Genomic DNA, 72,089 nt, shown 5'->3' on the forward strand with positions numbered 1-72,089 from the left:
CCCGTGTTCATCTAATGGTACCATGAGAACTGCGGATAGACCGACAAGACGGTTAATGATCCACACATACAAATAAACAGCCAAGTCTACGTCCTCAACACATGGGATACTGCGCGACTAAAGTTCATAAACAAGTTTAAGACTCTAAGTTTGTATGAACACATGAACATCCCAAAACATTAAAAGCAAAAAGGGATTAGGTACGAGATTACTCACTTGATAAACGATGCGGTGAAAGATAATGCAAGAACCAACTTTAAACAAGTACAAGTTAACCTATAAATAAGATTATTGTTTTAATGATTTGTTTTAAGTCTTGATATAAGTTAGCATAATTAATAAGTAAGTTATTATATATAATATATATTACCGGAAAAGCAGGACAGAACAGGGAGGAAGACGGAGGCAGAGAGGGAGGCGGCAGAGAGAGCAAGGAGAACAGGGAGAGATTAAGTGTTTGTGTGTGTAGTGTTAGGAAAAATAATACTATTATTTATAGAGAAACCCTAGGGAACACAATCCCTAGAAAAGGGGAAAAGATCTCAAAAAGCAGAAGATTCCAAAAGCAAAAGATATCAAAAGATATGGCAGCAGGGAAAAAGAGAAAAAGCTGACAGGTTAACAGTAAAAAGGCATGGGCGGGTCAGAAAAAGGTACTGGTCAAGCATGGCAAAAGCAGATCTCAAAAGATAATGTCAGTCACTTTTTCTGCCAACCAATGGGGTTGGTGCGCATGCTGCGCCGAAAGTAACTTTTCAGACATAAAGCAGATTAGGTCAACAGCTCAAAAGATAAGACATCACAAAAGCAAACGGCTAGATTAAACAGAAGAAATGACTCAAGACATAGCGCGAGAAGGCTTGAGCGCGAAGGCAGACACAGAAGGTCAAGAGAGCGCGAGCGCGAAGGCAGACAGAACCAACCTTAACGCGTCGCGGAAAGAACTACATTCTAAGCGCGCCGCGGGAAGAATCACATTTCTTAGCGCGCCGCGGGAGGAACTAAAATTCCTAGCGCGCCGCGGGAAGAACTATAATTCTTCGCGCGTCGAGGGATGAACTACGATCCTTAGCGCGCTGCGAGAAGAACTACAAATCCTTAGCGCGTTTCGCGCGCTGCGAGAAGAATTACAATTCTTAGCGCGTTGCGAGAAGAGTTCGTTTCGCGTATCGCTAGGAACAACTGGTCTTCACGCAGGCTTCCTTGTAAGGAGTCTGGCGCGTGGAGCTGCGCAGACAACCTTAGGCGGGAAGGAACAAAGGACAAGCAAAGAGTTAGAAGAAAAAGAGGGAAACAAGGCGTAAGGGCGGGACGGCGACAAGAGGGAAAAGAAGGCGGAAAGAGAGAAGGAAGAGGGACGGGACGGCGGAAAGAAAGAGAGAGAAAGAGGCGGGAAGGAAAATATATTATTATTATTAAAAGTAAAATATAAGTATAAATAAATATTAAATCATAAAAGAAAGAGATCGGGTCAGAGAAACGGGTACCTGGGTCGGGTCGGATCGGGGCAGATGTCACAGTCTCCCCTACTTTAAGAAATTTCGTCCCGAAATTTATCTCGAAGTAGGTTGCGCAGAGAACAGGTGCGGGTACTTGATCTTCATTTGATCTTCCCTTTCCCATGTAAACTCGCTCGCGCTTGGACTCCCAGCGAACTTTCACGATAGGGATGCGACTGCGCTTGGTTTGCTTAACCTCGCGATCCATAATCTCAACAGGCTTCTCAACGAAATGCATAGATTCATCAACTTGAACTTCATCAAGTGGAATGTGAAGGTTCTCGTCGGCTAAACACTTCTTGAGATTGGATACATGGAACGTTGGATGCACATTACTGAGCGCGGGCGGCAGGTCTAGTCTGTAGGCAACTTTTCCTACACGCGCGAGAATCTTGAATGGACCAACATAACGAGGAGCAAGCTTACCTTTCTTCCCAAAGCGGACAACACCCTTCCAGGGCGACACTTTGAGGAGAACAAGATCACCAACTTGAAATTCGAGAGGCTTCCGCCTACGATCTGCGTAACTCTTCTGTCGGCTTCTGGCAGGTCAGCAGATGATCACGGATCTTGGCGATTTTATCGGTTGTCTCTTGAACAAGTTCGGGTCCTGTGATTTGAGTTTCACCCACTTCGCTCCAACAGATCGGGGAGCGGCACTTACGACCGTAAAGTGCTTCAAATGGGGCCATACCGATACTGGAATGATAGCTGTTATTATAAGAGAACTCAATCAAAGGCAGGTGTGAATCCCAATTACCTCCAAAATCAAGAACACAAGATCGGAGCATATCCTCAAGAGTTTGAATAGTTCGCTCAGACTGACCGTCAGTCTGAGGATGATATGCCGTACTCATGTCCAAGCGAGTTCCTAGCGCAGATTGGAGAGATTTCCAAAAGCGAGATATAAAACGGCCATCGCGATCGGATATGATGCTCAAAGGAGTACCATGGCGGCAGACAATCTCTTTGACATAAAGCTGCGCGAGTTGCTCAACACGGTAGTTTTCACGAGATGGGCAGGAAGTGAGCAGACTTAGTCAAACGATCCACTATTACCCAAATGCTATCATGTTTGCTTGCTGTCAAAGGTAACTTGGTAATAAAGTCCATTGCTATACTTTCCCATTTCCACGTAGGAATTTCTGGTTGTTCGAGCAAACCAGATGGGCGTTGGTGTCAGCTTTTACTTTAGAACAAGTCAGGCATTTAGCTACAAACACAGCAATATCCTTCTTCATGCCGGGCCACCAATAAGTAATGCGCAAATCCTTGTACATCTTATCAGCGCCAGGATGAATAGAATACCGAGATTTGTGCGCTTCACACAGGATATCAGCGCGAAGATTCTCATCACAGGGAATCCAGATGCGATTGAGATAGCAGAGAATTCCACTCAGATTAGGGACAAAATGAGCTTCCGCGCCACACGCTAACTCGGCGCGAAGGTTACCATTACTGATGGATGCGCGCTGCGCGTCACGAATGCGCGATTCAAGGTTGCTTTGGATCGGCGCGAAGTGAAGCTGCGTGCGCGGCAAGATACAGTTAAGCTGGCAGGGTTTTCGGCTGAGCGCATCGGCTACCACATTAGCCTTACCAGGATGATACCGGATCTCACAATCGTAATCGCTGATGAGTTCGTTCCATCGGCGTTGCCTCATGTTAAGTTCCTTTTGATCAAGATATGCTGAAGGCTTTTATGGTCAGTGTAGAGGATACACTTAGTACCATAAAGGTAGTGTCTCCAGATGTTCAAGGCATAAACAACTGCACCAAGCTCGAGATCGTGAGTCGTATAATTCTTTTCATGACCTTAAGCTGCCTCGATGCGTAAGCGATAACCTTGCTCGTTGCATAAGAACACAACCGAGACCTTGGTTGGATGCATCGCAGTACACGACAAAATCATCATTACCCTCAGGTAGCGCAAGAACAGGAGCTTCACACAACAAACGCTTGAGCGTTAGAAAAGGCTTCTTCTTGCTTCGAGCCCCAAATATACGGTTTACCTTTGTGCGTTAAAGCTGTTAAAGGCAAAGCGATCTTCGAGAAGTTCGAAATGAAGCGCCGTAATAACCAGCTAAGCCCAGAAAGGAACGGATCTCGGAAGGAGTAGTCGGCGTAATCCAGTTCTTGATTGCTTCAATTTTGGATGGGTCGACATGAATACCCATCTTGTTTACAACATGACCAAGAAACTGTACTTCATCAGACCAGAATTCACACTTGGAAAGCTTAGCAAAGAGCTGCTCAGCTCTAAGCTTTTGCAATACCAATCGAAGATGTTGCTCATGTTCGGCCTTGGTCTTAGAATAAATCAGAACGTCATCGATAAACACAATCACGAATTTATCCAAGAAAGGCCTACACACCCGATTCATTAGATCCATGAAAACGGCGGGTGCGTTGGTTAAACCGAAGGACATGACCAAGAATTCAAAATGGCCATAACGAGTTCGAAAAGCAGTCTTCGGAACATCTTCATCGCGGATGCGCAACTGGTGATAGCCAGAGCGGAGATCAATCTTGGAAAAACAAGAGGCACCTTGGAGTTGATCAAAGAGGTCGTCAATACGCGGTAAGGGATACCGGTTTTTAATGGTGAGTTTGTTCAACTCGCGGTAATCTATACACATGCGAAACGATCCATCTTTCTTTTTAACGAACAACACCGGAGCACCCCAGGGCGAAGAGCTAGGGCGAATGAATCCTTTAGCAGTCAACTCTTGAAGTTGGCTTGCCAATTCTTGCATCTCAGCGGGGTGCCAGTCGATAAGGAGATTTAGCTACGGGGGAAGCACCAGGGACAAGATCAATACGAAACTCGACTTCACGAGCGGGAGGGATACCAGGAAGATCATCAGGAAAAACTTCAGGAAAATCGCGCACAACAGGGATATCGCGAAGCTTCTTTTCTTCAGCAGGTTTAACCACATGGGCTAAGAATGCAATACACTTCTTCCGCATGAGTCTTTGGGCTTCGGCGCAAGACATAAGTTTAAGACCGCGGGAGGGTTTCTCGCCGTAGATATGAAGATCACCATTTTCTCGAGGTATGCGAATCATCTTCTTGCGCAAATAACTTCGGCGCGATTATGCGTAAGCCAGTCCATACCAATAATAACATCAAGCTTCCAAGAGGCATGGGGATGAGGGTCGATCAGAAAATCGTTTTCGTTAAGGTTAAGCGTGCAATCTTTAATCACAGAGTTAATTAAAACAGTTTCGCCATTAGCCAATTCAACTGAAAAATCTTCTTTTAAATCGTTGCGCGGTCGCGCAAGCTTCTGCTCGAAGGCGCGAGAGATAAAACTTCGATCGGCGCCAGTATCAAAAAGTACAGAAGCATAAAATCCGTTAAGCAAAAATGTACCATTAACTACGTCATTATTCGCTTGCGCTTGGTGCGCGGTTATGTTAAAGCTCGTCCACGTGTCACTTGGTTTGAAATCTGGTTCATCGGATTCGCTTGCGTAATCTGAACTTGTAGCCTTGGGCACGCGTTCCGGAAGATGACTGGGATCACCGCAGTTAAAGCACGATCTGGGTCGTGGGTTTTGGTAGGTTGGTTGTGGGTTCTGCGGGTAGACTGGTGGTGTTGGCGCAATTGGGTTGGCGGGGAGGACTCTACAGTTTTCTGCAAGGTGACCAGCGCGGCCACATCGGTTACAAAGTCGACATGGGACTTGAGGTGGGTGGTGAAGTCTACAGGTTGGGCAGAAGGGGTGGTTTCCTGTGTAAGGTTTCTTAAGTGGCGGGGCAGGGAGTGCGGGATTGGTTAAGGCATAGTTGTGGGCTACAGGAGGTGTTGGGTAGGCTGACAGTGGGTTAGGAGCGTAAACTGGAGGTTGGTAGATGGGTTGCTGGACAATGGGCGGGTTGGTAAGCGCATAGGCCTTGCGCCTGCGCTTGAGGTTGTTACGGTTTGAGGGTTCTGATTTGGTTTCTGTTGGTTCAGGAACAGTCTTGGTGAGTTTGGTCTTTTCTGTTCCCCGCAGGAACAGGGTTCCTGCTCTGACATGGTTGTCGCTGAGCACAGCGGCCAACTCGATGGCGTCAGAGAGGGTTACTGGGTTTCTGGCCCATACAGAATCTTGAATTTCCATGGGGAGACCCCCAAGGAATTTCTCTATGGCACGGCGGGAAGGGGTAACAAGGTGAGGGACAAGCAGGCTTAGTTCATGGAAACGCGTCGCATACTCGCGCGCTTCGCCGCTGTATTGCTTAAGATTCCAAAATTCTTCCTCCAGGCGCTTAACTTCGTTGGGAGGGCAGAATTCTCGCGTCAGAATTTCCTTAAATTCTTCCCAGAGCATGCTAGAAGCAGCTTCTGCGCCACGCGCATGAGCTACTCCATTCCACCATGTAAGCGCTCTAGATTCCAGGACACTGGAAGCATATAGGGTTCGTCTGTCTGAGGGGCATTGGGTGTGGAGGAAAGTGTTTTCTATTTTCTCAAGCCACTGGAGCATCACGGTGGCTCCTGCAAGACCTGTGAACTTTGGAGGGTTACCCGCGTTAAAGGACTTAATGTTGTAACCAGAGGTGTTGGTATTGTTTTGGCTCAAAGCTTGGGCTATTGCGGCGGCCATTTCCTGGGAACGTTGCTGCGAACGTCTGCGCGCGGCTTCTTTCTTCTTGAGATGGCGAGCTGATAGTGGAGGCATTCTATAAAAGTTTTAATTTTAGTTAATATCTTGGTTTTAGCGCAAAGTATAACCTTATAAAGCTTGGTTTCGCGGAGTTAGATACTATCAAAAGTTAAAGTAAAATAAATGATCCTAAATGCAGACTTAATAAAGGTAACAAATTCAAATCAAGAATCGTCAATTCATGTATCACCATGACTTTCCGAATTCCCAATTTAAAATATACGAGCAAACGAGTATTGGAGATTGACGATTCATGTATCACCATGACTTTTCAATCCTCAATATAAAATATACAAGAAAATGAGTATTGGAGGTTGACAATTCATGTATCACCATGACTTTTCAAGTCTCCAACCTCAGAACATAATCGTAAATGGAAATTGAAAATCAACTATTCATGTATCACCATGACTTTTCGGATTTTCAAACCCAACAAACGAATATGTAAGAAAAATCAATAAAAATCGAAATTCAACAAAAATCGAAATATCGCGAAATAAAACATAAAATCATATACTGCGCAAGCGCGAGCATATTCATAAATAACGAGTAATTAACAATAAGCGCGCAAACATGAGATTTCTCTCATGCGCGAGAAGGGACTCTTAGGTATTCTAGGCCGTTACGTCTAATCACCTATCCTAAAGTCAACGAGCTCTGATACCAATCTGTAACACCCCGACCAAAGGCGGATTATACATCGGGGCGCCACATATTGTTTCATTACTCGTGACACTATTGGGTGTCAATATTTAATAAATACATTCATTCGCGCACGCGCAGAGTAAACACAGATAACGTAAATCATCATAAATCAATATATTATAAATCATAATATTCGAATAGCAAAAACTTGTCTTGATACATTTTAATCTAGGTCCAAAATAAAGAAAACTTCCTACGTGTCCACAAGCTCCAAAACAGCTACTGCAAACCTGAACATGTGTTAAAATAAACGTCAAACACTTGCGTGTTGGTGAGAAATCAAGTTTAATACAATACATAGATAACAATAAATCTGCGCGCAACATGTGTATGTCTGGTTTTCAACAAGGGTGTAATCTGATCGGAACCAACTCTAAGATTCATAGACTGCCAGTGCTCACAATTGAGCTCACAAACAAGACAAACTGTGCATGTGCAAACAAAAGAGAAAATCATAAACGATAGTTCTCCCGTGTTCATCTAATGGTACCATGAGAACTGCGGAATAGACCGACAAGACGGTTAATGATCCACACATACAAATAAACAGCCAAGTCTACGTCCTCAACACATGGGATACTGCGCGACTAAAGTTCATAAACAAGTTTAAGACTCTAAGTTTGTATGAACACATGAACATCCCAAAACATTAAAAGCAAAAAGGGATTAGGTACGAGATTACTCACTTGATAAACGATGCGGTGAAAGATAATGCAAGAACCAACTTTAAACAAGTACAAGTTAACCTATAAATAAGATTATTGTTTTAATGATTTGTTTTAAGTCTTGATATAAGTTAGCATAATTAATAAGTAAGTTATTATATATAATATATATTACCGGAAAAGCAGGACAGAACAGGGAGGAAGACGGAGGCAGAGAGGGAGGCGGCAGAGAGAGCAAGGAGAACAGGAGAGATTAAGTGTTTGTGTGTGTAGTGTTAGGAAAAATAATACTATTATTTATAGAGAAACCCTAGGGAACACAATCCCTAGAAAAGGGGAAAAGATCTCAAAAAGCAGAAGATTCCAAAAGCAAAAGATATCAAAAGATATGGCAGCAGGGAAAAAGAGAAAAAGCTGACAGGTTAACAGTAAAAAGGCATGGGCGGGTCAGAAAAAGGTACTGGTCAAGCATGGCAAAAGCAGATCTCAAAAGATAATGTCAGTCACTTTTTCTGCCAACCAATGGGGTTGGTGCGCATGCTGCGCCGAAAGTAACTTTTCAGACATAAAGCAGATTAGGTCAACAGCTCAAAAGATAAGACATCACAAAAGCAAACGGCTAGATTAAACAGAAGAAATGACTCAAGACATAGCGCGAGAAGGCTTGAGCGCGAAGGCAGACACAGAAGGTCAAGAGAGCGCGAGCGCGAAGGCAGACAGAACCAACCTTAACGCGTCGCGGAAAGAACTACATTTCTAAGCGCGCCGCGGGAAGAATCACATTTCTTAGCGCGCCGCGGGAGGAACTAAAATTCCTAGCGCGCCGCGGGAAGAACTATAATTCTTCGCGCGTCGAGGGATGAACTACGATCCTTAGCGCGCTGCGAGAAGAACTACAAATCCTTAGCGCGTCGCGGGAAGAACTACCGTTCTTCGCGCGCTGCGAGAAGAATTACAATTCTTAGCGCGTTGCGAGAAGAGTTCGTTTCGCGTATCGCAGGAACAACTGGTCTTCACGCAGGCTTCCTTGTAAGGAGTCTGGCGCGTGGAGCTGCGCAGACAACCTTAGGCGGGAAGGAACAAAGGACAAGCAAAGAGTTAGAAGAAAAATAGGGAAACAAGGTGTAAGGGCGGGACGGCGACAAGAGGGAAAAGAAGGCGGAAAGAGAGAAGGAAGAGGGACGGGACGGCGGAAAGAAAGAGAGAGAAAGAGGCGGGAAGGAAAATATATTATTATTATTAAAAGTAAAATATAAGTATAAATAAATATTAAATCATAAAAGAAAGAGATCGGGTCAGAGAAACGGGTACCTGGGTCGGGTCGGATCGGGGCAGATGTCACATCGATGGCAGCACAAACACCCCTCTGGGCATCCTATCTTTCCCCGTCACTCTTACGGACGGGAATCACTCACGCACAGAAGACGTGGATTTTGTCGTAATGAGGAAGCCACACCACACATACGACATTCTCTTCGGAAGAGACGGGATGGCAAGATTCAACGCCGTGGTATCCTCAGTCCACGGCATGATGGGATGGCCAACAGCTGAGGGTGTAGCGATGATCACCGGCATTCCCCAGAATTTGGTGAGCGATAACGGCACCAACTTTGCTGACAAGAAGCTACAACAGTGGCTGAAAGAACTTCAAATCACCCACACCTTTACATCAGTGGCACACCCGCAAGGTAATGGTGAGGTGGAAAGAGCAAATAAGAGCATCGTCGAAGGCATAAAGAAAAGACTCTTGGAACACAGATCCGGCTGGGTGGACGAGCTTCCGCACGTCCTTTGGGCAAACAGAACACTGAAGAAGGCCAGTACGGGAGAAACCCCGTTCAGCCTCACTTATGGCACTGAAGCCATGGTCCCGGTCGAAATTGGTTTACCCTCACCAAGGGTCTTGATTCAGCCAGAAGACAATGACGCGGAAAGACGGTTGGACCTTATGCTAACCGAGGAACGCAGAGACTTAGCCGCAGTGCGTGAAGAGAACTACAAGCGACAAATGCAAAAGTACTACAACACGCGGGTAAAACTCTGCAACTTCAATGTAGGAGACTACATACTGCGTAACAACGAGGCTTCGAACCCAGATTATCTATATGCTTAACTCTGAAGCACACATTTAGACACCTATAGGAGTAACTAATTTCACTAAATTTGCCCTAATTTCTAAGTCATCACACCAAAGATTAAGCAAACAGTTACACTTGAATATCAGTTTAAACTACCTACAACACATAATCTCGAAACCCTAATTTAACAATACAAAAAACAAAATTAAGAAAACAAAGCTTCTTAATTAATAAAATCGACTTCAATTGCTAGATAAAGAGAAGAAGAAGAAGAAGAAGAAGAAGAAGAAGAAGAAGAAGAAGAAGAAGAAGAGATTGACCTGAATAAATCCATCGTCGATTTCACGGACTCTCTCTCAAATCACACAAACTAATATATGATTCATCTTCAGCTATTCATTCCCCTCTTTGCTCAATCAAATTCTGTAATTAATTTCCTCTTCATCCAAATTAGGCTACGGTGGCCTCTTTCTTGTCGATTTGCCCAACGATCATCCAGCGAGTGAGAGAGTTAAGGTTTGAATTGAGTGGATGTTTGAAAGGTAGAAGCCAACAGTGAGAGGAATGAAGAAGAATTATTGGATATACTGAGTACGATGATGATGATGATGATGATGATGGTTTTGTGTAGAAGTCGTGGTTTACAGAATACAGAAAGAAAGAAGGAGAATGAGGGTTTGAATGGTCAAGTATAACCCGTTTAATATATCCATACCGTGAAACACCTAAAACGGGTCAAACGCATGAGAGTCCCCTGTTAAGAAATCAAGCAATTTTGTGGCTTTAAATGGGGTGAGGAGTGACGTGAGAGCGACACATAGGATTTTATGATAGGTAATTATATAGATAGTTAGATGTCCTACTAAAACAATCACAACCCATTATTACTCATTGAAATATAACATGACTCGTTATAACCAAGTGTAACAAATTAGCGACCAACCACCAAAATCGGCTGCACATGGCCTTTACATACCGATTTACAGTGCGGCCCAGTTTTGTAGTAGTGTACCATTGCACAACAGTGACGGAACCAATAATTTTTGTCAATGAGGTAAATAAGTTTTGTGATTTGGATATCTCTCAACTTGATTTACATATTTTTCTGGTCAGGTAGTGCCGTTTTACAATATTTCGAGATGGAAGATTTCCAAATAATCTGTTGTTTGATTGGGTCTATTGTCTGTATGAAATAGCATGTGTCAATGATGTAAACAATGTTTTAAAAACCGGTTTAAACCGGCCAGTTGAACTGGTTAAACCGGATTTCGCGTAGCACGCCGGTATTTTGAGTTCGGATTTCGCGTAGCACGCCGGTATTTCGCTAGAACATCGTACCGGCGGTTTTTGTCTAAAATACCGGTTTTTACAGGCAAACCTGTTTTAAGTCCGAGAAATTTTTGATATTTGCGGGCCGTATTTATTTAAAACTACTGTTAAACCAACAATTAATATTTAAACGTGCTAACTTTATGACTATTTTTTTTTAAATTTGAGTGCTTTTGCATTATTTTTTTTAATATGGATTAACTTTTGGATTATTTTTTTGTTATGGAATCATTTGTTTTGGGTTATTTTTGGATTGAAGTTATAATTATAGGAAATTATAATTATTCAATCGGTTAAACCACCCTGTATAACCTGGTTCAACCGGTTGTACCCTTTTTTAGTCCAATCCGATACAAGTAAAATACCGGTTTTTAAAACATTGGATGTAAAATGATAATGAGTATTATTATCTCGACAAAAATAATAAATTTACAGTTGTGTTTATTAATTGTAACTAATGTACTAATTAATTAATGAAATAAAACTTATTTTCCAGTTTCAATGAATTTCATTAGTAACAAAATTTATAAGCAAATGGGAATACATTATTTGATTTCTAATAATATAAAAAGGGGCTGCCTTATATTTTTTTCTCATTGCTTAGTATCTTCAACTTTCAAAGGGTTATGTGGTAGTGGGATGGGCAGGGGAATGGAGTAGACGTGTAAATGAAATGAACAAACAAATAAAATTTATTATTACTATTTTATTGTCATATTTGTTTATCATGTAGAAATGAAATATCATTAATAGTAATAATAATATATAATATTATTAATAATAATATGAACATATTTAATAAATAATTTTAAGACCCGCGCGTTGCAACAAAAACTTTAAACCCAGTAAAATTTATCTTAAAAATGTTGAATGACGCATGTCTATTTTGAAGTGTTAACTCACCAAATTTAAAATTACAATAATAATTCAAATATAATAATAGTTATATTACAATAGAGTAAGGTTATAATAAGAAGTAGATTTTTCCTAAGAAGTGTAAAAAGTGTGTTTTCACCATTAGATCTATAAAAACACACCGCAACTAAAATAAACACACCGCACAATAAACACACTTTCCATATCCATCGTCAGATCAACATATCTAACGCTGCAGATTACTTCTTACACTTCTTAGACACACCCTACTTCTTATTATAACCCCATCCTATTACAATATACAGTATAACCTCTATAAATTAATAAAGTTGAGACCAACATATTTTGTTAAATTAGCCGTATATTATTAATTTAATAAATTAATAAATTATTAATTTAGCTAATTCAATCGGCTCAAATGATGTAAATTCTGGAGAAGACATCCGTGAGCTTGAGAACTTTATTATGGGAATGCATTGTCGCCACAAAATGGATGTGAATGAGTTGTTGGATCATCCATGTGAAAATAATGAATGTTACGAGGTTCAAATCATTGAAGAAAGTATGGCGGATACCGTTCAAAATATGGTTGATGATGAAGTTGATGATGATTAAATACATTTGGAACTGGTCACTCGAAAAGAAGCATTGCAAGCGACAACTCTTCACAACTTTTTTGTTGTTATACGAGAATACAGTGCCTCAACTCATAAGTGCAATGGGAGATTCAAAGATAAACTCAATATAGATATGAAATTAAAAAAAAACAAGTAATTATAGATTCATTTTTACTAGCCAATCCTGGAAATTTGGAATATTAAGTAATTATTAACTTTTAGTTTTGCTGGGACCAACATATTTATATTGGGATTTCAAAAAAAAAAATTATTTTATTGATTGGGGTTAAATTTTGTACTGGTCACAAGTTGAGACCGGACAAATTATTAATTTTATCGAGATTATTAATTTATCGAGTATTAAATTATAGAGGATATACTATATAACAATATTGATAATGATGATAATAAAATAACAATTATTATTATTATTATTATTATTATTATTATTATTCTTATTATCATCGTTGTTGTTGTTGGTGGTGATGGTGGTGTTGTGACTCATTGCCATTCCTTAAAAAAAAGTAAAATAAAAACAAACCTCCCATACAAGTAATGAAAATCCCATTCTTTATGAAATGATCCATTCTATTATAGTAGAGGTCCACAAAAAACGTGAACCTGGAACCGGACCCGAAATAAAAACCTGGAACCGGTTTTTTTAATACATGGGTTTTTAATACCGAACCCGTACCCGACCCTACCCGTAGGGTATGGATAGGGTATGCATTTCGGTACTAAAACCCGAACCCGAACCGAACCCGATTTGTACTCGGTAATACCCGAAAACCCAAACTCGTTCCATACCCGGAACAAGGTTTTTCCAATACCCGAAACCGGGTATCTCAAATACCTGATGCATTCACGAAAAATACCTTAAAAATACCTGAAAAATACCCATAAAAAGTGCAATCTATTTTCAATCTATACTCGAAAAATACCCCCAAAAAAGCCCGAAAAAACCCACAAATAGGGCTTTTTCAATACCCGAAAATAGGGTATTCAAATGCCCGGTTTTAAAATACCGGTTCTATACCCGACCTGAACCCGATGCATAGGGTATGGTTTTTAGAGGCAATACCTGGACCAGAACCCGACCCTGTTTTTTACCAATACTCGATTTTCCAATACCCAATCGTACCCGAACCCGGTTCCATACCCGAACCCGAGTATTTGAAAAACCCGATTTGTGCACCTCTACATTATAGCGACTCATTATAACTAAACACATATTATTTCATTCCTTTTGAATAATTCACTATATACAATCTTCTATTAGTTCATACCAAACGATACATTGGCTTTCCAAACAAAAAAGTGTACTAAAAATTAGGTTATGTTATAAATCTATACATACTATTAAAGCAAACCTTAATTTGCACTTGTCAACATTCTAGGTCTTCTATATCATTGCCATCTCAATGCCAACTCACCAATTTTCTTTCAAACTCTTGTCAAATCATCACATACCTTATATTTAAACCTTAACAATTAACATTTTTTTTCCATAAACATATTTCCTCTCTTTCTCTACTAGCCGGATTATGTCAATAACCTCTCATATATTCATTTTACCTAGATCTAGATTTATATTAAATTTTTTCTGGTAAGGTTATATTTTATAATAAACTTTCGATTGTTGATATATGTTTTTCCGGCAACATTATATTTCTTTCCGGTTATTGTTTCCTCTAACGTTTAATCTTGATTTTCATTCTTATTTCATTTGATTAAAATCAGTTTAAGTTGTAAATCAAAAACGGCGATGAAGCTGATATGTGGATGTTATTATGTTTTTCCGGTTCTGTGTTATATCTTAACAATGGTTGTTTTATATTTAATTATTTGAAGTTTTATATTTTTCCTGTGTTTTTGTTTTACATGTTGTTCTTCTAGGTTTTAAATAAAAATCCGCTTCATCCATGGACAGTATGATTATTTCATTTTTCCGGTAAGGAAAATTTAAAATTTCTGGTTATAAATTATAATTATATACTTCCATAATATTCATTATTTTTAGATAAAAGGAAATATTCATGTACATCGGAGATACCTTTATGTATATTTTTTTTCCGGCGTGCATTTGTATACATAAATTACACATTTAATTGTCCCATTAATACAATTTATTGAGTTTGACTTTCCTATTTGTTTATATAACCGAACTAACACGAATATTGTAATTTATATAGTTTAATTATACCATTATTACATTTTATAAAATTTGATTTTCCTTATTTTATAAAGCAACCAATTAATTATCCCATTAATACAATTTATTGAGTTTGACTTTACTATTTGACAATTTATATTAAATTGTTTTTGACCATTCATTAAGGTAAATCGTTTTAAATATTAAATAGCATTTATATTTGCTAATATGGATCATACTTATAGTACTTTGTTACTACCATTATTAATTATTGTAATTCCTTTTATATTTGTATTTAAATCTTAACGAATTATAAATAATTTCAAATAATTTCCACCAAGTCAAATAATAAGTTGACTAAAATTTTCAATCTTTATATATACAAAAATAAGTAATATATATTTAAACTTTGACTGTATTATTAACAACCGTATTTCCATGTATTTTGCCTATATTGTTACATTAAAACATGCCTTATTACATTTAAATATAATATAATTTGATTTGTATTTATACTATAATTTACAAACTTTTTTATCATTTATATTTATATTATATTTACATAAATAAGTAAATAATTTATACTATATAATCGATACATTGTTAAGGTCAATGGAGGTCCAGAATTTGACTATGGTAACTGTATACATTTTTGGTATATGATTTAACCATTAATTTATAATTAATGACCCATAATAATGATTTGATTAACATTAAAATGTAATATATATTCTCTTTACAATAATAACTTATATACATTTATTTTGTTAAGGTCAATGAAGGTCCAGAATTGTTACATTTAAACATTGTAATCTAATTGTGTTTTTGGTATATGATTTAACCTTTAATTTATAAGTAATGATCCTTAAAAATGATTTGACTAACATTTAAATGGAATACATATTCTCTTTACAATAATAACTTATATACATTTAAATTTTGATTATAATGTTAAGGACGGTATTTTCATAAATTATAGTGTTAAGGTCATAGCTGACCCATTAAGATCGATTCGTTATCATGTATTATGTCTCATTATAACCCGTAAAGGCAAGTATGGCTGAATATGATTTATTAGGTCAATCTTGGTCAATCATCACTAAACATGGTCAAAAATTGCAAATTTTGGTCAAACATTGTAAATCTTGATCAAATACTAGTCATCAATGGTCAATCTTGGTCAATCATCACTAAACATGGTTAGAAATTGCAAATCTTGGTCAAACATTGTAAATCTTGATCAAATACTAGTCATCTATGGTCAATATTCATCAAACACAATCAAAATTGGCCAAGTGCGGTTTAATATTTCCTGTTAAAACCAAAGTTCGCCTATCAAAACTCATTATGACCAATTAAGACCCAGTATGTCTCATTAAAACAATCAAGACCTATTCATTAAAACCTAGTCAAATAAATTAGTGACCAAGAAATTTACGACCGCCAAAATCAGTTGCACAAGGCCTTCTTTACACACCAATTTATAATCTTTTTGGTAGTCCAGTTTTGAGTAGAGTACCATTGCACGGTAGTGGCGAATCAAAGATTTTTTTTTTCAATGGGGTAAATAACTAAATTTACAGAATTTTCAAGTCTGGTAGGCATGGAAGCAGCTCCTCACCCTTTTATCTTCCTGTTAGTAATAGGCGTAGTAACTGCTCCGCCCCCTTCCAATTTACCACTAACTCAAGTGGAGGATTAATAAAAATTGTTAACGGGTCAAAACTTGCAAGCTGGTGTTGGAGAAAGTCAGATAGCGGCCGACGGCGAAGGAAAAGGAGGTAAACAGACACAAGTAACCATATGTAGCAACCTTAATAAAAAGATATGTAAACACTCAAAATTTCTAAGATACACAAGAAAGAGCATTAATAAAAAGATATTTAGACATACATTTTGTAATGTATGTAGAAGTGGACACAATTTTCCTTCTCTCCTGGTAGCCCAATGCTTGATTTTAAAATCTTAGTTATAAGCCTATTCCTAATCCTAAATGGAATGTAACGACGTAGGGATCCATATGTAAACATAATATATATTTAGATACGCTCAAATGGTCCCTTTTCAAAATGAGAATGCATATAACCCTATTCCGGTCTGGTCCAGTATGAAATCAAGTTATAATTGTAGAATCGACAAACTGTTGGAATATAGGGCTGGTAGGAGCAAAATGAAAAGTTCACAAAGAAATTGCATATATAAGGCTTCGAATGCACAACCAAGGAGTTTCGAAGTCGCAAACTAACTACTGAACTAGAAAAGGCACTTTTGAATTCATTCTCAGCTCATTTTGATTGGTGTAACTTTTGAAAATTTATGGGTTTAATCCACTTCCAATAAAAAATGTTGCATGCACAACAATAAAAACTGTTGTGTAGTTTGACCCTGCAGTCCTCTATGTAGCTCCGCCCCTGATTGCACGGTTCCTTTGGCAAAGCAGGAACAGAGTGAAGCTTTCTTCCCACCATGACACTTTCCTACGGTTTTGTTGTTTTTACCATTTGAATCTCTCGGCCACCACTGCATAAAACACATGCGCCTGTGAGGCATGCTTGTGTTTTTTAGTACCCTCGGGTGATCATAATGGGTACCGTTGCCTCATTTTTCTATTTTAATCTACCAGTCAACCAAAATCTTCTCACCAGTAATCTCCACAAGAACACTCACCATTCTTAAAATGATGAAACCGATTTGCATCCCTAACAACTATCTCCCGGTTTTCAAGTCTCGATATTAGCTTAATCGCAGCATGACAGTTCACACACGCACGCAAATTCTTAGTTATCCTAAGCGTAGTTCCAGAAGGAGTACACATAAGCCCATAAACAATCGCCAGTCGTTCACTATGATTACAGATACTCTCTTCCTTATCTTCATAGCTTAAATCATGCAAAGCCGACTCAATATCTGCAACAAGTCCCGCCTCTTTTAGCCTTGCATCCAACCTCTTATGTTCCTTAAATATTTCATCAGACCTCGGATGTGACATATCTCCCATACGAAACACATGAAGCTTTCCATTAATTTCAATCATACTACACCCCATGTCTTTAACTAACCCTCGTTCCTTCATTAAAACCCTGACCCTAGCTACACCACTCCTGCGTAAAGATTTGACAGCTGTACATAATGCCCCGTGTTGTACGGGTCTAACGAGAATAGATTCTGTGCAGAATATTCTCCTAGTTCCACGTGGCGATGTATCCTACTTGCACTCAAAAGTGCTCCCCATATTGACACACCAGGTTTTATCGGCATGTGTTTTACAAAATCATAAGCACGGTCCAAACACCCTGCTCGACCGAGAAGGTCAACCACACACGCGTAATGTTGATGACGTGGCTCTATTTTATAGTCCTTCATACTGTTGAATATTCTCCAACCTTGTTCTACTAGTCCAGCATGATTGCAGGCTGTAAGAAGCCCGATAAAAGTGACATCATTCGGGCCCACACGAGCCTGCTTCATTAATTCAAAAAGGTTAATAGCTTCATTTGCTTTACCATGTAAACCGTATCCCACAATCATGGAACTCCAAACAACGATGTCTTTGGTTTTCGTTTGGTCAAACACTTTGCAGGCTAAGTCAACACTCCCACATTTTGCATACATGTCAATAAGTGCACTGGTGACGAAAACATCGTTTTTTAACTCGCTTTTGTCAATGTAATCACCCATTTTTCTTGCTTCTTCGAGTGATCCCAATTTGGCACACGCCAAGATCGTGGAACAGACTGTAACCGAACCCGGTCTCAACTTTTTCGACAACATTTTTTGAAAAAGTAGTATAGCTTCTTCACAGCAACCATTTTTAGCAAAACCAGAAATCATAGAGTTCCACATGATCACATTACACGTTTCCATTTCATCAAATAACAACTTTGCAGTCATTACACGCCCACATTTTGCGGACAACGTAATAAGAGCAATATGCAAGTCGGGTTCAGACTCGAGTCCCGTCTTGATCACGCATGAGTGAACAGATTCACCTTGTCCTAAATCATCTACGTCAGCATACGCGCTCACAACACTAACCAAAGTAATCCAATCGGGTCTCAAATTACCAAAACTCCTCATTTCTTTAAATATTCTCAAAGCCTCAACCGGCCGATTGTTCTGAGCATACGCTGAAATCATACTCGTCCACGACACAACCGTCCTATCGCCCAACCCGTTAAACACAGTTCTAGCACGATCAATTTCCCAACATTTAGCATAAACGTCAAACGCAGCCGCTCCTCCACACGCCTTAAGAACATGAGGCAATGTGAAGCAATCCGGCCCGACACCCGAGTTCTGCATTCGGGTGTACAATGCGATATCTTCATTAAACATGTTTTGTTTCGAGTACCCGCGAATAATGGCGTTCCATAAAAACACATATGGGTCAGGAAATTCATCGAACACCTTGCGTGCATGATTAATTTCCCCTAAATTTGAACCCACGTGGATGAATTTGGTGATAATGAACCCGTTTGATTGAAACCCGGATGTGATTATCTGGGAATGAATTTGATTTAGATGACTACTGCTGGTTGATTTGTCGAGAATTGACGTGCAGAAAGCTTCGGGATTGAAGGCGGGATGGTGGGTAGTGATATTATTAATATTATCTTTGGATTGTTGTTGATCGAAAGTTTGAATCTTTGTGGGTTTAGAGATTCGGGTAAAGATCTTCGATGGTTTGGAAATTGCAAGACTTCGAGACATAGTATAAGTGAAGAAGCATCACAAAGCGTTAAGTCAGACATGAATTTCGGAGGAAGCGCTGGCTTTAAGTACCACATTTCTTTTAACACCATATTGTTATTTAAAGTTTCTCCAGAATTAGGACTAGAAATTATTTATTTGTTTAATACACGATAATCTGTTTAGAGAAAAAGTATATTATACAATTTTATATTTTTTAATTGTGATTAAAATTAGAAGGGTATGGTTTATCATTTCTCGTTATTAATAAATATAAAACTGTAATGTTCAAACCAACAAAGTCAGATGTTAAACAAGTCGTTTTCATGTATGGAGCGTTCCACTCATAGCTGACGTGAAGCTAGGCGGGCAAGAGGCAACTGAACGAAGAGTGTTAGGGAGCTTGGAGATTAAAGACTGTAGACGAAGTCTGGATGGGTGGTCCCTCACTTAAGGACTATGTTTACATAAAAAAAAGTAATAAAAAATTTAGTATTACTAAAATGTTACTCACTCTCATTCAATCAACTTTATTCTCAAACTCAAGCTACACACTTTCATCTCAAATCATTTCACTCTCAAACTCAACATACACATGTTTTATCTCAAAAAGGGCGTACGAATTTAACAGCCAGAGGTGGTACAACTAGACGTCTTCGATTTGCACGACGCATAGGATCGAAAATGGAAAGTGGATGTATCCATTTTGCTAGATTTTGAGGGTGTTGCAGTTTATTTTGGAACAAAATGTACTTGCTTTGGAAACACACTTTGAGGCCAAATAACGGAGAATTGTATACCGTCAGATTTTATAAACAAAGTAATTATTTAGAACGACTAAGTCACACTTCTGATAAACATGCCTTAAAGTTTACATCAACCCACTCGCTACTAAAAAATAGGGCAATTGTGATCAAACTTTGCTACTGAATAAAACAATAGCAAATGTGGTGACCGATTTCAATTTCCCACCGAAATGCAAATTAAGCATTGTTACTTGTATGTGTGAGTTTCATAACAAGATTCACTGCCATTAAAACCAAAATATTAACAGTTTTTCTATGATCATGTAACATTTTTCACCTACATTGTATATATAGCAATGCTCAATTGCAATTAAGAAACTCACACATACAACTTCCACATTTCTTTAAATTATTTTCTTCTTTAGCCATAACTAGAAAGAAAGTGAATCTTGCTTTCATAATGAATGACTCAGCAAAGAAAGCCACGTTCAAGAAAAGGAAGAAGGGTTTGATGAAGGTGAATGAATTGAGCACATTGTGTGATGCATGTGCTATAATATATAGCCCATATGAAGCTCAGCCAGACAAGATGATACACAAACGAATTTGATTATTGAATATGATTTTTGTCTTATACGATTACAATGATCGGTGTGGGTATATAAACCCTACCAAGCGATGCAACGTCTCACTAATAACCTTCTTAACCTAATTACAAGACTAACCCCTAATGTATTTACAATGACACTTTTAACCTAAACATACTTTTAATAAATAACAGACCCTTATAACATAACTAATATCTTCATTCTTCTTCCATATTTGCTGGTTCATCGTCCTCCTCATGGATCAGATTTGCCTCCATTTTTTCCCCATTTTGGACATTCATTCATGTAACATCCAAGTTCATGACACTTGTGACACCATATGTGACGCTTGTCCTATTGTACTCGATCATCGCCTCGACTTCTACTGGACCCCACCTTTTCCTTGGCCACGTCCAAAGCCCTCCGGATATGAGTTTCCACAACCGCAATGCTCACATTTATGATGTTTGCCCATTTCCCTTTCATTCATTTTAGTGAATAGAAGTTTACCTGACACGTCTTCCTCCTTAGTTTGCTTCTTAGTGTGTTCCTCGAAAGCCTTCAATCTCCCAACTGCTTCTTGAGACGACATCGTGTTAAGATCTAGTGGGATTTTAATGTGAAAAAAGAATTTTGTAAGCTATTAAAAAAATTAGACGATGGTAAACAAACTTGTGATGTTTCCTTATTTTGTTCTTAGTTAGATTCAGTAATCGAATGACCCAAGTTATCTTCTTGTGCAAGACGTTGTGTTATTGTTGATTTATATTAACAGGTATCTAAATCTTAATTATTATTTCTAGTTTTCTTTTGGCTTTAATAAACTACTTCACAGTAGCATTGTAAAAGTCGCTAAACGGTTCCAGGCGACCGCCCCCTTATAGGGAGTACTCTACGAGTACTAAGACATGCTAAATATGACAAAAAATTAATTATTGGACAATATATGTGTCAAAGCAAGCATAATCATATCAAAATAAACAGAATTAATTCAAAAAGACATATGAACATTATATCTCGTCTTCATCCAAGGTTTGAAAATAGAATTATATAAACAAAACAAATGTTCAGTAAACAGTTTGAAACAATTCATTAAGTTTGAAAACTGATATAATTCATCAGGTTTGAAATTAAACTTGAAAGAGGAACAAAATCGAACCAAAAGTTCAAAATGTAAACAAATTTAGGAATGATAATAACGTATCTAGAAATTAGAAATTCAATTAAGTTACAGTAACTGAAATCAAAACCTAAACCGAATCACTATCAATTAGAGCTTAGAAGTTTAGAACCCAAACAGTGAACCAAAACAAACCAAACCATAAGTGAACCAATTTAGCAAGTTAGTCTATATATTTAATTAGAACGATGGCAAAATAACGAACACACAATGAAATAAACAAGGAGTATGAACGAAGGGCCACAGATCTCAACGATGATTGGAGTTCGATGGTTGGGGAGGGGGGCTAAACCTGAACGATGTTGATAGAATTAGGGTTTTGTGGTTTATTTTTAGTTTTTAAGTGTTCTTATTTAAAAAGAAAGCCAAAATCGTGTTGAACGAGTAGACCTAGTAGGCTGAGTAGCTCCGAGTAAACCGAATTTTGACCTAGTTGACCTTGACGAGTAATAGTGGTGGCGGAGTTGGGAAATGGCGGGAAAGTGGATGCCCTAAGACCTCGTAATTGTCATTCCAAGGCCTTGAAATCCGACTTTTAAAACACTGCTTCAAGTAATTTACATTTTTATACTGTAACTATTCTTTCTTTAAGACGGTGGTCTAGATACAGTTTTTCTAGCATAGAAAACCTATAAATGTGATAGAGAACCCTATAAAGTAGATTTAGCAATGTATGATGGTTTGTTAATTAATTTGGTGTTGGGTAGAGAAGAAAATAACGCTCCGGTTATTGAAATCTCAAGATTGTGTAGATGTTAGTTCGTTAAAATTGGTGTTTCAAAGTGGGCGTAGCATTAAAGACAAAAAACCAGAGTGTTTGAAGATTGTGTTGAAATAGAATTTGAAACTAACGTTATGCATTAATCATTAATGGGTATTTGATAGATGAGGCATTGGTGCAAGGCTCCACGCGAAGCTAACGTGGAGCTAGGAAGACAAGAGGCAACTGAGCGAAGCATGTTGAACATCTGAGTCCAGCTTAGTGGAGGCTCAGAGCGGCAGACGAAGCGTGGGCGTGGGTAGTCCCTCTCTAAGGACTATGTTTAATTTTTTTTAAATGTCAACTATTATTAAAACTTGTATGCAATCTCATTCAAACAATTTGACTCTCAAAATTAATCTACACACTTTCATCTCAAACCAACTCACTATAAAACTTAGCATACACATATTCAACCTCAAATAGGGCATGCGGGTTCAACAACGGGAAATGATAGATTCGTAGGGCATATGGATATAACTGGACGTCTCCAGTTTGTAGGGCGCACGGGATAAAATTATATTTTGGAACAACGAGGTCAAATAATCGGGCACTTTACGGTGATAAATTTAATAAAGAGAATATTTTTTAGAATGACTAAGTCACATTCCTTATAAACAAATAATAAAATTTAGATCAACCCTAAAACACACCGCATTTGCACCCTAAATTTGTTACAAGTGAAAACGGTAGCAAATTTAGCAACCTATTATTTACGGAAATGCAAATTAAGTATTATTATAGGATACGGTAGCTAACCGGTTGGAGTTTTTGTTGCCATTTGTTTTCGATTGCAAATTGGTGGAAAACATATGGTATATGAACTTCAACCATCATACTGGTGGCATAAATGCCATGTTTGTATGTGACCGTCGAATGTCGTATCGATTACAAATCGCAATATGTAGAATTTTAAGCCTGCACTTTTTAAACAAGAAGGTAGCTTGACATATTAGGGTTATGATCAAATTTCCTCCCTAAAAATGACCCTCATTTCCAGAAATCGTCGATCCACTTAGCTCAGAACATCCAATTTAAAATTTTCTCTAACTATACAAAATAATCCTCATTCCCTAGTGTTCTAGTTGTACAGTGTTTATCACTCACATATGTGATAGTGAGTTTAAATCTTCAAAAGCGCAATGATACATAAAAATGTTAGGATGAGCTTTTAATAAAGTTTTATGTCAATGAAAAATCAAGCAAAAATTGAAATAGAAAAACGACCATAGTTGGTAACATATATAAAAAGGTTCTTTTTTTTCTCTTCCATCAGCAACAATTTTAATGCTTTGTTTAAAAAAGATAATATATAATTTTGTTAAAAGCTTTTAAAAATGATCTCAAAATTAAATATAGTCATTTAATCACTATTGACTTACTTATCTTCGAATTATTTTCTATATTAATAGCTTTTAATGCTATGATCATGCCTTATCTGTCACCTCTAGTGTGTATATATAGCAATGCTCAATTACAACTAAGAAACTCACACAAACAACTCTTCACTTATTTGCTTCCTTCGCCATGACAAGGAAGAAAGTGAAGTTTGCTTTCATAATGAATGACTCAGCAAGGAGAGCCAGCTATAAGAAAAGGAAGAAGGGTTTGGTGAAGAAGATGAATGAGTTGAGCACATTATGTGGCATTGATGCATGCGCCATAATGTATAGCCCATATGAAGCTGAGGCAGAGGTGTGGCCCAACAATGTCGATGCGCAACGCGTGCTGACGCAGTTCAACAACATGCCAGAGATGCAGCAAAGCAAAAATATGGTGAATCTGGAGAGCTTCATCAAGAAAAGAATCGCCAAGGCTAGTGAGCAGCTCAAGAAGCAGCTCAAGGAGAATAGTGAGATGGAGATGACTCAGGTCATTCACCAATGCTTGATCAAAAATGGGACGATCGAAAACTTAACGCTGCCTGAGTTAGATGATCTGGGTGGGTTGGTTGATCAGACCATGAAAGACATTGAAAGCTGGATTGAGTCTCTTAAGAAAGGTAAAGCTGTAGTCGTCCCGCCGCTTCCACTACCGCCTCGACCCCAAGTGAATGTTGGTTGTAGTAGTTCAAATACTACTAATGAAATGATGGCTAGAGGACTCGGGATGCTGTCCTTGGAGAAAAGACCTATGGTTGATAGCATGAGTGGTATAGGCGGGATGCAAAGGACTCAATGGTTCACAGAATTGGATGAACAATCCGTCTGAACAAAATTCGAGTCTTGGTCCTGGGAATGAGATGCCTCCGTCTGTTGGCAACCCTAATATGACATGGCCAAATCAATTTTTCCCATAATGTTAAACAAGCTTGCTATTTTGGGCCTGTCATATCGGTCATCCACATGTTTTCTTTGCTTTAAATGTTGGTCTATATATATATTTCGTAACTTATTAATACTATGTTATTTAAAGATCAGCTTGATGCTTTTGAAATTCCATCTCTCATGACATGTACCTTTTATATTCATATCAATTATATAATTTCATGTGTTCCTAGTGTGTAGTAAACAGAACATAAAAGTATACATTTGGTTTTAAATTTGAAACTTGAAATATGCTATCATAATCCAAAAGATTCATACCAGAAATCAAATACAAATTCAAGTAAGCTGTGAAATATTTTTCAATAGAAACTTACATGGATTTAATTTGGTATCATAAATCACTAATCACATTTTCACAGATTGTATGAACAGTTCATCTGATCAAAATCTTGGTCTTGGTCCTTGGTATGAGATGCCTCCGTTTGTTGACAATCCTATTATGATTTGGCCAAATCACTTTTTTTCCATAAAAGCTAAACTATCTTCCTTTTTTGGGTATGTCATATTGATCACCCTCCGTTTTATTTATGCTTAATTTCCTTTAAATGTTGGTTTTATGTTTCAGTAACTTTTTATAAATATTATGTTATTTGAATATAATCTTGAATGTTTTAGCACTTCCATCTCCCATGATATAACTTTTCAATTTATCAATTATACAAGTTTTAAATTGATCCTAGTGTGTAGCAGTCAAGGCTGTAAAACTTCCGACAAATTAATCGTTAGTCCTTACTCCTATCACCAGACTAGTGACTAGCGATTACTCCAACACTAGTAGTAGTTAAAGCTTAAATAGTATCTGTTTTTTAAATTTCTAACTTGACATATACTACCAAAATGCAAAATATCCATACTAAGCTTCGAAGTCCCCTGTGTTTTCGAGATTCCATCCTTGATAGGATTAAGGCACTTGAGGAAACAAACGAGAACAGGGCAAAGTGAGAGCATTTGTTGATCAAGTTCGTCAAGGATCAACAAGCAATAAACGAGCAGGTAACTAGGCAGCGGGATGCTCTTGCATCTCAAGTGCCTCATTTGGAGGAAAACCAAGAGATGGAGAAAGCTCTTATTGTGAGCCAACGGAAGTGTATTGAGACATTGCAGAGAAGAGTCACAAGCCAAAAAGAGCTCTTCAATCAGAACTCGTTGAGGAATGCTGAGCAACATGATGAGATTGAGTGGCTTCAATCAAGGGTTACTGATGGTCGGGTATAAATCTTGTATAATAGTTTCTAATTAGTTTTTCGTTAGAAAAATGGTACTTCAAGTATGCTTTTGATTTATAGGTTTGTGAGAGTTAAAAATACTACTTGGAGGCATTTATGAGCATGATTTGAAGTCTCGGGAACATCAGAGCCACTACACAAGTGTTAGAAACAAAAAGAGACAGGTTGGTAGAAATTCAGCTCCTATAGTAGGTTACTCTCCCTAGAGTAAGCTACTTAGGGAGGGTAACCTACTCTGGATGCCAAATTAACTCAGAGTAAGGCAGTCAGATTCAGAGTAAGGCAATCAGATTTCGAGTAAGGGATTTCCACACCCAAAGTAAGCTACACAGGGTCAGAGTAGCTTACGCTGATCCGTGAAATTCCGATTTTAAGCATGGGCCCAACTGCTATATAAGCCCTAAAACCCTAAATCGTAAGAGGAGATATTCCAACCATTTTTGGACAAACTTTGGCCATTTTGAGAGCTCCATAACACCTCCAATCACTAAAAAAATCCATGTTTCATCATCCAGAATAAAAAATTTAAGGTCATATGATGACTATGAGCATCTAATCTTCTAGATTTATACCCAGGATGCAAAGTTTGTATTATTTCAGTTTTCTCATGTGTTAAAGGACAATTTGATTGTATTTTTCTTTGAGTAATCTATGAGTATTGATGTCTAGTATTGTCTTGCATTCAGTTGGTTTAGGTTTATATCTATCTGAACAATTAGTTTGTTGGTTGCTATGATAATTGTTTATAGGGTTGTTAGACTAGAATGAATATGATAAAGCATACAGTTGCCCTTAGTTGGGTCACACTGGTAGAGACTGTTTGATAATCAGTGTCGTGTATTCACGATTGTTAATGCAGAATGTTTGTCTAGTTAATCAGTCTGTGTTGGTCTTTGAAAGATAATATGTTAAATTAACATGAGATTACTGTTATATGCTTCTTGAACCCCGGGTGTGATTTGTTTCTATTAATTGTTTGAGATATTGTTAATTACTTGTTTAATCATTAAAACCAAACCTTTTTGCTTGTGTGATTAGCACTTCAATTCATTACTTCATAATCATATAAAATCTATTACATGTTACATTGACCACATACTCCCCGTGGTTTGACACCCTACTTCCCATAGCTTGCTTAGATGATTAGGAACTTGATTTAATTGTTTTTGACTAGATAGCGACAATCTAGCATTAAAATGGAGCCGTTGCTGGGGAGTTAATGTGCTTAGTGTTTTTTGTGTTATTTGATTTTCTTGTTTATTTCAGTTTTAAGTTTAGTTTTAATTTTTAGTTTTTAGTTTAAATTTTATTTTTCTATTTTATGCGGGGTGTGTTGTTTGTGCAGGTAACACAGGTTTATGCACGCCTGCCATTCTCGGTGTGTGAAAATGTGGTGAGCTCGGGCACAAGGCAGAAAATTGTCCAAAGTTTTATAATGATGATGAGGATGTTCCCAAAGAGGTTAATTATGCTTACGAGGATTCCAAGGGTTTAATTCAAACACTTATCATCCCAGTCTAGGAATCACCCGAACTTTCGATACGGGAACGTGGCTACTCAGTTGAAACCGAACTTTTAGGGATCAAACCCGAACAGACAGTAGGGGAATTAACGCAAAGCGGTTACCAGCAGCAGGGTTCATATAATCAGAATCAGGGGTATATATAGACGGTAACCAGGGTGGTAGTTCATCGGGTAATCAGAATCAGGACCCGCAGAAGGGGTCCTTGGGAAATTTGGACGAGTCCGTGCACTCGAAGATGGATGCGTTGCTGAAGATCATGATTGGATAATGACTGGATAATCAGATTGACACTTTGAGTTAAGAATAAATTGTTAGAGGCAATGTCGAAGCAGATTGGTCAGTTAGCCACCGACATGGCTAAGTTGCAGAAAAGTGCAGGTCAGCTACCGGTGACACCACAGTAAACCCGCAACATTTCTGCTCAAGCTCCAAGAAGGGAAACAATGTGCACATCAATGTAGTAAGTTTTTTACCTAATTTTGAAATTTCTAGTCTTGAAGTTGATTCACCACCACAGTTTGTTGAGGGAGATGTTAGTGATGAGAGTGACTGTGCCGGTCAAAATGAAACAATTTTCGAAAATGAATCAGAACTAAAAACAAATAAAATGTCTTTTGTGAAAATTGCATTTTTGAAAAATGTTTAAATGGTAAATTGACCAATATGAGAGATGATGAGGTGGAGAATAATACCACCTCAAGTAAACTCCAAGACCCGGGAGTGCCACTTTTATCAATTCAAACTGGGGAATTTAAAACTTGTTCGGCACTTCTAGATCTTGGAGCATGTGTTAGTATCATACCCAGTAGTTTATATAATCAGTATGAATTTGGCCCGTTAGAAAGGGTAAACATCACCGTGCGTGGTGTTGACGGACCAAACTCATACACTCACTCGGGACATGGTGACTAATGTAATGGTTCACGTGGATGAATTTTTCTACCCAGTTAACTTTCTTGTACTTAACTATGCTAAATGTGTGAATAATACACAACCGCAAGTCATACTGGGCAGGCCATTCCTTACCACAGCACATGCGGTAATTGATTGTGAAAACGGAGTATTGGGAATCAAGTGTGGAGATCGTGATAAACAATTATCATTGTTTGAAAATGCTACTAACCCTCTTGTTGACAAGTGTGTATCCTTGGACAAGGATCACACAAAAGAGGAATGTTTTTTGATTGACAGGTCAGTTCAGAAGAAGGGACTTGAGAAACAACAGAGTAAGAAGGTGGTAGAGAAAGGTAGCCGACCAAGGTAGAAGAAGGTGAGACAACCACCCAAGCAAAACGATCTAGAGTTGAGATTGAGGATCTTAGGGCTAGATCCTCGCCTATCGGAAGGTTGGGAGCAACCTGTTGAGGAGGAGCGTGCAAGTAACGAAATGGCTGCACGGGAGCGGGCCAGCCTCCCACCTTGAATGTCATATGATTTTCAAAAGGGTGGTAATTGTATATTTTGTATATTTCTAGTTTGCATTTTGTTTGAGTTTGTATATAACTAATTTGTATTTCAAGCGTACTATCATAGCAAAAGCTAAGTGTGAGACTACCGCACTAGTAAAGTATTTCATACTGATGCATGTTTAAAGTTAAATCTACAAGTGCTAAAGTATTTCAAAATAAATACAATTCATTTAAAAAGACATGAATCATTTAAATCTCTTCTTCTTCCAAGGTTTGAAAATAGAATTATATAAACAAAATAAATATTCACTAAAAGTTTGAAACAATTCACTAGGTTTGAAAATTGATACTAAACTTGAAAGAGGAACAAAATCGAAACAAAAGTCCAAAAAGTAAACAAGTTCAGGAACGATAATAACGAATCTAGCAATTATAAATTCAACTAAGTTACGGTAACTGAAACCAAAACCTAAACCTAATCACTATCAATTAGAACTTAGAAGTTTAGAACCCAAACAGTGAACCAAAACAGACCAAACCAAACCATAAGTGAAACAATTCAGCAAGTTAGTTTATATATTCAATTAGAAAAATAGCAAAAAGATGAACAAATAATAATGAAATAAACCTACAGTATGAATGAAGGAATGCATATCTCAACAATGGTTGGGGTGGGGGCTGAATCTGAACGAGGCTGATAAAATCAGGGTTTTGCGGTTTGTTTTTAGTTTTTAAGCATTTTTATTTAAAATAAAAAGATAGTCAAAATTGTGTTGACCGAGTAGGTTTTGTAGGCCTAGTGGCTCCGAGTAAAGCGAATTTTAACCGAGTTGGACCTTGGCGAGTAATAGTGGCCGAGTTGGGAAAAGACGGCAAGGTGGATGTACAAGGACCTTGTAATCGCCTATTCTAAGACCTTGGAATCCAACATTTATAACACTTCTTCATGGCATTACATTTTTATACCGTAACTTTTCTTTCTTTAAGACGGTGGAATAGAAGCGGTTTTTCTAGCATAGAGAACCCTATAAATGTGATAGAGAACCCTATAAAGTAGATTTAACAAAGTATGATGGTTTGTTAGTTGATTTGATGTTGGGTAGAGAAGAAAATAACGTATAAGTTATTGAAATCTCAAGATCGTGTAGATGTTAGTTCATTAAAATTGGCGTTAAATGTGGGCGTAGCATTAAAGACAAAAAATCAGCGTGTTTGAAGATCGCGTTGAAACAAAATTTGAAACTAACGTGATGCATTAATGGGTATTTGATAGATGAGGCATTGGTCCAAGGCTCCACGTGAAGTGGATGTGGAGCTAGGCAGACAAGAGGCAACTGTGCGACGCATGTTGAACATCTGAAGTCTGCAAGGTGGAGGCTCAGAGAGAGAGCGACAGGCGAAGCATTGGCGAAGTATAGTTGGGCCGGGGGTGGGCTCGACCCCAACGTTTTTTTCTCGCAGTAGTGTAAATTTACCCGTTTTCGTCCGACATTTTTTATACGTAGTGTAAATTTACATGTTTTAAGCCGAAAATTTGACCCCGGACCCCTCCGTTTATGGTTTTTTTAATGAGTATTTTCGTCCGGCCCCACGACATCTTTATCCAAGCTTCACTACTGAGGCGAAGTGTGGGCGTGGGTAGTCCCTCTCTAAGGACTACGTTTAATTGTTTTTAATGTCAAATATTATTAAAACTTGTATGCACTCTCATTCAAACATTTTGACTCTCAAAATAAACCTACACTTTCATCTCAAATCAACTCACTATAAAACTCAGCATACCCATATTCAACCTCAAATAGGGCGTGCGGGTTCAACAACGGGAGATGATAGATTCGTAGGGCATATGAGTATACCGAACGTCTCTAGTTGTTGGGCGCACGGGATAAAATTGTATTTTGGAACAACGAGGCCAAATAATGGGCCACTTTAAGGTGATAAATTTTATAATGAAAAAATATTTTTTATAATGACTAAGTCACGTTCCTTATAAACAAATAATAAAATTTAGATCAACCCTAAAAAAACACCGCATTTTCACCCTGAATTTGTTAAAACCGAAAACAGTAGCAAATTTAGCAACCGATTATCTACGGAAATGCAAATTAAGCATTATTATTGGAGACGGCAGCTAACCGGTTGGAGTTTTGTTGCAGTTTGTTTTCGATTGAAAATTGATGGAAAAATTATGGTATATAAACTTCAACCATCATACTGTTGCAAATATGCCATGTTTGTATGTGACCGTCCTATGTCGTGTTGATTGCAAATCGCAATAGGTAAAATTTTAAGCTTATGCTTTTTAAACAAGCAGGTAGCTTGAATATTAGGGTTACGATTATATATCCTCCCTAAAAATGACCCTCATCTCTGGAAATCGTCGATCCGGTTAACGCTCAGAACCTCCAATTTAATATTTTCTCTAAATATACAAAATAATCCTCATTCCCTAATGTTCTAGTTGTATAGTGTTTATCACTCACATATATAATGATACACAAAATGTTAGAAAGAGCTTTTTAATGAAGTTTTATGTCAATGAAAAATCAAGCAAATACTGAAATAGAAATACGATCAAAGTTGGTAACATATTTAAAAAATTACTTTTGTTTCTCTTTCATTAGCAACAATTTTAATGCTTTGATTAAAAAAAGTAATATATAATTTCTGTTCAAAAAATTTTAGAAATGATTTCAAAATTAAATATAGTAATTTAATTATTTTTGACTAACTTATCATTGAGTTAATTACTATATTAATAGCTTTTAATGCTATGATCATGCCATATCTGTCACCTCTAGTGTGTATATATAGCAATGCTCAATTGCAACTAAGAAACTCACATAAACAACTCTTCACTTATTTGCTTCCTTCGCCATGACAAGGAAGAAAGTGAAGCTTGCTTTCATAATGAATGACTCAGCAAGGAGAGCCAGCTATAAGAAAAGGAAGAAGGGTTTGGTGAAGAAGATGAATGAGTTGAGCACATTATGTGGCATTGATGCATGCGCCATAATGTATAGCCCACATGAAGCTGAGCCAGAGGTGTGGCCCAACAATGTCGATGCGCAATGCGTGTTGGAACAGTTCAACAGCATGCCAGAGATGCAGCAAAGCAAAAATATGGTGAATCAGGAGAGCTTCATCAAGAAAAGAATCGCCAAGGCTAGCGAGAAGCTCAAGAAGCAGCTCAAGGAGAATAGGGAGATGGAGATGACTCAGGTCATGCACCAATGCTTGATCGGAAATGGGACGATCGAAAACTTGACGCTGCCTGAGTTGAATGATCTGGGTGGGTTGGTTGATTAGACCATGAAAGACATTGAAAGCAGGATTGAGTCTCTTAAGAAAGGTAAAGCTGTAGTCGTCCCACCGCCTCCACTACCGCCTAGACCCCAAGTGAATGTTGGTTGTAGTAGTTCAAATACTACTAATGAAATGATGGCTAGAGGACTCGGGATGCTGTCCTTGGAGAAAAGACCTATGGTTGATAGCATGAGTGGTATGGGTGGGATGCAAAGGACTCAATGGTTCACAGATTGGATGAACCATCTGTCTGAACAAAATCCGAGTCTTGGTCCTGGGAATGAGATGCCTCCGTTTGTTGGCAACCCTAATATGACATTGCCAAATCAATTTTTCCCATAATGTTAAACAAGCTTGCTATTTTGGGCCTGTCATATCGGTCATCCTCATGTTTTCTTTGCTTTAAATGTTGGTCTATATATATATATTTCGTAACTTATTAATACTATGTTATTTAAAGATCAGCTTGATGCTTTTGAAATTCCATCTCTCAATGACATGTACCTTTTATATTCATATCAATTATATAATTTCATGTGTTCCTAGTGTGTAGTAAACAGAACATAAAAGTATACATGTGGTTTTAAATTTGAAACTTGAAATATTCTACCATAATCCAAAAGATTCATACCAGAAATCAAATACAAATTCAAGTAAGCTGTGAAATATTTTTCAATAGAAACTTACATGGATTTAATTTGGTATCATAAATCACTAATCACATTTTCACAGATTGGATGAACAATTCATCTGAACAAAATCTCGGTCTTGGTCCTTGGTATGAGATGCCTCCGTTTGTTAAGATTTGGCCAAATCACTTTTTTTCCATAAAAGCTGAACTATCTTCCTATTTTGGGTCTGTCATATTGAACACCCTCCGTTTTATTTATGCTTAATTACCTTTAAATGTTGGTTTTTATATTTCAGTAACTTTTTATAAATATTATGTTATTTGAATATAATCTTGAATGTTTTAGCACTTACATCTCCCATGATATAATTTTTCTATTTATCAGTTATACAATTTTTAAAGTGATCCTAGTGTCTAGCAGTGGTTGTAAAACTTCCGACCAATTAATCGTTAGTCCCCGCTCCAACCGCCAGATTAGTGACTAGTGATTACTCCAACACTAGTAGTAGTTAAAGCTTAACTAGTATCTGTTTTTAAAATTTCTAACTTGACATATACTATCAAAATGCAAAGTATCCATACTAAAAATGAGAAATAAAATACACATTCAGGTTATTTGGAAATATCTTAAAAAAAGTTACATGGATTTAAGTTGGTATCATAAATCACTAATCACATTATAAGGTCATATATTAATTATGATAATCTTCTAGATACTTGTATTAATTAGTCTGTTAAAAAAAACTAAAATTTTATTAATTTGTGATAATCAAAAACTAAAAACTTGGTTAGGTTACTACTGGCTAGAATAAGTGTACGTCCTATAGAATGAATCTCACAACTTACTCGGGTTCAATTCGTGTTGTTAGTAAGCGAAAATCATTAACAATACTCGGATCTTAGTTTACAAACACACAAAGAGAGAAAAAGATGAAGTTTTGTAAGAAGTTGTTAGGAGAAATGGGTGAAAGTGACCCTTTTATAGGGTTCCCATTTCTCAAAGATTTTCATTTCACGGGCAAGGTGAAGGGGGCTTGCCCAATGAGCTTTTACCATACAAAATAAACGTACTGAGTACGCAATACATTGATTGTAATCAAACAAAAAGACACACACAATACTTATAATGATATATAATATTAACCGTACAATATGATTCTCTCAAGTCAAGTGTCGTGTCTCCCGCTCCAACATAGGGCATTCATGTGATATGCAAGGCGTAGAGGAGGTGGGGCAGTGGCACATTAGCAGTGATGCGGGCACACAATGACGGCAAGTGCATGGGGCGGCATGAAAGGCATAGTGGGCGTCGGGGGCTAATGTGTTGATTTTTTAAACTATTTGTAAAAAATAAACCAATAATTTATCTCCATCTCACCCGCCAACTATATTTTACATTTTACCCACCATAACACATACCATGAAAACCCCCAGTACCTAATTGACACAAGCATATCTGACTCGCATCCCATGTTTCACGCATTAATAACACACAACTTTAGACATATTGTAATAAGAAGCTTGGTTATGTAAATTTAAAAGGGGGTAGCGGCATAGTTTATTGCTCCCTTGCCTTTTGTGTCGATATAACCATTACTATTCACACTACATGGCTGATGAAAATGTTAAATAATATGTAGACGGATTTTAATGTGCAAAAAAGTGTTGAATGACCTTTGTGAGCTAGCTATTAAAAAAAAGATAAATTAGATAATGGTAAACAAACTTGTGGTGTTTCCTTATTTTTTTTCTTAGTAAGATTCGGTAATCAAGTGATGGAAGTTATCTTCTTGTGAAATACGTTGTGCTATTGTTTTATTTATATCAAAGGGTATCTAAGTCTTAAATATTATTTCTAGTTTTCTTTTTGTTTTAATCAACTACATCATGACAGTTTTGCAAAAGTCACTATGCGGTTACTACGCGGCCGACCCCTTAGAGGGAAGAGTATTCATGGAGCAGTCGGACCTGCTAAATATAATGAAATTAATTATTGAACAATATATATATATGTGTGTGTGTGTGTCAAAACAAGCATATAATTCATGTCAAAACAAGCATAATTCAAAATAATACATGTTTAAATTTAAGTCTACAATTGCTAAAATATTCAAAATAAACACAATTCATTCAAAAAGACATATGAAACATTTAAATCTTGTCTTCTTTCAAGGTTTGAACATAGAATTATATAAACAAAACAAATATTCAATAACACTTTGTTTGACATTCGTCAATTTCGGGTTTCGTTTGTATTCGTTTATTATGTAAACTGACCCGTTTTGTAAACCGAAGCTTATGATATGATCAAAATGATGGATTTTATGTTACATTATTGTTTTACACTTGTTGGGTCTTGAAAACATCCTTTTCGGTCATTAAAACGCGTAAAAATCACCTAAAACGAACTACAGGGACTAAATCTGCCAAATAACAAAAGTTGGGAAATCAGAAAGTCAACCCTGACGCGCCGCACTATGGGGGACACCCTAGTTGGTCGCGTAGCGCGAGCAACATCAGCTGCAGCTACGGGTTTTTGTTTGTTTAACACCCATATTTGACCACCAATATTTCCCAATATATACACCCCCTTTACCCTTCATTTTCCCCTGCTACAACTCCAAAAACTCTCTCAAAGTTCATAGATTCAAAGTTATTTTCTTAAGTGTTCTCGAAGGTTTGACTTCTAAAAGTCAAACTAAATTTAATCTTATATTCTAAAACTTATATAGTATTACTAACACTTGAATATGGTGGTACAACATATATATATATAATACACACCCCTTGCTACCTTTGGTAGTTGCTTCTCCGACTCCGGTTGATTAAGCTTCGGACTTCGTAAGGCAAGGTTTCATGTAGGACTTTCGTGGTCTTTGATATATATACACTTATATAACTTGTTTCACATACTAACCATGACTAACTTCTGCACTTTTTAGTTTATTTGTCATATTTATGAAGTTCCATGGTGTGGGTTTGTAGAGACTAACCTCGGTTTAACCGTAAATTGTCCAAAACATAAACCGAACTTGTTTACTAGTTTTGTTAAATAATTGTTTTAAATTTGCTTTATGTTAGATTTAAGTTTCTAAAATCATTTTTACAAGTTATTTAATATTTGGGCATGTAGAAACCATAAGGAACATATTGTGAGATAGATCCTGAACCAAACCGAACTTTCATTTAAAAGACTTTATTGTTAACTTTTTGGTTGTAAAACTTAAGTTTCACCTTTTATAAATTATTATACAAGTTATTTGATATTTGGGCATGTGGAAACCATCAAGGAACATATTGTGAGATGGAGACCGAACCAAACCGAACTAAACCGATATTTTTACTCGCTTAAGACACACAAGTGTGTTTTTAGCTATCAAGACTTGTATATTTCTTTAAAAATCATTTATAAACTGATTTTAATTATTTTCTTAAGTACTTGGAAATGTTGGATCCAACTTGATCTCATAACAAAGTTTGGACCGACAAAACCGAACACTCGCTTAACGTGCGTTGTTAGTTCTAAAATAATAGAACTATATACTTGGTTAAGTCTTACTTGATTTTTATGAGTTATCTCATAACATTTAATATTTTGGAAAGTTGACTTTAGGTTTGACCAATTATCAAGACCCGAACCAACAACCCGAACACTCGACAAAAACCCGTTTTAGTATCTTATCATTAAGGGACTTGCATTCTTGCATTTTTACCCATCTTATTACTTAACATAGGTTGAGTAAATATTAAGGCTAGATACTTTAACCCGGTTTCGAGCAAACTTACATTTTTAAAGGGTTATTATTATAAATTCTTAAATAGTTACATTTTAAACCTTTAACTTTAATTGTTTACATTTAATATCTTGTATTTTAAAGATTTCCTAAAACAACCTTTCTAATTCAAGACTTTTACTTTTATTTAGGCTTTGTTCGTTAAACTCGTCGTTCCGGCAAACCTCCAAATTATCGATCTTTCAAGTTTATTACTTGAACGTGAGTACTTCGTACCCCGTTTTCCATCTTTTGTTTTTGGGTGACATTTCATCTTATCTAAACTAAATTTTTTATACTTGGGTATTAAACCACAAACGTTATTTGTATACCTTACTTAAATAATTTCTCGATTTGGTGTTCTATGATTATACGTCAATGTGTTTATCGCTTTTGGTTGGTTGATCTATAAATACTAGACTATTTGGCATCCCCTTATAGCAAGGTGTCGTTAACGTAATGCAATTAACGATAACTATAAAATCCTAGACTATTTGGCATCCCCTCATAGCAAGGTGTTGCTATCGTAATTCTATTAGCGATTTTATCTATTAATCCAAGTTATTGCTTTTATTTATTGTTCGTATACAAGTTTTGTGGCCTTTTCTTACTATATACTTATATGTCAAACTTATGAATTGCTCACCAACCTTTGTGTTGATAAACTTTATTTTATGAAATGTTACAGGTTTGCATCTAGGTTGATTATGGAGTTTGGAGAAGAAAACGCCACAAATACATCTAGGATAATAGCAAAAATGAACAATATTTGATTTTATGTTGTTGTATTTGACTTATGAATATTGTTATGTGACATTTTCAATGTTGTGAAATGAAATGAGTTTGTTAAATATTGTCGCTTAAATAGTGCCATGCGCTTATGAGCAATCGTTGCACCTTGGCATGTTCCTTCGCCTTTGGTCGGGGTGTGATGGTTTGAAACAATTCATTAGGTTTGAAAATTGATATAATTCATCGGGTTTGCAACTAAACTTGAAAGAGGAACGCACAAAATCGAAACAAAAGTCCAAAAATGTAAACAAGTTAAAGAATGATAATAACAAATCTAGCAATTATAAATTTACACTTTTATACTGTAACTATTCTTTCTTTAAGACGGTGGTCTAGAAACAGTTTTTCTAGCATAGAAAACCTATAAATGTGATAGAGAACCCAATAAAGTAGATTTAGCAATGTATGATGGTTTGTTAATTAATTTGGTGTTGGGTAAGGAAGAAAATAACGCTTTGATTATTGAAATCTCAAGATTGTGTAGATGTTAGTTCGTTAAAATCGGGTTTCAAAGTGGGCGTAGCATTAAAGACAAAAAACCAGAGTGCTTGAAGATTGTGTTGAAATAGAATTTGAAATTAACGTGATGATTAATGGGTATTTGATAGATGAGGCATTGGTGCAAGGCTCCATGTGAAGCTAACGTGGAGCTAGGAAGACAAGAGGCAATTGAGCGAAGCATGTTGAACATCTGAGGTCTAGCTTAGTGGAGGCTCAAATCGGCAGACGAAGCGTGGGCGTAGTCCCTCTCTAAGGACTATGTTTAATTTTTTTTAAATGTCAACTATTAACTTGTATGCACTCTCATTCAAACAATTTGACTCTCAAATTTAACCTACACCTTTCATCTCAAACCAACTCACTATAAAACTTAGCATACACATATTCAACCTCAAATAGGGCGTGCGGGTTCAACAACGGGAGAAGGTAGATTCGTAGGGCATATGGATATAATTGGATGTCTCCCGTTTGTAGGGCGCACGGGATAAAATTGTATTTTGGAACAACGAGGCCAAATAATGGGGCACTTTACGGTGATAAATTTAATAAAGAGAATATTTTTAGAATGAATAAGTCACATTCCTTATAAACAAATAATAAAATTTAGATCAACCCTAAAACACACTGCATTTGCACCCTATATTTGTTACAAATGAAAACGGTAGCAAATTTAGCAACCGATTATTTACAGAAATGCAAATTAAGTATTATTATTGGTTACGGTAGCTAACCGGTTGGAGTTTTTGTTGCCATTTGTTTTCGATTGCAAATTGGTGGAAAACATATGGTATATGAACTTCAACCATCATACTGGTGGCATAAATGCCATGTTTTTATGTGACCGTCGTATGTCGTGTGTCGTATGTCGTATCGATTACAAATCGCAATAGGTAGAATTTTAAGCCTGCGCTTTTTAAACAAGCAGGTAGCTTGACATATTAGGGTTATGATCAAATTTCCTCCCTAAAAATGACCCTCATTTCAGGAAATCGTCGATCCACTTAGCTCAGAACATCCAATTTAAAATTTTCTCTAACTATACAAAATAATCCTCAGTCCCTAGTGTTCTAGTTGTATAGTGTTTATCACTCACATATGTGATAGTGAGTTTAAATCCTCAAAAGTGCAACGATACACAAAATGTTAGAATTAGCTTTTAATAAAGTTTTATGTCAATGAAAAATCAAGCAAATATTGAAATAGAAAAACGACCATAGTTAGTAACATATATAAAAAGGTTCTTTTTTTCTCTTCCATCAGCAACAATTTTAATGCTTTGTTTAAAAGAGGTAATATCTAATTTTGTTAAAAACTTTTAGAAATGATCTCAAAATTAAATATAGTCTTTTAATCACTTTTGACTAACTTATCTTTGAATTAATTCCTATATTAATAGCTTTTAATGCTATGATCATGTCATATCTGTCACCTCTTGTGTGTATATATAGCAATGCTCAATTGCAACTAAGAAACTCAAGCAAACAACTCTTCAATTATTTGCTTCCTTCGTCATGACAAGGAAGAAAGTGAAGCTTGCTTTCATAATGAATGACTCGGCAAGGAGAGTCAGCTATAAGAAAAGGAAGAAGGGTTTGGTGAAGAAGATGAATGAGTTGAGCACATTATGTGGCATTGATGCATGCGCCATAATGTATAGCCCATATGAAGCTGAGCCAGAGGTGTGGCCAAACAATGCCGATGCGCAACGCGTGCTGACGCAGTTCAACAACATGCCAGAGATGCAGCAAAGCAAAAATATGGTGAATCAGGAGAGCTTCATCAAGAAAAGAATCGCCAAGGCTAGTGAGCAGCTCAAGAAGCAGCTCAAGGAGAATAGGGAGATGGAGATGACTCAGGTCATGCACCAATGCTTGATCAAAAATGGGACGATCGAAAACTTAACGTGCCTGAGTTAGATGATCTGGGTGGGTTGGTTGATCAGACCATGAAAGTAGGATTGAGTCTCTTAAGAAAGGTAAAGCAATAATCGCCCCGCCGCCTCCACTACCGCCTCGACCCCAAGTGAATGTTGGTTGTAGTAGTTCAAATACTACTAATGAAATGATGGCTAGAGGACTCGGGATGCAGTCCTTGGAGAAAAGACCTATGGTTGATAGCATGAGTGTTATGGGTGGGATGCAAAGGACTCAATGGTTCACAGATTGGATGAACAATCCATCTGAACAAAATCCGGGTCTTGGTCCTGGGTATGAGATGCCTCCGTTTGTTGACAACCCTAGTATGACTTGGCCAAGTAACTTTTTGTAACACCCCATTTTAGGGCCATTTTTTTTATTCTTATTTAATTAATTTTTATTTCTAAATAGTTTAGACTCGAACAATGAAGTGGAGTGTGACATATATCCTATACATATATTAAGAATACATAAGCGGGCTAGAACCATTGGACATGGCACAACATTATAGGTAAGAATACATAAACGGGCTAGAATCATTGGACATGGCACAACATTATAGGTCGCTCGACTTGACACAATCCACCCAAAAACTTATCAACATGTAATTATTTAACTTAGAAATATGATACCTAATGAATGTGTATAAGCGTTTATTGATCAACAGTTTATATCTATCACCGACAAAACATCAGGGGATAAATATGTGAATATATATTATATCCAAAAATAATAGTGATACTTACAACATATATATCATTTAATTACCTTATGCATATGCACACTCGCGTATATTAATTTATGTCCATATAAACTTGATCTAATAAATCTCATGACAAATAGTTCTAACTAGCTTATTATTACACATAATTCAAATAAAAACTTTACTCCAAGATTAATTGTTCTTATAATTATAACTCATATAATATAACATTATACACATTATCTAAAATAACTCAAAAGACAACAATTCTTGAAATGTGATGAAGTTAAACTGATTTATCCAAATTCACCTTCATCCCCACCGTCCACATAACATGCATACATATAAATTATTATATTATAATTAAACCTTTGTAATATTCATTGAATTATTTTAAACCTTTTAAATAAAAGCACAAGATCTTAACTTAATCACAAAATCCCTACTGAAATCCATTATCCTACAATATCTCCAAGATATTTGCTAAGGTCAATGGCTTCCAAATCTCACCAAAATAATAGGTATATCTTCTCAAAGTCAAACCCTACTTCCCTCCCTGGATTTGGTTGCAGGGTTCGATCCATGGGAGGCTCGGAGGGTGTGCAAGCTGCACCATCGGCCGGGGCACATAAGTTTCGGGGGCACAAACTTTTTTATACATATTACATATATATGTTTTTTTGTGTTAAAAATAAGGTTATTTGCGAAATTTTATGAGACAATTACATGCTCAGAATGGTTTATACTTATAATAAATCGGTCGATAAAAGTTTTATCCATGTACATTAGCGAATAACAAATTTTCGTTAAGGCCTACGGACCTTTTTATTTTGGCTCGGCCGAGGTATTTAAATTCTCGGAGACGGCCCTGGTTCGACCTTCCCATCTCCAATCACCATTCATGAAAAGACTTCGCAACTCTATGAAATTTCCTATAAGAATCATAAAAGTAAACTCTACGTCTTTCATCCCTCTCAGATTAAATTCTCCTGATCACTATCTTGTTCCAGCCATTGAAGCACCAAAAATCTACTCCCAGGAACCTCTTAATCAGAACCAAGAAAAACACAACAAGATCATGAATCCCATACGTTGTAGCAATCAAGAACATGATCTCCATTTGAGAAGGTTTCATCCCTGTTAATCTTGATTTTAAATCCTTAATTAATAACCTCTTTAAACCCAGCCCTAAACATGTACCTGTAACCTTTTGCACACTTGTTTTGCTGCCGTGATAAAACCCAAGAAAGGTTACAGAAGAGATCATCAATCGGTTCTCACCTACACTCTCTCAACTTTGTTAACAAGTTAGAGCCATCAAACAAGCAAGATAGGAGAAAATCAATCTTTGAGACCTGATCATATCCCAGCTCCTCATCAAGTCCTTAGATAGATTCCTACCAGAGGTCTCTAGACATCCTTGAAGTCATTCACACATGCGTATATTCTACCATACAAAGAGGTACACAAAGTCTAACCTGAAAACCATTGTTAACGTCTTCACTTTTTCACTTCAATCATGTGGTTATTAGAAGTTCGGCTCTAAACTTGTTGCCCTTCCATTCTCACAATTTTAACAGAAAACTTCGACCTATTGAAGCATCAAGAAACCTACTTCAGTTCCTACACCTGGTAACTAATCCTAACTCTCTCTTTTATTGAGTTTCATTTCATGATTTTTCTTACACTAATTAGGCACCATTGAATACTAAATTAAAGTGGCATATTCACATATTATTATGACTAGCATAATCTGCACAAATTGATTCGTTCACTAAAACTCACCCACACATAACACATTAAAACCATGCTGCAAGCGGAGTTAATCCACTAATTCAAAAGCCCCAATAATACTAATTAATTAAGAATATTACTATTACGTAAAGTTTAATCAAAATAGTGAAGTTAGGAAAATTAATCACATTACTTTAACTTATAGCTTGAGCACACTTGGAAAACCAAATATTAATGCGTTACAACCCGAAACCAACACTAACCACATCATTTTGGTTATATATGAATATACATCTTAATATTACAATAAATAACCTAAATATAATTTCATAAGTCACCCGTGTAGTTACTGTTGATATCATTAGAATAATGCTTAAAGCATGCTAAAATTACATAATAAGACACCAAGACCTTAAAAGTATATATGAAATCACGCATTCACAGATTATGCAACATATAAATATGGGTTTGGAAGTAAAAGTGAGTATATTTTTCTGTTACAGATTGTTACTATTTAAATAGTATACTAAATATATAAACCGCTAGAATGGTGACTTCTAAACTTTTTACCTAAATTATGTATTTTTTTCAAGCTAAAATTAAGTCAGTGATATGTTAGAAAATATTTCTAAGGATTGGATTAATAGTATACATGCTAGATAGACAATTTTGCCTTTAAAATGCGAATTTTACGTAAACCAACAATAGCAAGGCATATTTTTTTTTAACTATTTCTTATACAATATGAGAATAAATTTCCTGGTGTTAAATAAGTTACTACGAATTTAATTTGTTTATGTATTATATTTACAATATAATGTTTCGTAATCTAAGGACTAATATATCCGGAAGGCAAACTATTGTTTTTCGGATCTAATCTAATTCTAACTTATATGTATAGAAGTCATTTTGATACAAAACTTTATTTTACTATAAACTATATTTGATTATGGATAACTTCACAAGACCTATACCACAAATTTCTAATTGAGGAAACATTATTATGACTCCTGTCACACTATACAACCATAACCTTAAATAATAATATCAGCATATGCATAACCTTAACATACTTAGGTCACGTGCACGTTTTCTATGACACATATTACTTTTAGTGACATGCTACATGAATTTAGGGATATTATCCGTTGGACCCGTTTCTGGCATAGCATACAAGATTTCTTTAGTATATATCTCTTCACGCATAGACCAGGTGAGTTTATGCACTACCATTTTTCTTAAATTTTTGGGTGGATACATGCTTCTATATGTTTTTCAACTTACTGGTGTATTATTAATCAAGACCATTTTAGCTGCTCAAAACAATCCCCGACTTTTTAGCATAATCATTAACTTCGAAAGGAGCCACGGGATATATGGGTAGTACTATCTGGAGACCCGCACATAGTGGGCCTATATTATGGACGACCTCCCACTGAATGATAAATGGTTATCTTGTGATAATATCTGCGCATTTTTGTATCTTATGTTGGCAGACGTAAGTAAATTTGACCCATAACAATAAGGGGTATGGGTAAGGGGTATATATATTTTAGATGTTCACAGGTCGTGGACACATGTTTGATTGTGAACTTGCTTAATGTGCACCATACTATTTAGATCATTTTTATTTAAATGTTTTCATAACTTAAACTCATGAACTCACCAACTTTTTAGTTGACCAAATTATTTTAAGCATGTGTTTAGGTACTTTTTATTCGGATATGGAGATTTAGAATCTTAGACAAGTGCTCGCTTGGAGATAGAAGATCCTTTTAGAAGGCTTAGTTGAACCGTAGAGCTTAACCCGAAGAAGCTTTGATGGATAGTAGAACATTTTCACCTAATTAGATGATAGTTGAATTTCTGGCTTTGTAGTTGTATTAGACATTGGATTGTAACTTTGACCTAGTGTCTTAATATAAATTTATTACCTTATTTCCGCTGTGTTTTGGTTGGTATTCAATCGTCACGTCCAGCCCCCTAGTCGGGTGTGACACTTTTCCCGTAAAATTTAAACTATCTTTATATTTTGGGTCTGTCACAATGGTCATCCTCATGCTTCCTTTGCTTTAAATGTTGGTTTTTATATATATATTTCGTAACTTGTTATAAATATTATGTTATTTGAAGATCCGCTTGAATGTTTTAGCAATTCCATCTCTCATGACATGTACCTTTTATATTCATATCAATTATATAATTTCATGTGTTTCTAATGTGTAGTAAATAGAACATAAAACTTAAAATATGCAATCATAATCCAAAAGATTCATACCAGAAATGAAATACAAATTCAAGTTATTGTGAACTATTTTTCAATAAACTTACGTGGATTTGATTTGGGATCATAAATCACTAATCACATAAGGTCATGAGGTTCACAGATTGTATGAATAATCCATTTGAACAAAATCTCGGTCTTGGTCCTTGGTATGAGATGCCTCAGTTTGTTGACAATCCTATCATTATTTGGCCAAATGACTTTTTTCCATAAAAGTTGAACTATCTTCCTATTTTACATTTACCCGATGGAATTTTACGGTACAAATTAAACGTAATGAGTACGTAATAAATCGGTTGTAAGCAAACAGAAAGACATACACAATCCTTATAATAATATATAATATTAACCCTACAATATGCATCTAACAAGTCAAGCGTTGTGTCTCCCGCTCCAACTTAGGCCATTCATGTGATATGCAGGGGCATAGAGGAGGCGGGGTATTAGCCGTGGTGCGGGCACACGACAACGGCAGGTGCATGGGGGCAGCGGCATGAATGGCTTAGCGAGCGTCGGGGCTAAAGTGTTGATTTTTTTTAACTATTTGTACAAAAATAAACCAATAATTTATCTCCGCCTCATCTGCCAACAAGATTTTACAATTTTACCCACCATAACACATGTTTTTTAATGTATATATACTAAGAAAACCCCCACTAACTGACTGACACATACGTAGCTGACTCACATCTCATGTTTCACGCATTAATAACACACAACCTTAGACATATTGTAATCAGAACCTTGGTTATGTAAATTTAAAATGAGGGTAGCGGCATAATTTGTTGCTCCCTTACCTTTTATTTCGATATAATCATTACTATTCACACTATATGGCTGATGAAAATGATAAATAATATGTAGACGGATTTTAATGTGTAAGTGTTGAATGACTTTTGAAAGCTAGCTATTAAAAAAAAGATAACTTAGATGATGGTAAACAAACTTGTGGTGTTTCTTTATTTTGTTATTTTCTTGTGAAGGGCGTTGTGTTATTGTGTTATATATATTAACGGGCATCGAAGTCTTGAAATTATTTCTAGTTTTCTTTTTGTTTTAATCAACTACTTCATGACAGTTTTGCAAATGTCGCTAGGCGGTCACTATGCAACCGACCCTTAGAGGGGATGATATCCGTAAGTATTTCATGATCTTATTCACTTATTGATGTTGTTATACATTTAGAAAAAATCTATGTTTTGAACACTAATAACTAAAAGTTGGGGGGGGGGGGTAGAATGGTCACTAAAAGTTGCTATGAAAGTGATCACACAAGTCCCAACTCCCAAAGTGCCATGGAGTACTTGACCTGCTAAATATAACGAAATTAATTATTTGACTGTGTCAAAATAAGCATATAATTCATGTAAAAAATAAGTATAATTCAAAATGATACATGTTTAAATTTAAATCTACAAGTGCTATAGTATTTCAAAATAAATGCAATTCAGTCAAAAAGACATATGAGTCATTTAAATATCTTCTTCTTCCAAGGTTTGAAAATAGAATTATATAAACAAAAGAAATATTCAATAATAGTTTGAAACAATTCATTAGGTTTGAAAATTGATATAATTCATCAGGTTTGCAATTACTAAACTTGAAAGAGGAACAAAATCGAAACAAAAGTCCAAAAAAGTAAACAAGTTCAAGAACGATAATTACGAATCTAGCAATTATAAATTCAACTAAGTTACGGTAACTAAAATCAAAACCTAAACCTAATCACTACCAATTAGAACTTAAAAGTCTAGAACCCAAACAGTGAACCAATTCAGCAAGTTAGTTTATATATTCAATTAGAAAAACAGAAAAACAAAAGAACAAACAATGAAAGAAACTGGAGTATGAACAAAGGAATACAGATTTCAAAGATGGTTGGAGTTTGATGGTTGGGGTGGGGGCTGAATATGAACGATGTTGATAAAATTAGAATTTTGTGGTTTGTTTTAGTTTTTATCGTTTTTTAAAATAAAAAGATAGACAAAATCGTGTGACCAAGTAGATTTTGTAGGCCGAGTACCTCTGAGTAAAGCGACTTTCAACGAGTTGGACCTTGGCGAGTAATAGTGGCTGAGTTGGAAAAGGCGGCAAGGCGGATATCCGAGGACCTTGTAATCGCCTATTCTATGACCTTGGAATCCGACTTTTATAACACTACTTCACGACATTTGCATTTTTATACTATAACTTTTCTTTCTTTAAGATGGTGGACTAGAAACAGTTTTAATAGCATAGAGAACCCATTAAATGTGATAGAGAACCATATAAAGTAGATTTAACAAAGTATGATGGTTTGTTAATTAATTTGGTGTTGGCTAGAGAAGAAAATAACGCTTAAAGAAAATAACGCTTAAGTTATTGAAATCTCAAGATCGTGTAGATGTTAGTTCATTAAAATTGGTGTTTCAAAGTGGGCGTAGCATTAAAGACAAAAAATCAACGTGTTTGAAGATCGTGTTGATATAGAATTTGAAACTAACGTGATGCATTAATGGGTATTTGATAGATGAGGCATTGGTCCAAGGCCACACGAAGCGAACATGGAGCTAGGCAGAGAAGAGACAACTGAGCGAAGCATGCTGAACATCTGAAGTCTGGCAAGGTGGAGCCTCAGACGGGGCAGGCGAAGCGTGGGTAGTCCCTCTCTAAGGACTACGTATATTTTTTTTGCCAACTATTATTAAAACTTGTATGCACTCTCATTCAAACAATTTGTCTCTCAAAATTAACCTACACACTTTCATCTCAAACCAACTCACTCTAAAACTCAGCATACACATATTCAACCTCAAATAGGGTGTGTGTGGGATCAACAGCGGGAGATGGTAGATTCGTTGTGCATATGGGTATAACCGGACGTCTCTAGTTTGTAGGGCATATGAAATAAAATTGTATTTCGGAACAATGATGCCAAATAATACGGCGATAAATTTAATAAAGAGAAAAAAAAATTTAATACACTGAACCAAACCATAAGTGAACCAATTCAGCAAGTTAGTTTATATATTCAATTAGAAAAATAGCAAAAAAATAAAAAATGAACAAACAATGAAATAAACCTAGAGTATGAACAAAGGAATGCAGATTTCAATGATGGTTGGAGTTTGATGGTCGGGGTGTGGGCTGAATATGAACGATGCTGATAAAATTAGAATTTTGTGGTTTGTTTTTAGTTTTTAAGCGTTTTTTAAAATAAAAAGATAATCAAATCGTGTTGACCAAGTAGATTTTGTAGGCTGAGTACCTCTGAGTAAAGCGACTTTTAACAGAGTTAGACCTTAGCGAGTAACAGTGGCCGAGTTGGGAAAAGGCAGCAAAGCGGATTTCCGAGGACCTTGTAATCGTCTATTGACCTTGGAATCCGACTTTTATACACTACTTCACGGCATTTTCATATTTATACTGTAACTTTTCTTTCTTTAAAACGGTGGACTAGAAACAGTTTTTATAGCATAGAGAACCTATTAAATGTGATAGAGAACCCTATAAAGTAGATTTAACAAAGTATGATGGTTTGTTAATAAATTTGGTGTTGGGTAGAGAAGAAAGTAACGCATAAGTTATTGAAATATCAAGATCGTGTAATTGTTAGTTCATTAAAATTGGTGTTTCAAAGTGGGCGTAGCATTAAAGACAAAAAATCAGCGTGGTTGAAGATCGTGTTGAAATAGAATTTGAAACTAACGTGATGCATTAATGGGTATTTGATAGATGAGGCATTGGTCCAAGGCTCCACACAAAGCGGACGTGGAGCTAGGCAGACAAGAGACAACTGAGCGAAGCATGCTGAACTTCTGAAGTCTGGCAGAGTGGAGCCTCAGAGCGGGCGAAACGTGGGCGTGGGTCGTAGTCCCTCTCTAAGGACTCCCTTTATTTTTTTAAATGTCGACTATTATTAAAACTTGTAGGCACTCTTATTCAAACAATTTGACTCTCAAAATTAACCTACACACTTTCATCTCAAACCAACTCACTATAAAAGTCAGCATACACATATTCAACCTCAAATAGGGTGTGTGGGTTCAATAGTGGGAGATGGTGGATTCGTAGTGCATATGGGTATAACCGAGCGTCTCTAGTTTGCAGGGCATACGGGATAAAACTGTATTTTGGAACAATGATGCCAAATAATGGGGCACTTTATGGTGAAAAATTTAATAAAGAGAAAATCTTTTTCAGGATGACTTAGTCACATTCCTTATAAACAAATAATAAAATTTAGATCAACCATAAAAAAACACCGCATTTGCACCCCTGAATTTGTTACAAATGAAAATGGTAGCAAATTTAGCCACCGATTATGTACGGAAATGCAAATGAAGAATTATTATTGGATACGGTGGCTAATCGGTTGGAGTTTTTGTTGCCGTTTGTTTTCGCTTGCAAATTGATAGAAAAAATATGGTATATAAACTTTAATCATCATACTGGAGGCATATATTCCATGTTTGTATGTGACCGTCGTATGTCGTATCGATTGCAAATCGCAATAGGTACAAGTTTAAGCCTACGCTTTTTAAACAATCAGGTAGCTTGACATATTAGGGTTATGATCAAATTTTCTCCCTAAAAATTTCCATCATCTCCGCAAATCGTTAATCCGCTTAACGCTCAGGACCTTCAATTAATAATTTTTCTAACTATACAAAATAATCCTGATTCCCTAGTGTTCTAGTTGTACGGTGTTTATCACTCACAAACGTCATACGGAATTAAATCCTCAAAAAAGTGTAATGATACACACAATTTTAGAATGAGCTTTTCATAAAGTTTTCTGTCAATGAAATATTATGCAAATATTGGGATAGAAAAACGACCATAGTTGGTAACATATTTTAAAAAGTACCTTTTTTCTCTTCCATTAGCAACAGTTTTAATGCTTTGTTTAAAAATAGTAATATCTAATTTTTGTTAAAAATTTTTTAAGAATGATCTCAAAATTAAATATTGTCATTTAATCACTTTTGACAAACTTATCTTTGAATTAATTACTATATTAATAGCTTTTAATGCTATGATCATGCCATATCTGTCACCTCTCTAGTGTGTATATATAGCAACGCTCAATTGCAACTAAGAAACTCACACAAACAACTCTTCACTTATTTGCTTCCTTCGCCATGACAAGGAAGAAAGTGAAGCTTGCTTTCATAATGAATGACTCAGCAAGGAGAGCCAGCTATAAGAAAAGGAAGAAGGGTTTGGTGAAGAAGATGAATGAGTTGAGCACATTATGTGGCATTGATGCATGCGCCATAATGTATAGCCCACATGAAGCTGAGCCAGAGGTGTGGCCCAACAATGTCGATGCGCAATGCGTGTTGGAACAGTTCAACAGCATGCCAGAGATGCAGCAAAGCAAAAATATGGTGAATCAGGAGAGCTTCATCAAGAAAAGAATCGCCAAGGCTAGTGAGCAGCTCAAGAAGCAGCTCAAGGAGAATAGGGAGATGGAGATGACTCAGGTCATGCACCAATGCTTGATCGGAAATGGGACGATCGAAAACTTAATGCTGCCTGAGTTAGATGATCTGGGTGGGTTGGTTGATCAGACCATGAAAGACATTGAAAGCAGGATTGAGTCTCTTAAGAAAGGTAAAGCAGTAATCGCCCCGCCGCCTCCACTACCGCCTCGACCCCAAGTGAATGCTGGTAGTAGTAGTTCAAATACTACTAATAAAATGATGGCTAGAGGACTCGGGATGCAGTCCTTGGAGAAAAGACCTATGGTTGATAACATGAGTGGTATGGGAGGGATGCAAAGGACTCAATGGTTCACAGATTGGATGAACAATCCATCTGAACAAAATCCGGGTGTTGGTACTGGGAATGAGATGCCTCTGTCCGTTGGCAACCCTAATATGACTTGGCCAAATCAATTTTTCCCATAATGTTAAACATGCTTCCTATTTGGGTCTGTCATATTGGTCATCCTCATGTTTTCTTTGCTTTAAATGTTGGTTTTTATATATATTTCGTAACTTAATTGTTATAAATATTATGTTATTTGAAGATCAGCTTGAATGTTTTAGCAATTCCATCCCTCATGACATGTACCTTTTATATTCATATCAATTATATAATTTCAATTGTTCCTAGTGTGTAGTAAATAGAACATAAAAGTATACATTTGGTTTTAAATTTGAAACTTGAAATATGCTACCATAATCCAAAAGATTCATACCAGAAACTTCAAATACAAATTTAAGTATGTTGTGAAATAATTTTCAGTAGAAATTTACATGGATTTATTTGGTATCATAAATCACTAATCACATTAGGCCATGAGTTCACAGATTGGATGAACAATTCGTCTGAACAAAATCTCGGTCTTGGTCCTTGGTATGAGATGCCTCCGTTTGTAATGATTTCGCCAAATCACTTTTTTTCCGTAAAAGCTGAACTCTCTTCCTATTTGGGGTCTGTCATATTGATTACCCTCCGTTTTATTTATGCCTAATTTCCTTTAAATGTTGGTTTTATGTTTCTGTAACTTTTTATAAATATTATGTTATTTGAATATAATCTTGAATGTTTTAGCACTTCCATCTCCCATGATATAACTTTCCAATTTATCAATTATACAAATTTTAAATTGATCCTAGTGTGTAGGAGTCAAGGCAGTAAACATTATGTGAATATCGACCTTCGGTCACACATGTGGTTTGGGTGATTTGCCACACTTCGTCTTAAATGTGTGGCTAAAAGGTCTTTGACCATGTTTGAAAACCTTCCAGAATGTTTTGGCCACACATATTATTCTTCACGTGACCATTCTATACCTACTCAGGTACTTTTCGCCACACTTTGAAAAAAACTGTGACAAAAACTAGCCACATTATAAAAACGTGTGGCGAAATGTGACCTACAGTCATAGTTTGTTTGATCTTTGATACATGTGACCAAAAACGCATGCATTAGCCACAAATGTGACTTTTAACTAGCCACATGTTTTAATAGTGTGGCCAAATTTGACAAACGGCTACTGTATTGATAAGAGATGTGTCTAAAAGGTAAAAGATATAGTCACTTATATTACGTTGTGTGACCTAATGTCACATTTTCTAGCCACATTTTTAATAAAGTGGCGAAATATGACGAACAACCATTGTATTTATTAGTAATGTGGCTAAAACGCTTAAAATATATGGCCACATACACGAGGTTGTGTGACCAAAGAGTAGTTTACTTTTATTTTTCATAAGTTTTTTATTGTCACGGATACATTTATTATGTGTGGTTATAAGTTATAAATGGTCACACTTAAATTTTTTTTAGTATGTCCAAATGTAATTAATGGCCACTTATACGAGGTTGTGTGATCAAAGAGTATCTTAGTTTTGCCTTTTATAAGTTTTTTATTGTCACGGATACACTTATTATGTGTGGCTATAAGTGATAAATTGTCACACTTAAATATTTTTAAGTGTGTCCAAACGTAATTACTGGCCACTTATACGAGGTTGTGTGACCAAAGAGTATCTTAGTTTTGTTTTTTAAAATTTTTTTTTGTCACGGATACACTTATTATGTGTGGCTATAAGTGAGAAATTGTCACACTTAAATATTTTTAAGTGTGTCCAATTGTAATTAATGACCACTTACATGAGGTTGTGTGACCAAAATATATCTTAGTTTTATTTTTTCTAAGTTTTTTATTGTCACAAATACACTTATTATGTGATAAATTGTCACACTAAAATATTTTTAAGCGTGTCCAAACATCATTAATGGCCACACGGTGATTTGACGAGTGGCGACGTCATCATTGCCTTTACAGTTTCTTGTGCCGCCAATTTCAAATTGTCAGGGAGATGTACCGCCGGGTTCCGATGGTGTTTAAATACGAGTCACAATCACAATCCACAATCACAATCACAATCACAATCCATAATCAGAATCCACAATCACAATTACAATCCACCTTTCTTCCGATTATAATTTCCGATAATGGCTTCAACATGGCTTGAACGTGCACCGGGTGCTCAAGCCCCATCTACTACGACCCCACATTTTACACCATACAATTCCACTTTTTTTCCGGCGCCGTCCGGAGGAATCAAAGGGTGAGGTTTGTGGACTATGTCCACCCTCACACCTTCACGTACCAACAACTTAACCGAATGGGTAGGTGGCTTGGGTACACGACTGCTGATTATTTCATCATTGAAATGGTAGTGCCGGGAATTGAGGTGGCGTACATCGAGTTGAACGACTTGGAGCACTTCAAGGCGGTGTCCGTTTATGGGGCATTCCATACTCAGGTGAACCTTCGCCTCCATAGGCTTAGGGACTCCACCTACACCTCCGATGGCATGTACGAGAGGATCATGCCCTCTCATACTCCAGAAGAGAATCCGGATGTAGATTCGGATACGGAATCTGATAGCAGGACTCCAGAATCGGATGTAGATTCCGATATGGAATTGGATGCTAGGAGTTAGTTTTATGTAATTTGGTTTTCTATATTAATGTAAATGTTATTATTGTAAATGTTATTATATTTTGGTATTAATATGCTATGTGAACGTTATTATTGTAAATGTTATTATTAACTGCAAGTGTTATTATTATATTTTGGTTGCGTTTTTGAAGCGTAGTTGATGTTGATTTTTTATAAATAACTTTAAAATAGATGTTAGTGTGAGTGAATAACAAAATAGACCTAAAATTTAATTTTTAGTAGTTGAAACAGTAATTTATTGTAGTTGAGACAGTAATTTATTGTAGTTTAGTTGATTTGTAGCGTATCTAGTAAGATAAACTAGTTTTTTTATTTTAATTAACTTGAATGTAGGCTATTATTACATAAATATATTTTCAAGATTTTTGACATGTATTTAAAGTGTACAAAGCGTGTGATATACTAGTTTTTTTTATTTTAATTAACTTGAATGTAGGCTATCATTACATAAATATATTTCCAAGATTTTGGACATGTAGCAGGTATAAATGTAATTAATTTCCACAATTAAGTAGCTTCTATGCGTTTCCAAAGCGTGTGGAAACCATTTTGACAGGTAGTAAGTATGCAGTTATAGTGTGGTATACACTCAACAACCAACTATATAACAACAGACACTTTAATGACTGCAATAAAACTGGTGACTGAAATTTATTTCACTTTTATATATGTTATGTGAATTCCAAACTTAGCCAAGCAGAAAAAATCTAAGGTTTACACAGATCTTAAACTTCCCAAAGATCTTAGATATTGATAAAAATCCTTTCCAAAACTCAATGCCATCACCAAATCTTAAATCTAAGGTTACTGGTGATGGCATTGAGTTTGGAAGCAGTTTTTTAAAACTGAATTTATTTGTTCAAAGGCTTCTTCAAAGTCTGGAGGGTACAATTTTGGTATGCAGGTTAGTGAAAAGAAGGGCATAATGGTCTTTTTTTATAAAATGAGTTGATAATGTTTTGCAGGAAACCAGCTGTTGAAACATAACCAAATAGAGGTTGTGCAAGAAACAAAACCATCAGACGAGAAATGATGACTGTCACCGAACACCCCAGACAACATGATGCATTTTTGGGCTTTCTTTGTATTAATGTAACTTTGATATAGCACGATTCAGTTATGAGTGTAATGACTTTATTGATCTTACTATGGTCATCTACAAGTCAATTGTGACTTTTATCGATGTAACATGATGTATGTTTGAACTTGACACCAATTGACCAAAATAGCCAGAAGATGAAATGAATTCAACAAACCGGCCTACACGTATAAGTAGTAATAGTATTAAAAACAACCAATATTTCTTTAGTTTGAATTAATAAGTACAAAGTAAAGAATGGTGATATCATGTATCACAACTATATTTAAACATTATTTACATCTAACTAGCCGAACGAACACAACTGCTGGGTCGACAACCCCGACATCGGTGTCAATCTCCATTACGAATAGTTGTAGGCTTTTTCCCGGGCCTCCAGTAATCATCCGGGGACTCATTACGAAGCAGTTGATTTGGTTTTACAAGTGGCAATGTATTACCCTCATGAGGGAAAGTTACCGTACTAAATTCCTCATTGACCTCGTCATACGAATGCCTATAATTCTTGGGTGGAGTCATGAGGACAACATGCTTTTTTCTATCCAGCTGATCTTGAACATAAAACACCTATCGTGCTTGCGAGGCCAATATGAACCGATCATCCTTGTGGCCAAATTTGTTTAGGTTGACCGACGTGTAACCAAGAATATCATGTTTGACATGTTTATGGTCAACCCATTGGCACATGAAGACCGGAATTCTTTTAGTATGATAATCTAGGACCCATATCTCTTTCAAAACCCCAAAATAAAAGTTTTGTCCATACGTCACCATGTCTTTTTTGATGTGCATATCATCCGCCTCTACACCAACCCCGTTGTTCTGGTAAACTCTACCATCATGAGATTTTGTACGAAATTCAAAACAATTGATGTCGTACGAGTCGAATTTGTAAACGTTGCGGTGTGCTCCGTGTGCAATCCACTTTACGGTTTCCGATACAGAACCTGGGGAGCCTACTAGCTCTCTTTCAACCTGAATTTCATTACAACGATTAGATTCTTCACCTACATTGCAGAAACTATAAAAGAATTTAAAAAATTATAGAAGACTTAATAAATTGATCTACCTTGTCGCGTAACCAGTCACCAAACTTTAAAGTATGCTCCTTCTCCAGCAATGCTTGTCATTTACCATGCATTTGGTTTTTCAAAGAGGTCTTATGTTGTCTGCAAGTAAGAGTATAATATATTGTGAATTAATATATATATATATATATACATACATACATATATATATATGTATATATTAATTTTGGGTGCGTTTGCTTAGCGTTTTGGGTTTTTAGCTTTGTTTTTTGCCTTTTAACGTCTCGCGTAACTACCGTACCTTAAGGCATTAGCGTAAAGTAACTGCACCCTATATATATTTATATATATATAATTTAGAGTATATATGTTTGTAATACTTACTCGATATACGCCGCTATTTCAGGCGTATTCTGTAGCACATAGAAATGTGCTCTCTTGAAAAGATCAGGAGAAACTTCAACTGATTTAACGCCTGTGACAGGAATTGTCTCCCCATTATCATCATGCTTATCATGTGGAGTATCAACAGTACTCTTGATGTTTTTTTGGTATTCGCTCAGAAACTCGATTGTTTCTTTCGCAATGTTCTCCTCAGCAATGCACCCTTCTGGATAAGTTTTGTTTCGCACATGCCCTTTGATAACCTTCATACACCTTTAAAAGGGATACATCCAATGAAAGCATGGTGGCCCACATAATTTAATCTCTCTTACAAGGTGAACGGTTAAGTAAACCATGACATCAAAAAAAGATGGCGGAAAGTACTTCTCAAGTAGGCACAGTGTAACTATTTGCTTTTCTTGCATCTTATCAAGTTCTTCTACAATGATTTCTTTGTTACAAATTGACTTGAAAAAAAAACAAAGCCTGATTATAGCATTTCTCATTGGTTTTGGCATGATGGACCGTATTGCAAGGGGCAGAAACTGTTGCATAAGCATGTGATAATCATGTGATTTAAGGCCTTGTAGCTTCCTTTCTTTAAGATTCACCAAACTAGAGAAGTTAGAACAATACCCTAGTGGAGCCTTCAGTTTATACAGTGTTTCAAGAAACGTTGTCTTTTTCTTGTGCTGATAATGTGAACCATGCTGCAGGCAGTTCTGTATTGTTGCCTTTTGCTTTCGGTTGCAACTCCTTTTTAATCCCTAAAAACTCCAAATCCTTTCTAGCTGCCAATCCGTCTTTTGTCCTACCGGGAATGTTCAGCAATGTCCCGACAATACTTTCTGCCACATTCTTTTCAACATGCATCAAATCAATACAATGTTGGACAGGTAAATACTTCCAATAGCTGAGCCGTTGGTACCATATGCTGAACTTCTTCCAATATGGCTGCGGCCTTGTGTTATCCCTTTTCCTCTTACTCCCACTTAGGGATTCAGATCCCTTTCCCCATTCATTGTTAATGTTTTTGACCTTGTCGTATATCTCTTCCCCTGTCATAGGCTTTTTAGCAGTTCTCAACTCCTCTTTTCCGTTGAACGTCTTTGTTTGTTTTCTGAAAGGGTGGTCATGTGATAAATACCTTCTGTGGGCAGCATAACCCTGCTTCTTTGTATGAAAAAGTCGAACACACCGAGTGTCGCCCCGACACACCACACAACCTTTGAATCCACTGTAAGGGAAACCACATAGTGTACCAAGAGCAGGGTAATCATTAATCGTCCATAACACAACTACACGTAGTGTAAACATTTCTTGTTTATATGCATCATATGTTGGCTCCCCGACCTCAAATAAAGATGCTAGATCGTCAATTAAAGGCTGTAAAAACACATCAATATTGTTTCTTGGCACTCCGGATATTAATAAGGAAAGCATGATGAATTTTCTTTTCATACACATCCAAGGTGGAAGGTTGTAAATGACTGCTAAAACAGGCCAGACACTGTGGTTTCTGTTGCCTCTATGTACGTCAACCCCATCAGTGCAAATCCCTATATCAACCTCCTTGAGTGATTGAATTCCACTCCTTGCCATTTGTGTTTCGATGTTGTCTGAAAACACATCCAGTCTTTCTTTGTATGTGAAACCCTTTGACTCAGCATAATGGTCACTTGTCTATATAATAATTAAAATGCAGATGATTAAAGCGTTTATTGCGCGTTTTCTAATAGTACAAACAAATTAGATTAATTTGTACCAGCACAGTGCTTGTAGCAAAGAATCTGAACGGTGATGCTGCAGATTTTTTCTTTTCTTCATAGTTCATTACTTCAACGAATGCATCCATTGCATTGGTGGCTATATAAATGCCAGGACAGAAGCTTTCAAAGACCACCTTGAACGATTCTGTGTGAGCGGACTTGTAGACCTCCTCCCACATGTTTTCAAGACAAAAAAATTTATACTCTGAAAGTATTTCTTCATAAACTGTGACACTAGCGGATGCGTCAACCTCTCTCAGAAGATATGTAGAGTTCAGGCTATCACTTGTTGTCAATCCGGTGTCAACTGTTAAATATAAAACAACTCACTTTAAATTTGACTTAAAATAATTGTAACTATAATTAAATACGTTCAACCCCTTTTGGTTTTTATTTATAATTAAATACCCTCTTTTAATGTCTCAAGCACTGTATTAACAACTTCATCAATATCTGCGCATGAGACATTGATTTCTTGACCTGCATCACCTGCATCATTTTTTACGACAGCCAAAGTTGTAATATGTTCAACTGTGATTATAATTAAGCTGGTATATAATTAAGCTGGTACATATATGATATAACTTTCTGAGCAGCCACTGGACCACCAACACCAACATCTGAATCAACTGCATCACATAGATGTAATAAGTTTAAAATAACAGCATAAGTGTTTTAAGAGCGTTTTAATTATACTAATAACGAGCAGCCACTGGACCACCAACACTAACATCTGAATCTTGTGTTTTAGGGACCACATTATTAGTGAATCTGTTTTCCCATTCACAACATCTAGCAAAGATATTCTCATTTGATGGATGTCTATCCTTTCCTTGACGGACCAACTCGTTGATCTCGGAGCAAATTTTATCAAATTTCTTCAACTTGTTATCCATTGCCTTATTCTAAGACTGTAAATAGAAAATATAGTTATTGTTAATTCAAAAACATTTTCAATTTATCCCAGCCAGTTGTAATGGAGTTAAATAATAGTCAATAAGCACGATAGGCATTTGCAAACTTAAAGGAGAATAATCGCTTACATAATCATCCAAATCTTGTTCAGCTGTTTGATCGGCATTATCTGTTTCAGATGCACTTTGACCATCTGTTTTTTAATTACATATAATGTTGTATTACATAAAATGCATGTAGAGATAAAAGATACGAGAGTTTTTTAGAAGAAAATAACAAGTTTAATACCATGTTCTTGTTTCTCCTCTGATGCAGTGTTTTCTTCAACTCTAGGCTTACCGGTAGCACTAACCGTCACAGCAGCAGTAGCAGCAGCAGCCGTAGCAGTAGTCTCATCAAGTCTCTTCCCGGCAGCACTAACTGTCACAGCAGCACTATCAGCAACAGCAGCATCAGCAGTCTCATCAAGTCCCTTCCCGGCAGCACTAACGGTCACAGCAGCAGGAGCAGCAGCAACCGCATCAATCCCTTTCCCGTCAACACTAAATGTCACAGAAGCAGCAAACTCAGTAGCATCTTCTTCTAAGGGAGGACCATTATTCTCCAAGTATTTTCCCATCTTATTAAGAGTAGTTGTTGTTATGTAGTTGACTGCAGGCATTGTGACAGGAGTCCCAAATGGACCATAATTTTTCTGGTATTCATGCGTGTAAAGCATCACAAGGAAGGTGATCGAACCGTTGTATTGAACGTTGATACCTCTTCATTCTTCCTTTATCGTTTTCAAGTTTTCAATAACATAGCTGCACCAGTCCATATTTGTAATATCCGACGTTTTATCAATGGCGGCGATGAATCGTTGATTGATTGTTGTTGATTTTGTCAAAAATCCTATACAGGTGTTGACCAACACAAGGAAATTAATCTTTAACAGTTCACTAACTCCTTGATCCGCGGCCAGTTTGTCTTTCACATGCTTTAAACTTATTCTTGCATTTGTAGGGAATTGATTTTTGAACAAATCTGTAGTAACATCTTCCCCCAATCTTGGTCTACTCTTGCCTAAAATAGGGATCTTACCCATTGGTATCCCCAACACTTCAAGTACTTTTTGTGGTGCTATCTTAATAACACCTCTCCCAATGTTCAATTCATTTAAACGGTTATTATAGTTCATGAGCAACCAATATCCCAAAGTTGTTGGAGTTTGGGTTACTTGAAGTCTTAACATTGACCCGAAACCCATTTCTTCTACACAAGTTTTTTGTGCAATGGTCATTGCCTTCACTGCATCAACAATATTAATAGGTGCATACCTATTCATCAACCTTTTGTCTACAAATTCAACAAAAGGTTGTCCCCTCTCGACTGGCTTCTTTTCTTTAATGGCTCTCTTTTTCGGACGCTGAAAGTCCGGGCCAGAGGTGATGTGTTCCACCTGTTTCCGCTTTGACAACAACCTGTCGATTTTTGTGTCAAGGTCTGAATCAGAGTCTGCTTCCACAACATGTTTTGTTTTCCCCACTGGAGCAACTTTTTTAGTCTTCCTTTTATCAGTCTTGTTTTTTTTTGATGGCTCTCTTTTTCGGATGCTGAAAGTCCGGGCCAGAAGTGTTGTGTTCCACCTGTTTCCGCTTTGACAACAACCTGTCGATTTTTGTGTCAAGGTCTGAATTTTTTGTTTTCCCCACCGGGGCAACTTTTTTAGTCTTCCTTTTATCAGTCTTGATTTTTTCGACAACTGAATCACATACATACAATAAAACACGGGGTAGGGGATAACAACACGAATCACAAGAAAACAGAAAACTCTTATAAAGCATCACAATGATAAATTCTCATACCAAAGCCATAACACACTAATCATACACATATAACATGCTTTAATATTATACATAGATTTAAAAAACAAGGATATGTATTACAATAACAACATGCTTATCAAACGCATTAATACATAAGAAGATTCAAACAAATGCTTACATTTTGAAGATTAAGTAAACCTAAAATGCTAAAAAAATCATAAAGTAACACCTGTTCCATCTTCATTCTGAGACCTATCGTGCTTTTGCTTCGTCCTTGGTACCGTTCCAGAAGTAGATGAGTTAGGGTTCTTCATTTTGGTTCCGTTCCAAAATAATTGAACCACTCGAGCTTGTGCTTGTGCTTTTGCTTCACAGTAGAAACGAATCGTCGACGGTTTTTAGGAATATTAACTTACGAGGTTGAATTTTGGGAATACTTATCGCCGTTCCAGAAGTAGATGAGTGACTTACGAGGGTAATTATTTGACCCTTTTAAAAGAAGGCGCGTGCTTTTAAATTTTAATCGTACGGTTAGTATTGTATTGTAGCAATATATATATATATATATATATATATATATATATATATATATATATAATATTAGTGGGTGGTGATGGGTTCAGGTGGTCATGATGGTGGTGGACGGTGGCGGAGGTGCAATGGTTCTTGGTGGCGGATGTGTGGTGGTGGGTGGTGGTGGTGGGCAGTGGGTGGTGGTGGCGGAGGTCGGTGGTGGTGGTGGTGGTGGTGGGTGGGTGGTGGTGGGTAGTGGGTAGTGGGTGGTGGTGGTGGATGGGTATAAATAAATGTATATATATTTATATATAATATTAGTGGGTGGTGGTGGTGGGTGGTGGTGGAGTGTGGTTAGTGGTTGGTGCTGGGGGTCGTTGTGGCGAATGTGGCCGAGGGATGGTGGTAGTAGGTGGTGTGTAGTATGATTGCGGATATGTAATACATGAGACAATGACGGTGCTATCCCGTATGATGACCATGATGATTGGCCCAATTATGACGAGACGATGCTAATATAACTACCTGGGTTGGTGGTGGTTATCATATTGATGCTGCTAACCTATATATACGGTTTGCTTACGCCAACCCATACGATGGGGACTGTATCTCGTACGACGAGCATGACGTCTATGATGATGATCACACATATATATGATGAGGACCAATTATATGTACCTATATGACAATACGCCACAAAGGCGCGCGCACACACACACACACACATATATATATATGTTGACGATGATGGTGACACCGATGTTTAATGACATGTAACCCGTATGATCGACGACGACCATGATAACATATACGATGGTCATACTGATGGTAGCATGTATGACTGATGATGTCGTTTGATGACGACAACAATTCATAAGATGGTGCCGACAGTGATCGCTAATATTGGGCGGTTTGTTTACGATAACCCATACGATGCTGACTACATCTCGTACATGGCAATCGGATGATGATGATGATGCTGATGATGATGATGGAGATGTGTGACGATGATGACGACAATGATAGCAAGATATATGTTACCCGTATGATCAACGCCGACTACGATAGCATATACAATGACCACGTTGATGACCACGTGGGTGGGTGGTGGTGGTGGTGGTGGTGGTGGGTGGGTGGTGGTGGGTAGTGGGTAGTGGGTGGTGGTGGTGGATGGGTATAAATAAATGTATATATATTTATATATAATATTAGTGGGTGGTGGTGGTGGGTGGTGGTGGAGTGTGGTTAGTGGTTGGTGCTGGGGGTCGTTGTGGCGAATGTGGCCGAGGGATGGTGGTAGTAGGTGGTGTGTAGTATGATTGCGGATATGTAATACATGAGACAATGACGGTGCTATCCCGTATGATGACCATGATGATTGGCCCAATTATGACGAGACGATGCTAATATAACTACCTGGGTTGGTGGTGGTTATCATATTGATGCTGCTAACCTATATATACGGTTTGCTTACGCCAACCCATACGATGGGGACTGTATCTCGTACGACGAGCATGACGTCTATGATGATGATCACACATATATATGATGAGGACCAATTATATGTACCTATATGACAATACGCCACAAAGGCGCGCGCACACACACACACACACATATATATATATGTTGACGATGATGGTGACACCGATGTTTAATGACATGTAACCCGTATGATCGACGACGACCATGATAACATATACGATGGTCATACTGATGGTAGCATGTATGACTGATGATGTCGTTTGATGACGACAACAATTCATAAGATGGTGCCGACAGTGATCGCTAATATTGGGCGGTTTGTTTACGATAACCCATACGATGCTGACTACATCTCGTACATGGCAATCGGATGATGATGATGATGCTGATGATGATGATGGAGATGTGTGACGATGATGACGACAATGATAGCAAGATATATGTTACCCGTATGATCAACGCCGACTACGATAGCATATACAATGACCACGTTGATTACCCGCACGTCTGATGATGATGCCGTTTCATGGTGAAGGTGATCGATGATTATGATGATGATAACCACTATAATACATGATAACGATGATAACTTTATGATGTTGATAATCATCATAACACATATGGTGATGATGATAACCTAGAAGATGATAATGATACAAAATGATACAAAACTACATATGATAATGATAACACTAGAATGTTATGAGTCTCTCTATTATGAAGTTGTAAATCTTATCCAGAAAATCTTACTAACGGTTAAGATAATACTTCAATAACGGATAAAATTTTAAATTTATTTAAAAAATACGATTTATTAAACGAACTCAACTTTTAACGAAATTTAATACCAGAATGTTAGTAAAAAAAACTAAAAGTAAATGTTTTTATACTATTTTTAAAAAGTTATAAAACAAAAACCAAAAAATATATATAATTAAATGTGTAGAAATAAATAAAACCAAAATTCAAAACCCTTTTAACTTCAAAACCCTAAATCGACTTCTACTTCGCTTTACTGTAATTCGTAGACATCGCTTATCCTGGTAAGAACATAAAAATGCCACGTCTCAATAATGGAATTAAGTTCCTGGTAGATATCGACAGCGATTCCATGAGTAGGATGGTATGTTAATGTTATCTGGTTAATTTTTTTTATGAAACATTTTACAGTTTTGCAACATATACATTCTAAGAACATTTTTTGTGTTACTTATAGCTCATTCCTAAAGCTGTTCAACCAATGTTTGCTGACATGAAATCGAATACCGGCTGTTGTTTGATTTATGATCAAAGTGGTAGAACGTTTTCTGTTGTTATAATCAAAGTACTTGATGACTTTTATTTTGGAACTGGTTGGACTGAATTAATCAGAGAATGTTGTATAGAAGCTGGAACATATGTTTTTTTTTAGCTTAAATCAAGATTTATGTTGAATATATTTACTTTCAAAAGAAACGTAAATGATCAATTCGGTACCTTGATATGTATTCCAGTCAGAAACCGACACGTCCATTACTTGGTAAGTTTTAATTTATGTTTTTAATGATTGTTTCCAAATTCAAATGTCTTTTAATTAACAAGTTTAATAGGATTTCCCTTAGTGGTACGTGATTCAAGAATTTGGTGACAATTACATGAATTCGCATTTCGAGCTTATTGCTCCAGATAGATATATGTTTAAAGTTTCATGTCTTTGGGATGGAATGGGTTGTAGGCTAGAGGATGGATGGATTGAGGTTTTTAAACAAACCAACTTGAAAGGTGGTTCGTTTGTTGTGTTTGAAATCATATTAGATAAGACATTTCATATTAATGTCTTTCATGAAGATGACATAGAATTTATCCTTCCTGGTCCAAATCAGATGTTTCTCAACTATCAATTAAGCAATCAAGGTAGTTCCTCCCAAAACCCAATTCATCTTGATGAGCAAGATGATGACTCTAAAATCGTCTTCCACATGAACGTCACCACGAAATTGGTAAATTGAATTTTTAAATTTCTTTTTTATTTACAAGTATATTTGAAATTTGCTTTTCACAGCGTCTTCCGCGTCACACTGCCACCAAGATTGATGCCTATGATGGAATGCCAATCACTTTGGTCAATCCCGAAGGTCGTAAAAGAAAAATGAGACTTCATGGTGAACTGTCGGACCTGAAATTCATATATTGGTTACCAAAATGGCAAAATTTCAAGGTGGAAAATGAAATACAGATTGGTGATAAGTGCAGATTTGAATATGACTTCAATGAAGCTACTTTGTTAGTTTCAAAAGTTTATTAGTGATTTGGTGATGTTTGGAAAATTTGGGAAATATTTGGTGATGTGTTTGGTGAATATTGGAACATTTGTGATTTGGTTAGTTATTTGTATATGTATGGTTGTATTGATACACTTTTTAGTTTATTGTGTTGAATGTTGGTTGGTTAGCTTTTAAATGCTTTAATTTTATAGTTTCTTGTATCATCTATTTTGTTATTCACTCTTATTTTGTTTCATGGAATGTATTGTAATGGTGCCTTTTGTATGAAAACTTTTAATGAATGGTAATTATGGTTAAATCTAAAAATAAAACAAAAAACACTTTGTTAAAAATAACACTATTACGCTTGTAACACGCTAATGTACATAAACATATATAAATATCCTAACACGCAATACACGCTTATCCAACCATCTTCTGGCAAAGTGCCTATTTTCAGCCACAGGTTCTCTGCCAATAATCTATTGGTTCTTAATTAAAAGAGAGGAAAAACTCAAAAAGCTCCAATATTGGCTCCAAATATTAAAAAAATCCAAATTACATTTAACACTCCAAAAATCAAATTACACTCCAAATTATTAAAAATTTTCAACACCACAAATCAGCCGACAGTGATTTATACTACAAATTACACTCCAAATTATTAAAGACCAATCGAAGATGAAGCTTATAGATGAAAGAATCGAAGAAGAACATGTTTTATACTCCGATGAGGAAGCCAACGACGACGACGACGCTCAATCAGACGACACTGAAGGCTACTCCAGCGAGGAAGCCAACGACGACGATGGTCAAGCAGAAGATGATATAGGGACGATGGTTATCGAACCCCTCAACAGTTTGGAGGCTATCGAACCCCTCAAAAGTTTTTCTACTACGAAAAAACCCACAAGGGGGTTGACGAGGTTACCTAAGCTGCGTACCCAATATGCAAACTCTGGTGGTGTCAAACTGGCAGTGGAGTTTGATAATCTGGGTAGGTTCACTGGCCAAAACAGATCAAAGTTTGCAAGTTTTTTAGGGGATGTTGTAAGGGAAATAGTTGGCTTGAGACATTTAAGTTGGAGGGAGGTCACAAAGGAGTTTAGAGATAAACTGTGGGAACAAATAACGGTTATTCTTTATTTTTATTTGTGCATTTTATATTTTGAGATGTAATTTACCTTTACTGTATTATATTATGCAGAAATATTTTGAGATTGAGGCGTGTCGCAGAACTTCTGTGATGAATCGGCTCGGACACCTTCATCGGGATTTCAGAAAAAAAATGTATGCCAAATACATTATGCCGAACATCGGTAAACCTCTGAACCTGAAGGCGATATCCAAGGGACACGGGACGATGATCAGGCAAGAAGACTGGGATCGCTTCGTTGAGTACACACAATCAGAGAAGTTTCAGGTATAAATCCTCTACTCTGCAAACGTAGATTGATCGACTATATATGGTTTATGTTTTTTGTTTAAATATAATGAAATGATTATAATGTGTGGTTGAAGAAAAAATCGGCTTCATCAAAGGGAGCTCGAGCAAAGAATGTTTTTGATCATCACATGGGACGAGGGGGTTATACCTACCTTCGAGAGAAGCAGGTAATCACCGTCAGCTACTTTCTCTCTAGTTCAATGATTTGTTGGTTATGTGTCTAACGCATGACCGTCAGCTGCTTTCTCTTGAATATTTTACAAGGTCAAAAAGAAGGAAATTGGATCGGATGAGATTCCCGGCCGTGCATTAATGTGGATGAAAGGAAGGGAGGACAAAGATGGTGCATACAAGAGTGCTGCTGTCAAAGGCGTGGCAACCAAATTAGTATGTTTTAGTATTAAACTTTTTAAATCATGTTAAAGTCAATTCATTGCCTTATATTGGTGTCAAAAAAACTTGAGTCTGATAACTTGTCTCAACACTTGATGTAGATACATAAGAGTGTTACAAGTGTATTAGAATATTTGTTTTCTTGCAGGCTCAGCATGAGGAGCAGATCGCCTCCGGAGCCCTGGCACTTGAACTGTGCACAGATGCCGTCACCATAGTGCTTGGCAAAGAGAAAGGTGGGTTTTTTAAAAGGGATTGGGTACGGATTGACAACAGGTAAATATTGGGGTGTGAGTCGGGTAAAAGGCTCGTTTAAGCAACGGATGGCCCAACTTGAGTATGAGGCGGTGCAGAGAGATGAAGTGGTGAACAGGTTAACGACTCTACTTGAATCCACGAATGCTATGCTGGAAACCCGTGAGAAGGAACAGTTAGCATTTGAGGCCAGGTTCAGACATCTCGAAGGATTGTTGCCGCAAATGTCGGCAAGTCAAGTAAGTGACGTCTGCTACATATTAATTAATGCATTCGACGTACATAATTGGCACTGTTTTTGTCACAATTCGTAGGTAAATCATGTTCCCAACCAGGTTGGTTCTAACCAAAATACTAGTGTTGTGGTGCAAAAGAAAATGCCAGCACCAGTAAGTATCTGACAGTTTCTTTGTTTTTTACAACTTTCCGTGTCATTTTTCATTTTCCATAACCTAATAAATTGATTTGTAGGCCAGTTCTATGGGAAACATCTTAACCTCAGGTGAGGCTGTGTAACAAGAATCCGCTTCTCAGGTAAGCATTTGACAGTTTGATTGATTTGTTTTAATAATTAACTTTCCATGTGAGTGTGCTGATTTTGCATAACTTAATTGTAGCCCAAGTATGCGGATAAAATAGTTGTCGAAACGTTACCCGCTCCCCATATCGCGACATCAGTAAGTATTTGACAATTTCAGTACTTTTTATAATTCTTTTCCAATGTGAGTGTGCTCATTTTCTATTACCGAATTGCAGGCCAAGTCTGTGGAAAAAGTGTTGACCAAACGGTACCCGCTCCCCATATTGCGACATCAGTAAGTATTTGACAATTTCAGTACTTTTTATAATTCGTTTCCAATGTGAGTGTGCTCATTTTCTATTTACCGAATTGCAGGCCAAGTCTGTGGAAAAAAGTGTTGACCAAACGGTAGTCGATCCTGTTGGTGCATTTTGTGACCGTCGCTATGCAATTCTGACCAGCGGAACGCCACAGGCGAAGTTAGCACAACTTCGCCTTAGGCGAAGTTAGAACAAGAAAGCTAGGGCTTGTATTACATTTTCGTTGTCGGAAGATGTGACGTTTAACATCATGAAAGAAACCACAGCCCGTGGTATGATGGAGGCACTATCCAACATGTATGAGAAGCCTTCGGCAGCGAATAAGGTCTATCTTATCCGAGAGCTCGTGACAACCAGAATGAAGGAGGGTGGGTCAGTTACAACACATATCAATAATAACCTCTCCCACTTAGTGTCAGTCGGCATTAAGTTTGATGATGAAGTTCAAGGTCTTTTATTGTTATCCTCTTTGCCCGACAGTTGGTCGCAAACAGTGACTGCAGTTTGTAGTTCGTCTACTAAAATTACTTTTGATTGGATTCGGGATTTGATTCTTGGAGAAGATTCAAGACGCTGAAATTTAGGTGAATCATCAATTGATATATTAGCCACATAAGGTAGAGGTAGGGGAAAACAACGAGGCAGTGGGAGCAGGAAGAGGAGTCAGTCTAAGACTCATAAAGATATTGAATGTTGGGGTTGTAAAGAGAAGGGACACTTCAGGAATCAGTGTCCGAATGGTAAGAAAGAGGTGAACGTTACAGAAGACGACACAAATGACGGGGTCAGTATGGATGAGTTTTTAGTTTTTAGTGTTGAGAGTAACGTTAATTCTTGGGTGATGGATTCTGGTGCATCGTTTCATGCCACTCACTGTAGCGAAACGATGAAGAATCTTAAGGTTGGGGATTTTGGAAAGGTTAGACTTGCGAACGATGATATTCTAGAGGTTACGGGTATGGGAGATGTTGATTTGATAACTTCAGTAGGTACTTCTTGGACTTTGAAAGACGTGAGGGTTATTAAAAGATTAAAGAAACGTTTGATTTCATTTGGACAGTTGGATGACCAGGGGCACGATGTTAAGTTCGGGAATGGGCAGTGGAAAGTAGTCACCGAAAGGAGTGGATCCAGTTTTGGTGAAAGACGAAGTCCAGTTCACAGAATCTCGTGGGCAGAAGAAGGTTCGTTTTGCAAGTAACAAACCCAAAGCCAAAGTGAAGATTCAGGATGAACGAGCTAGGAAGGTTAAATCAATCAAAGGACATCGTGACAGTGGGAGCACATGTCATGTTTCAGTTACAGTTCCAGGTCGACAGTGGATTAAGAAAACCAGTATTCCAGCTGTAAAAGTCTCTCCAGTGGATTACTTGCTGAATATAGAGAGTGTTTGTTCTCAGGGTATCTCAGGATCCGGTAGTTTGTTTCATTGGGAGCCGGTAGGGACAGAGAACGGGTCAGGGGCAGTTTTAGCCGTGACTAACGTGTTGGAGCTCCGGGGAGCTTCAATGTGCCATCAGGTTAATTGATGAGAAGGCGTTGGCAACTAGAAGTTAAATGTTTAGATTACAGAATTACAATCAGGAGTAAAGACGAGAGTACTCAAGGCCTCCGAGTGAGAGATTGTTGGGTTTGTAGGCCTTGTTGGCCCGGTTTATCATTTGAAGTCTAAAGGGAAGACGAGTGTAGGGTGGCCAGACCGAAGCCCGGCCCGGTTAAAGTTTCTTGTTTAATAAGATTCAAACCCTACTCGTATCTCTATTAAAACATCGTTATGTACTTATAATCCTTTGTCACTCAATAAAGATATACCTAGTTGCCACCCGTGGACGTAGGTCAGTTTAGACCGAAACACGTTAAATCCTCGTGTCGTTTATTGCTTTCGCGTGGGTGTTCGGTTCGTGTGTGCGTTTAATCCTAACATTGAGTTGTTATCATACATCACTAATCACATTATAAGGTCATATATTAATTATGATAATCTTCTAGATACTTATAGAGGTAGGGTACCAAAAAGACAAATACTCCTAAGTACCACCCGCGGGTAAGAAGGGATCTCCTCATATGTCACCCGCGGGACATATAAATCAGTTGCATAACTTAAGAAAAAGGAAGAATAAGTAATATTTCCTAGAGACTATGTGCGGGAGAATCTAGACGCCCTCAGAAGTCATCCTCAAGGTACTGTTCTAACCCGCAAGGATGACCATAAGGCAACGTCATAGGACAGCTGTAATTAACTAATTCTCTTCTAGAAGATTTACCAAGATCCTTTCTTCGAAAGCATGTGAACCAACAACCAATAGAAAAAGGACAGCTGGCCAGGTTGTTATAGCTGTGCACATGGCCAGGTTTAGCTCGTTATATCACATACAGACACGTGTCCAGGTTGTTACAACCACGCACATGGGCCAAATAGCTCGCCCTATCATGTGAGGACATGTTTCCAGACGGTTACGAGAGCATATTCTAGAAAGGGACAGCTGGGCCAATCATATTCCCACATCCTTCGGCTATAAATACCATCACAATCTCCATGAGGTACTCATTCACTCCTAAATATCTACTCTAAATACTTAAGTACTTTCTCTCTGTCGGACTTGTAATTATTCTCACGCTGGAGGGTGGCTACGGGAAGACCCCCCTCTTATCCTTCCCGTAACGAGCTCACGATGGTTGTTTTGCAGGTTTCTGTCCCTAGACTTTGGGAGTTTGACTTGTATCGTTAGTTGTTAAGTAATTGATCGGTACCCTATGGACTCAGAGGATCTAGACCCTTAGGGGATTATATCTGTGTTTCTTCATTGGCTCCATCTGTGTTTTTGCTAGAATCGTGAGTTTTTGCTGTTCCAAACGATATGAGTCAAAATCCCCAAGGGCCGACGGAAACTCCGGCAACTGTAAAGCATGTAATTGGTGTCGAAGTTCCTGGAGGTCCAACTCCTGGTGACTTAGGACATATTACAGTTGAAACTCGTCGGACTCGTACAAAATTGGGTCTGGAAGACGGATCTGATAATTCTGAACCGGGAAGATTTCATCGTCGTAACTTCATATCCGAAGGAATTCAAACTCCTGAAGACATGTTATGCATTCAGCAAGAAAACGCCTTAACCGAGTATGAGCGCATGATTCGTGAAGAGCGAATCCGCGCTCGTACTTTAACCTATGATGAAACGCCAAGACGATCTCCATCTCCTCCTACTACAGTTCGAATGAGCCAAATGCAGGAAGTCTACAGACGGAGAGATCCTCCGAGGAGGAATTTGAAAGGAGAAGGTGTGACCGTCCTTATATGGCCATACGCCATCCTTAAAGATTCGAATATGAAAGTTATGATCCAACATATCATCCAGTGAAGTAAGCTATTTCAGCGGTGATAGCAGATTTCATACTAGAGAGGAGACTAGTCGCGCGCGTGCGTTAGTTCGCCGTACGGAGTACCATAGTGATGCGGAGGAAGACTTCACGAAACCTTATAGACCCGCAGCCTTTACCGAGAAGTCGAAATTTATAGCGCGTATTGCAACAGCTCCGTTCCCAATCAATGCAAAAATTCCTACGTCATTAGGGATGTACAATGGGATGATGGATCCTAGCGACCATCTTTTGAATTTGTAGCGGTTGGCGGAGTCATCGGATGGACGCTCCCTTATTGGTGTCACATGTTCGCATTGACATTAACTGGGGCAGCGCGGGAATGGTTCGAAAAGTTACCCGATTGGCAAATTACTAGTTGGGATGATTTGGTGAAAAAGTTCTTTCAACATTTTAGCCAAAAAAAAGAAGCACTTGCGTGATCCGTCATAAATTTTAGATGTGTTTAGACGAGATAATGAATCTGTTGAAGATTTCATTAATCGGTTTAACGACGAAAATTTGAATATTGGAGGAATTAGTGAAGACATGTTGAGGGGCGCTTTCCACAAGAGTGTGCGGAGTAATGCCTTGATCCGCACATTAATTGGTAGAGACAGAATGCCCAATACATGGGATGAAATAATGTCTGCTGCAAAACATTTTTCTAGAACTGAGAAAACCTTGGAATCTGATAGTCCTAAGCAGGTTCCAAAGGTGGAATTTCAACATTCGCGGCCAAATAGACAAGCTAAGGGAACAATTTTGTTAAGACTCCAACCTGCCTCGGATACTTCAAAACAGTTTGATACAAGATTACTGATTGGTAATAAATAAAAGCAAGTACTTCGGCGCAACATGTCAACAATTACACCACGTTGACAAAGACTCCCTCTGAAATCTTTACTACTGAGAATATGACGTTCAAAAACCTCAGCCAATCATGAAAAGATCATTCCTAAATCCCAAGAAACATTGCACGTTCCATGATGACATCGGTTGTAACACGGCTGAGTGTTTGGATTTGAATAGTGAAATTGAAGTAGCAGTCAAGTCGGGGAAGCTAGGACACTTGGTCAAAAATGTAAGACAAGGATCCGGCAAAGCTCCCGTACAAGATATTCAAGGCCTGTCTAAAAAGCAGGTAAGAGACTTGAATGTTCATATGATTCAAGGAGGGCGCATTGTTGGAGGAAAGAGGCGAGAAATTGATGAGGACCTGTGATTTTCCTATGGGTCAAATGGGGTCCGTGCAACAAAAACCCGAGGATAATCACTGCCATCATAGGTCGTTACCGTTCACATTATGTCTTCTTTGATGCTGGCAGTACGTCAGACATAATGTATGAACAGTGTTTTGAACAATTTGACGAAGAAGACAAGGTGAGGCTGAAGCCAATCCACACACATGTGTCTGGTTTTAT

At 37.1% G+C, this 72,089-nt stretch overlaps 5 pseudogenes; 4 read left to right on the top strand and 1 right to left on the bottom strand.

Moving 5' to 3' along the window:
• Positions 1–16,971: 16,971 nt before the first annotated feature.
• LOC143616692 (pentatricopeptide repeat-containing protein At3g12770 pseudogene) lies at positions 16,972–19,286 on the bottom strand (annotated as a pseudogene).
• A 4,641-nt stretch (positions 19,287–23,927) lies between these two features.
• On the top strand, positions 23,928–24,837 carry LOC143616693 (agamous-like MADS-box protein AGL80 pseudogene; annotated as a pseudogene).
• Positions 24,838–31,790: 6,953 nt separating this feature from the next.
• LOC143616689 (agamous-like MADS-box protein AGL80 pseudogene) lies at positions 31,791–32,673 on the top strand (annotated as a pseudogene).
• A 6,841-nt stretch (positions 32,674–39,514) lies between these two features.
• LOC143616690 (agamous-like MADS-box protein AGL80 pseudogene) lies at positions 39,515–40,296 on the top strand (annotated as a pseudogene).
• A 9,474-nt stretch (positions 40,297–49,770) lies between these two features.
• Positions 49,771–50,559, top strand: LOC143616691 (agamous-like MADS-box protein AGL80 pseudogene; annotated as a pseudogene).
• Positions 50,560–72,089: the final 21,530 nt, after the last annotated feature.

This window comes from Bidens hawaiensis, unplaced genomic scaffold (genome assembly GCF_021521415.1).
Source record: "Bidens hawaiensis isolate Kalapana, Puna unplaced genomic scaffold, B.hawaiensis_p1.1 tig00048931_1, whole genome shotgun sequence".
Lineage (NCBI taxonomy): Eukaryota > Viridiplantae > Streptophyta > Magnoliopsida > Asterales > Asteraceae > Bidens > Bidens hawaiensis.